This window comes from Vanessa cardui, chromosome 13 (assembly GCF_905220365.1).
Source record: "Vanessa cardui chromosome 13, ilVanCard2.1, whole genome shotgun sequence".
In the NCBI taxonomy this organism is placed as follows: domain Eukaryota; kingdom Metazoa; phylum Arthropoda; class Insecta; order Lepidoptera; family Nymphalidae; genus Vanessa; species Vanessa cardui.
The window spans coordinates 11,596,943-11,656,864 of NC_061135.1; the positions used below are offsets into that span (position 1 = coordinate 11,596,943).

At 33.3% G+C, this 59,922-nt stretch overlaps 3 protein-coding genes across 4 annotated transcripts; all 3 read right to left on the minus strand.

Annotated features, from left to right (window-relative positions):
- Window positions 1–757: 757 nt before the first annotated feature.
- Window positions 758–6,344, minus strand: LOC124534819 (serine protease Hayan-like). The gene is made up of 9 exons (XM_047110839.1): window positions 6,150–6,344; window positions 5,420–5,463; window positions 4,761–4,866; window positions 4,202–4,264; window positions 3,854–3,927; window positions 3,522–3,701; window positions 2,486–2,690; window positions 1,900–2,063; window positions 758–1,020 (listed from the first exon to the last, which is right to left on the minus strand). Exons 1-9 carry the CDS (start codon window positions 6,181–6,183, stop codon window positions 778–780), a joined length of 1,113 nt encoding a protein of 370 aa, XP_046966795.1. The 5' UTR covers window positions 6,184–6,344; the 3' UTR covers window positions 758–777.
- A 2,467-nt stretch (window positions 6,345–8,811) lies between these two features.
- On the minus strand, window positions 8,812–14,192 carry LOC124534818 (serine protease snake-like). 2 transcript variants are annotated; one of them, XM_047110837.1, is made up of 9 exons: window positions 13,863–14,192; window positions 13,269–13,327; window positions 12,842–12,953; window positions 12,037–12,099; window positions 11,500–11,618; window positions 10,940–11,131; window positions 10,316–10,535; window positions 10,034–10,191; window positions 8,812–9,136 (listed from the first exon to the last, which is right to left on the minus strand). In XM_047110837.1, the coding sequence occupies exons 1-9, from the start codon at window positions 13,903–13,905 to the stop codon at window positions 8,945–8,947; spliced, it is 1,158 nt and encodes a 385-aa protein (XP_046966793.1). In that variant the 5' UTR covers window positions 13,906–14,192; the 3' UTR covers window positions 8,812–8,944. The 2 variants fall into 2 exon arrangements, with proteins under 2 accessions (XP_046966793.1, XP_046966794.1); XM_047110838.1 differs by having other exon boundaries at window positions 13,859–14,191.
- Window positions 14,193–53,396: 39,204 nt separating this feature from the next.
- Window positions 53,397–58,257, minus strand: LOC124534775 (serine protease snake-like). The gene is made up of 7 exons (XM_047110785.1): window positions 58,155–58,257; window positions 56,635–56,691; window positions 56,133–56,194; window positions 55,373–55,540; window positions 54,363–54,576; window positions 53,891–54,048; window positions 53,397–53,810 (listed from the first exon to the last, which is right to left on the minus strand). The coding sequence occupies exons 1-7, from the start codon at window positions 58,180–58,182 to the stop codon at window positions 53,595–53,597; spliced, it is 903 nt and encodes a 300-aa protein (XP_046966741.1). The 5' UTR covers window positions 58,183–58,257; the 3' UTR covers window positions 53,397–53,594.
- Window positions 58,258–59,922: the final 1,665 nt, after the last annotated feature.

Genomic DNA, 59,922 nt, shown 5'->3' on the forward strand with positions numbered 1-59,922 from the left:
ATTAAGCTACGAGACAAACGAGGTCATACATTTTTTTAATTTTCATAAATGCCAGAAAATTAGCAAGTCAAGTTACACAGTGCTTTTATCACAACGCGAAGTAACGAATTTTGTTGAAATGATCAACGCTGCTGAACATATTAAGATTTAATAAACTAAATTAGTAAAATATCTCATTTCACCTAATAAGCCACATGAAGTAGCGCATATTACTTTATTAGGCTTTCTTGTTTTTAAAACAGGAAAATATGGAAGCATGGAATATTTGACATTTCTAAAAAGAAGTCGGTAGGTATGTAGTCGGCATTTAATTTGTCAGGGGCTAACCGAATACGGATTTTAGCCAATAACGGGAAACTAGCGCGTTACAAGCTCGTTTGTGTAGATTGATCGAAACTGATTCACTTGATTTCGTATGCCACCGAAAAGTCTCCGGTTCATTCGTTTAAAATAAGGGTTTTACCGAATGCTAATTTTGTTACATTGGTTTATCTATATTTAGCTTTTACTTAATCATTCGACTGCGTTTCCAAATTATGTGTAACGAAGAGAATGTCCAATAAACTGATGGTCAGATAACTAGGGGTACGAATAAAGTTTTGACAATCCAGATGTCGCACACGGAAGACCCTTGGACGTCACGTGAACTTACCCTTAGAAATAATGCGCATATAACTAGTATTTAATAATGTATCAGAATAAAAAATAATAAGTCTCACAGTTTTATTTTATTTTGTTTATTTAAATAATTGTTTTATTTCATGAATATTTAGCCGATTAGGTTCCAAAATAAAATCGATTATCATTGGTTGCATTATGTCCAGTTGAACTGTTCGGCCAGACAATCTTTTCTATCCAACCGATGAAACTCGCCACTCTGGTATACACGCCAGGAGTTTCCTTCTTTGCGCATCCGAAACCGAAAGAGGTCACGCCAATGATGTGATGCAAATTCCATCGCAAGCTGAGTAGAGGATGTTTCAGCGGTATCAACGACTGCAGGGGACCACCTGAATCGCCCTTAGGAAAAAGTTATATATAATTACTATTATTCGAATTATAAGCACTTCTTTACTTGTTTTATAAGTAATTTGATTATCTGTTAGAATTGGTACATACTCTTGAGTGCTCGTATCATGAAGAGATAACACCACCCATAGACAGGTTAGACTAGAAGAGACTAATGATCTACAGTTGGAATTTTTTTTTAAATGGTAGTTTACTTTGCTTCAGATTCTGTGTAGAAATGGAAAATCCGGTCACAATACCTAAATAGGAATATTGTGGACGTTCTTGCTCTATTCAATCACAACTGTATGAAGAAAAAAAGAACTTTTGCAATTATAAATAACGGTAAAGGACAAAGACAATTTTAGGTAAATTAATGGAAATTATGTGACTTTTAAATTTAAAAGTGCCTGATTATAGGCATCTATAAAACACGCTTTCAATATGAATTTCTCTCGAATGTCCATAAGAGTCGAGATGGCCCAGTGGTTAGAACGCGTGCATCTTAACCGATGGTTGCGGGTTCAAACCCAGGCAGGCACCGCTGATTCATGTGCTTAATTTATCTTTATAATTCATCTCGTGCTCAGCGGTGAAGGAAAACATCGTGAGGAAACCTGCATGTGACAAATTTCATAGAAATTCTGCCACATGTGTATTCCACCAACCCGCATTGGAACAGCGTGGTGGAATATGTTCCAAACCTTCTCCTCAAATGGAGAGGAGGCCTATAGCCCAGCAGTGGGAATTTACAGGCTGTTGTTTGTTTTGTTTGTTTTGTCCATAAGACTACATTCTACTTTTAAATGGACTGATACTGTCATTTTTCGATCCATGTTAATCAAATTATAAAGTTCTTAAGTCTCATTTTCAGATATTTGTGTGAGGTACCTGGCAAGTATCGACACCACCGGACATATTCCCGGCGCATAACTGATGCCGCATGAATCCCCACCAATTCCTGTTTCTTTTTTGACTTAACTTTTTGTCGCACTCTTCGTAATCTAATATTTCTATATTAGCTTTTTGCAACACGGGACTAGTCATACGGGTGGCTAGAAATGAAAAAAAAAACATTGATGTTTTCAAAGAAAATAATAGACTTTATTCAAGTGGGCCTTTACAAGCGCGTTTGAATCGTCATTTAACAATTAAGTGAAGCTACCACCCGCTCGAAAAGTAGATTCTACCGAGAGGAACTGGCAAGAAACTCAGTAGTTACTCTGTTTCAACATTTAAAAAATATAATCGTATTAGTTAAATGCAATTATATAGTATTAATTCCAAGCTTTTTTATCATCTACAAAATATTGATACAAGTATTTTATTATTAATAATATGAGTACTACACATAAACTTTATATTGATGAACGTTGAGCAGCGGTTCTGAGTGACTAATACTAATATATTAATTGTTAATATAGGGTATAAAAGGCATCAGGTCAAATCTAATTGAATTTATTGATGTATTACTTACAGAGATCTATTACGCCCCAACCGGTGAGAACTCCAGTTTGAGGATTTTCAAATTTAGTCCATAGGCAGGATGGGTGAATGAGCCAGCTGAACTGAACCTTTTCCTCGAGTTCAATGAGTGCGATATCGTAGTATTGTCGCGGCGGTTTGTACCGGTGATGTGTTATAAACTCTTTTATGCGGACATCGTATGCTCGTCGTGGATGCTGAATTTGAAAAATTGAAATATTGTATATAATACTCGTTTCAGTTCAATACGGATATCGTAACAATTTTTTTTTTTATTCGATATCTGAAGATGAATGGAAAATAGGCCACTTAATGATCTAAGAAAGATCAGATAAGTTTTTTATCAAATCATGATTTTTGGAAAAGTATTTATTAGGTCGTTGGTTAGCTGTTACACCAGTTTCGAAACACGCGAGTCATCTGAATATGTTAGGAATAAACTCCTCATTTCTGCGTGCATCCACCTCTCCTTCTTGTCTTTCTTAGAACACAAAAACATACGATAATGTTATCGCTTCCAATTTTTCGGCTTAAACTATTAGATAAGTTCTCCGATTTTTTTGCTTTGAGGTTTGCCGCCTTGGCTGCCAAAATGACCCCAAAAATGGGTAATTAACTAAACTTGCTTGAACAATCAGCTGTGCGTAGCACACAGCTATGATTATGTTCATAAGCAAACTTAGTTATGATTTTTGGAATAATGAAAATAAAAAATGATTTTTGGAATTTATAAGGTCCTGTACACCATACAATAGGCAATGGCCCATATAAAATATACTTTTTTTTGTTTGGTGAATTTTGCTTGAACACCTCCTTGACCAAAAATCATGATTTAATATTAAATTTCATAATCCCTACATTGCTATTGCGCTACCGACCGTGTACAGGGCAGTTTTAGCCTACAGCATCGGAATTGCGATTCAACGGGGAAATACTACAAGCAATCTTGCCACCATGCCACGTGGTCATGATTTACAGATTAACTGTTTTAAATTCTTATTTGTATACAGATAAGGACTTAAACTTACAAAATCCAATAAACTATGTCCACCTAGTCGAACTATTTCGGGCTTTCGTTCAATGACAGTATTATCAGATTCCCGAACCCGCGAGCAATGTGCTGCTGTCAAGACAAATCCTTCACTGATCAGCGAACCTCCACACTTGAAGATCCAACTGCCATGTGTTCCTTTCCAGCCGATGGCACTCTGAAATTATTGAATAAATTTTAGCAAAATTAACTAATATACGGTGTGATATGCAAAATAGGAAACTTTAAAAGTTGCTACTACCACATGTGGTACCTACTTTATATTTCGGTTTTATGTTTAAAATAACGTATGCATCATAAAAATATTACCATGTGAGGATATTCCCCCTTTTCAGCTGCATGCCCTCCTAACAATCCACTAGCGTTATATTTTATTAGATCACCTAAAAATGTATATAATTATTTTGAATGTAAACAATTCTCTTATGTAAAAGAAGAAAAAAACCTACACTAAAACTTATAACGTCAATTGGTTAAAGATGCAAGATTTCAACCGTACAATCATACAAGGTGGAATCTTGTATCTTACATTGTAGATAAGTAAAGGCTTGTGAACATGAATACTATAAGCATTGTGGCACAGCGTCGAGAATCATCGAGTTTCACATAAATACTTTTTGGTCACTTATTTTTCATAAGTTGTTTATAAAAACTTACATCTTCCTCTCCTGAATTGTTTCATTTCATTATACATTAATTGCCAAGTGTGTTCGAAGCATTCTGAAACAAATGTTATTTCAATATAATCATAGTCGTTAAAGAAAAAAGACGCTGAGTACTGTACACACAAGTACTTATGTGCAGTTCAGTAATTGAATTAACAGCACAAGATCTACATTATAAAATATTAAAATGACTGACGTCTAACAAACAGCTCAAACCACTGGGTCTAACAGGAGGGAGATGAAGAGGAAAATGAATTCCTTACATAGTTTAACTTTGCATTGAATTCGTCGGCACACTCTCTGTGCTTACTATTATGGTATTGTATAAAAAACGTATTACTTTTATGGTATTGTATAAAAAACCCGTGGCTTTTTAAATTATTTTCACAATTTGATATGTTATTAAACGTAATAGTTTTATAAAATAACGTGCCTCATTTCGAATGGTAGGCTAATCTACGAAAAAGGTAAAATTATTTAATAAAACAAGTCATTGACTCTGTGTGAACTCTTCAGCCGTGAAAGATTGTTACCAGACGTCCATTACTTACTGACTTCGCTTATTCGACGTCCAGGTCTGTTATAATCTGGTACAGGCACTGCACTTGTATCACAGGGGTCGGAGGGAAAATCTACTCTGACACTATTGTAATCATTCTGAAAAAATACGATGTGCATTTATGACATAAAAATAATAATTACGTTTAGTCCAGTCATTATTAATTATGTTAATAATATCAATATTAAATACTATGTATATTATTTAAAGGTCAGTAAATACAATATTTTTTAATCATAATTCCAAATAGGCACTTCGAAACACTTCGAAAAGTTATTCAAATAGGAACTTTTATGATCTATTTAATTTTGTTCATTAAGCAATCAATATACTTGAATGGTTAATGTAATGATTACTTTGTTTTCTTTGATAGATCAATGTAAAAAAATGGTCGAGAACTGCAAATGAACCGAGACTGATTTGTGTTTATGTTGTAGGCAGGCTAGGCTAGGCAATTTAGGCTTAGAAAAGCTTAACATGAAATTGTCGACCATGGTTTTCTATGTAGGTTTATTGCCATCTTGAAAAAAGAATTGATTCTTATTTTTATTCGTAACGCAGGTGTGCATTCATTTGCATTTCCAAATGTATGTTATGTTTGGACTAGTTTGTGTGTTTTGTAGTGTTTTATTTATATGAAACAAAACATACCTCATTTGTGTCGTCTGACTGTGAATTGGCGCTTGAAATGTAAGCTGGAATAGTATAGTCACAATGTTAGATATGGGCATTAATTGGGCATAAATAATTTATTTAGAGATGGGTATGATATCTGGGAGCCATACCAAGAGTTCTGACCTTCCGTGAGACACTAACGTATCTTTATTTTATCACTTTAATCGTGCTCAGATTTCTCAAGTTTTAGATTATGGATAATAATTCCAAACACTCAATATAGACTTTCGTACGAGGTATCAATTTAATCTTGCATATTTAATTGTTGATAACAATTAATTACTTAATTTTTGAATTTATTGATAGTAATAATTACGACGAAAGTGACGCATTACTATTATTTAATATATGTCAGTCATTTGCATGAATTCGTAAACAATAAGTTTACTTTATTTGAAATTGAAATTTAATAATCGATGATTAGTAACTTGTATAGCGGGACCGATAAATGGCATTATAATTTTAAGAAGGAACTAAGAAGTTATATTAAAAATCAGGCGGTGTAAAATGATTATGTAATTCTGTACACTGGCTCTCGGACCAAAGCGATGCTTTATTGTACAGACACACAAAATGTTACTTAAAACTAAACTAATATGCTCGTAAACTTGCATCATTAGTTACTACTATAATCTAAAACATAAAATATATTTTAAATAAAAAAAATATAATGGGTAAATTTTCAATATAAGTGTTATTGACTTACCAAAACAATATACGAATAATAATATCAATTCCATGTCAAAAATATTCAATTATTTATTGAAAACATGCTTTAAATGTAAATCTACTCAAGTAACTAACTAATTATATAATTGAAGCTGCGAATAGTTGTTATTATTATAAACGATATAAACGATTATACAGAGTGTTTTATTTCAAATTTACTCGCAGAATAATAGAGTAAGAATGCCTAATCAAGCTATATTAATATTTTAAAATTGGCACAGCTTTATCAAAAAATGAGTATTTCGTCCAGGTCAATGTAAGTCAAATGGTTTGGATCATGCGAAAAGTTATCGACAGTTGACATTATTGGAGGCAAATATTTATTTAATTTCAAAAATACTTAATATTTTATTTTTATACGTGGTGATGGTGATTTCGGACCACCGGTTCAATCACGGGGAGACTAACAAATTGGACAGGACATAATAAAGCACACGCTTACTATCAGCATCAGGTGAGAAACAATTAACAGTTTTACACGTGTTTTTGTTTCCAACTTTTAATCTGCTACTGATATGTTTTCGACCTAAAAACCCATTACATTTTGTTGGACCAACTGTAATAGAATTTAGTTATTTTTTTAAATTAAAATTTAGTAAAAGAATCCTTCTAAGAAACGAATAAATTAAATTTATTATGGTATAGGTTTAGAACCAACTGTATAATTACGTATGTATGTATATGCTGAACAAATAGGTCTTATCTTGGGTTATTCATAATTTTGGACCAAGTTAGCTCGTTCTAATAGTATTTGATTCGTCAAAACAAAAACAGATCCGACTTATTTAGAAAAAATATAGGTATATTTTTAATATTCTAAATGTATCTCTTTAGATAACCTTATTTGAATGAGTAAAAAGTTTAAAAAAAATACAAAAAATGAGGCAAATTCTCGTTCACTTCCCGTTTATGAGTTTATTATTATTATGCTCTAAATATTTATAATTAATATATATATTTAGAGATGCAACTGTCGGCCCTAATAGTTTTACAATTAATCATCTTCCAAGAATTTATTTGCATTTTATTTTGTCATGAGTATTCTTATTACTATTACTTAGTATTCCACAACTGGCAAAAGTGGCCCTGGGTTTGTACGCCCTTTCAGCGTGAAAAGGCGAATAGAAGACTTCAGCGATCTTCTTCTGCCCATGACCTTTCCCCGACATTCTTCCATGACACGATACCATCACAGAAAGAGACCACCTCACTCACACTCCTACGTTCAATAATGCGAAAAGTTTCAATCGTCTCACGTATACGACTTGACTTGTTTATGTTGCTATTCAGTTCTATATATTCCATACTTGGTACTGCACTTGCATCTATGTCATCGTTTTCAGATTCAATACTTACCTCTTTTTTTGCGTCCCTGAGTTTTTCTGTGAGGAGGACCAAAGAGGTTACCACTGGCTGACACTGGCCCCATAACAAGGAATCATTCTTTGCATCGCCAATGTGCCAGCGAACCGAGATGTGATGTTACGTTACGTTATACGTAACGTAACATCACATCTCGGTTCATCAGGAATTGAACCTGTGTGAACACACTTGTGCACTATAATATGTCATGAGCAGTTGGTTAGATGCTCTTGAGAAAGGCCGTCGTGGCTGAAATCGGTCAGAACAGCATCCGGGAAACTTCAAATGCATCGCTCGAATCGTAGTCTACAATACGAATAGGAAAATTAGTAATGCTTTTTAAAATAAAAATAAAAACTTGTGAAAGTCCGTCTCGGTAAGTACAACCCATTAAAATCATGTATTCTACCACTGCACTGCAATTTAGTATTGTTTTCTTTCGGTTTGAAGGAAATTTGACCTAACTACAGGCACAAGGGACATCTTAGTTCCAATCGTTGGTGGCGCATTGATGATGTAAGGAATGTTAATATTAAAACACTAGTGTCTATGAGCGGTGGTGAGCATTTACCATAAGGTGGTACCAATGACAATGATGTAGAATTATAGTTTAACAACAAACGGTACGAATATTATTATTCAAAGCAAAGGTCGTATAATATGTTTGTTCTTTAACACGGTGCATATCTCCGATTCGCTTCTTTTGTCAGGCCCAAAGGTTGTCTGGAAGAGATCGCTCTTTTAGCGATAGGGCAGCCTTTATAAATCTTCCATTTATTATTATAAAACTAGTAATCGTAGCTTAACATGTTCGGAATTTCAAAATATATATTTTGGTTTTAGTTTTATTTTGTGTATACAATTATATATCAATACTGTATTTATACAATTTTATATTAAGAGTATATATTTACATATGTAGGTATGTATTAGGACATTGTTTTCAAAGATTGTAATCTAAGATTATAAAATCGAATAAAAATCGAGAATTCAGTTATGATAATGTGATTTTATTGTATTCAAATAATGAGTACCAGTTCATAAAAAATCTGTGTACGAATCATACGAACTATAAGACTTGACTTAGATCTAGTCAAGTCAAATAATTTTAATTATCGGTTAAAACAAAACCAATAATATTTAAATGTAATAAATAAAATTTATAATCGCAATAGAATAGTGAATTTTGGAAATTCCTCTCTGAATAACAAACTAAATAAGTGATGATTGATAGATAAAAAAATTAATATGAATGGAATGAAAAGAAACAAACGCTATAATGATATAAATAATAATATATTCAAGACAAATCAGTTAGTTAAATTAAATGTATTAATAAGAGAATACTATTTTTTTTGTTTAAATCATTTCATTATTTCTTTGGAATTCCGTGAAATTAGTTTCCACAAATTATGAAGAAGTATTTGTTGAGCCCCAAACGATTTCTTCGATCCAATCTATAAAACTAGACACTCTCGTGTATACACCTGGTCTGTTTTTCTGTCCACACTTGTTCCCAAAGGATGTTATGCCCACTGTCCAGTACATTTTACCTTCAGTCTTCACAGGTATCTTCACTTGAACTGGTCCACCGGAGTCTCCCTATAAGAAGATCCTTATTTATATTATAAGAAATTATATAATATTTTAATAGAGTCGAGATGGCCCAGTGGTTAGAATGCGTGCATCTTAACCGATGATTGCGGGTTCAAACCCAGGCAAGCACCGCCGATTCATGTGCTTAATTTGTCTTTATAATTCATCTCGTGCTCGGCGGTGAAGGAAAACATCGTGAGGAAACCTGCATGTGTCTAATTTCATTGAAATTCTGCCACATGTGCATTCCACCAACCCGCATTGGAACAGCGTGGTGGAATATGTACCAAACCCTCTCCTTAATGGGAGAGGAGGCCATTAGCCTAGCAGTGGGAAATTTACAGGCTGTTACTTTACTTTACTTTATATAATATTTAACAAACGGCGTGTTCTTTATATTTGTTCTAAAATTCCTTGTTATTCTATGTTTATAAGTTTCTTAAGTGTACTGAAAAGTTTTCTAGATATTTGACTGATACTCGTATCTATCCAACGAGACATCACGGCTCCATTAAAGTATATTGTAGTGAAGAATTCGGTAACTACAAACGAATTTATTCCTTACAATAAAATAGAAAATAAACAAATGCGATTCTTGATATAAAGTCGAAGATTTTGGGTTAATCAATGAATGTGCTAAATCTTCGAGCACCACTGAATTTTCATACGTTTAATCTGTTTTTAGAATTTATAGAGGCTCGGTGGTGAAAGCACTCGTCGTGATGGACTTTCACCTTATCCATAACGTATGATTGAAGTAGCATGGTAAAATCACTTTCTACTATCTAAACTTCTCTTTAAAATGCTTCAAAGACATCTAAACCCAGCAACAGATATTTAAAGGCTGTTAATTTACTCTACTTGTTTAAAGTATGTGAAAGAATTGATATTTGGTTCAATTACCTGACAGGTATCAATGCCCCCTGATAAGTTTCCTGCACACAACTGATGATCTCGGAACCCGCCCCAGTGCCTGTTTCGGAACTTTTGGAGAATTATATCACATAGCGGCGAATCGATGAAATCAACGACTGCGGCTTGCAGATGGCTTGATAGTCTTCCTGCATAAATGAATTAACCGTTTCAACTAAAATTAAAAGATATAAGGTATACAAATAAAATTAGGCAATCAGAATACAAATCATCGGATGGTTAAAGTTATGACGTTAATCAAAATATTTTTACCATGTTCAGTATATCCCCAACCACTCAGAATCCCTTTAGTATCAAGGTCACTTATATCGTTATCTGCCCAAAGGCAAGCTGGTTGTACATTGCTCATAAGTTTAACTTCTGTTTCTAGTTCAATGAGGGCAACATCGTAATACTTCTTAGGCGCTCTATATCTTGGATGGACGATAAATCTTTTGATCTTTACATCTACAGGGTCGCCGTTTATATTAAACTAAAAAATATGAATAAAAAACATTTATACAGTTCTTCATATTTCAGAATGTAACGTGATGTCTTAAACCATTTTTAATTAAATAATTTGGTGTCGAGATGGCCTCTACTGGAACTCGTAGTTTTTAACAAAAATACAGCAGTTGATATTTTGTATAATAATGTTCATTTGCTTGATTTGAGACAGGTGAGACAATTTCTATTCAGCAAGTTGAATTATACTGGTAGATATCTACTTAAATTAAATAAGCCTAATACGTTTGTTTTTTCTTTGGAATTATTACATCCAAGGCTATATATGCTATATATTTAAATTTCACAGTAAAAAGGTTTTACGTTCCATTTTTTTTAAATCAATTGATTGTGCCAGCGAAAGCGTTATACTTATTTTGAAAACTAACTTACTTCATCATCGCTGATATCCTCTACGCCCAGTCTAACAATCTCTGGTTCACTGCTAACGATATCAGTAGATCTCCTTAGCGACAGTTTAGAACAATGAGCGGCAGTCAATAAGTACATTCTACTGATAAGTGTACTTCCACATTTAAAAATCCATTGCACTTCTGGATTCTTAGCCCTCCATCCAATGGCTCCCTAAAAGATTTGTAATAATATTTTTGTAGATATAATCCTTGTAAACAAATAATGATATTCTATACCCAACCCCCATTGGAACAGCGTGGTGGAATATATTCCAAACCTTCTCCTTAAAGGGAGAGGAGGCCTTTAGCCCAGCAGTGGGAATTTACAGGCTGTTGTTGTTGTTGTTGTATACCCAAACAGAAATTTTTACTATTATTGTTTCGGTTTGCTTGGAGGGTGAGCCAGTGTAATTAAGAAGAAAAATCATAATTTCCATAGTTGGTAGCGTATTGGGTAATATTTCTTCCATGTCCCATGTATAGGGGTTTAATAAATACGAAGCGATATAATAATGATTATTAATGGTCTGGTAGGCTTACCATGTGGGGAAATTCTCCAGGCGTGGCTGGTCGACCGCCAAATATAACAGGAGAATTAATCAAAAATAAAATTTCGGGAACGACACCCTTTTTAATCTGGGATATAAGGTAAATTCTGCCTGAAAATACACAACAATATTACTAATTAGACGTTATTCGAATAAGTAAATACAAATATAAATTAATGACTACGAATTATAACTACAAGGCTTGGTGGTATGTCCAATTAAATCGCTTGTCAAAACCAATATTAGTAATAATTCCAATTATTATTTATCTGTGTAGGAAACGCACACAAAGATACATACATGTGTCCAGACATAATACCTTTTGTTTAGAGTAACTACTGAGTTTCTTGCCGGTTCTTCTCGGTAGAATCTACTTTCCTAACCGGTGGTAGCTTCACTTAATTGTAAAATGACGATTCAAAAGTGCTTATAAAAGCCTACTTGAATATTGAATAATTGAATATTGTTTATTTTGATTTTGATTTTTTACGAGGTGTTTATAAAAAAATATCGATGTTATTATATTTACATATTTGTGTCCATTCCGTTTCATTTTCTCTGCTCTCCATTTCCCATATATATTCGAAGCATTCTGAAACAACAATAATGTTGTATAATAATTACACAAAACATTTTTTAAATATAATCACTTACAATGCTAGCAACTATTAAGGAAACACATTGATAAACCTCATACAGAATTACGTCGGATATACAATAAAACAAAACGAAATTAATTTCGTCAGAAATTCATCGATATAGAAAATATTTTTTTGCAGTTTATTTTATGGAGTTAAATTCATAATGGATGTATAGGATAATTTTATTGAAATTTGTTTAATGTAATTTATACTTGTAATTAAATAGGATGATGATAATGATGCTGATGATGCTGATGATTATGATCATTAAACTGATGATGACGGTGGTGATCATTAAAGAGAAGATGATGTTGATAATAATAATAATATGAAGGCGATATCAAAGTCAAAGTAAAAAATATAGAAGTATTACGATTGATTATAGTAAATATATCTACATATGATCGGTTTGGAAATAAACACCTGTGAAGAACTGACGAAAGAAAATTAGCAGGGATGTTTAATTTTTTAAATGTCATTTTGACAGTCATTATTTACGATCATCTCATTCCCAAGGTGTGCAATAAACTGAGAAGTACTTAGTTTTGTAATATCCTATAGAACACAAACACTCTTTTAAGATTATTTTAAATTTTACAATTGATTATGATTATAACAACAGTAACGATGACAATGATGATGGTGACAATGATAATGATAATGTTATATTTAAAGAAAAACTTAAACACCCACTTTGTTCATTAATTCGACGTCCAGGTGCGGTGAAATTTGGTTTGACTGGTTGATAAGGTTCACACGGCTTATTACCATATTTATCAAAGTCAAATTCTATCGTGTCATTGCTCTGTAAATAAAAGAGTACATCATTAATATTATATAAAAGTTGAATAGATTATAATTTTTTTTTAATTCCTTCTTTTATTACTCTGTCATAGTCTGATAGTAAATAGTATTAAAATATTTATTCATACATTTTATCGGTTACGATAATTAATTCAAAGGTTATCAAGTTTTTAATTTAAATGAGGAAGTCTTTAATGTTTATTTTGATGCGTTATTATTGTAGGTTAGCTCCAAGTTAAAACAACATTTTAGTTTAGTTTTTGTAAAATATTGAAACAAAGTGAAATTCGTTTTTGGTTTAGAATGCAAAACTTACCCTTATTGCTTCCATTAGAAACTTTTCTAATTCGTCTGTAGAAGTTTGAGCTTGAGACGCTGAAATGCGAAATAGAAGTTTGCAATTAAGTAAATTATTTGATAAGCAAGAATTTTAAATTAAAATTTTATTTTCGTTTCAAATTTGTGTGGAAATGTGTTAAATAAATACAAATATTTAATAAAACGTCTAATTTAATGTTGAAAAATTCTTCTAGGAAATTTTCTAGTCGGAAGATTTTTTCTTATTAAAACAATTTACGTTATTAAAAGCAAGCAAAATTAATATATACGTTTACATATATAAAGGTAAGTATTTAAATTTCTCTACGTAATATTTTATTGCACATATAAAAAATAATTTAATATTTACAAACAAATTTTTTTAGTAGATAATATTGTTTGTTTTAAATAAATGACATAACATAATCTATGTGATAAATAAAAAGTTTTAATTTATTTGCAGTATTTTATAGAATTGTTTATATCAAAATTATACACGAGATAAAACACTGGTCCTTATTTTTAAGTTTTAAATATTTATCATTAATTCCTTTGCTTTATTTATGAAATAGAAAAAAAAATACATACCAACAAAAAACGTCAAAATTATAACAACAGAATACATTTTTGTTCATTCAATAATCACATTTAGAATAACAAACGTGAAGCACGAAACAACTACAACACAAAAACAACACCAGTATTAAGGATAAATGAATACAATGTTATTTGGTGGACAATTCTACTGTTTTATACAGGTTCCGATTCTGTTGCGATTCGACTACGACTGCATCTCTTTTAGTAGAATAAAACGACTAAACTTTAAGGATTTACGTTTAGATTCAATTGCGATAAAGAGACAATCTGTTAGTAGAATTGCCTCGAATGACGTTACGAATCTAGCACCAACCAATTACTGAGGTATCACAACCGTAAACGGCCTCTACATACCGGTTTGTAGACGTATCATTTAGCGATATTTATTAAACTTATTATGTTGTAATTAATGCTATAATTAAAAACTTACGATTCACTAAAATATAAATTTCCACACATCTTTTGTTAACGTCCCTATAAACATAGGGACATTTTTTTTTTTTTTTATGGCATAGGTGGCAAACGAGCAGGAGGCTCACCTGATGGAAAGTGACTACCACCGCCCATGGACATCTGCAACACCAGGAGGCTTGCAGGTGCGTTGCCGGCCTTTGAAAAAGGAGTAGGCTCTTTTCTTGAAGGTTCCCATGTCGTATCGGTTCGGAAAAACCGCCGGCGAAAGCTGGTTCCACAAAGTGGTTGTGCGAGGCAGAAAATGTCGAAGAAATCGCGCTGTTGTGGATTTTCGGACATCAAGATGGTGCGGGTGAAACTTAGAATTTTGACGAGATGTCCGAAGGTGAAATTCAGCAGCCGGGATTAATCCGAACAATTCCTCGGAACATTCCCCGTGAAAAATTCGGTAGAAGATGCAGAGTGATCCGACATCTCTACGCAAAGCCAAAGGATCAAGGAGATCGGAAAGAGCTTGATCGTCGATAACTCGAGCCGCTCTACGTTGGATGCGGTCAAATGGAAGGAGCTGGTACTGGGGAGCACCCGCCCAGAGGTGAGAGCAGTACTCCATGTGAGGCCGAATTTGCGCCTTGTAAAGTTTAAGGCGATGGGCCGACGTGAAATACTGTCTCGCCTTGCTGAGCACGCCCAGCTTTTTTGAAGCCAATTTGGCTTTGCCTTCCAATTGACCGCGGAACTGAACGAGGCTCGACATATCAACGCCAAGTATTCCGATACTACCTGTAGCGGCTATCGGAATGTTCTCAAATCGTGGAGATACGACAAATGGTGTTTTTTTAGCGGTTAACGCGCAAACTTGCGTCTTTTTGGGGTTGAAATGGACTAGATTTAGCCGGCCCCAATTCGAGACTTCGTTTAATGAAGACTCGATTTCAGACACAAGTTTGTTCCGGTTCTCTTCGACGTTTTCCCGAGAAATATTAGCGCGGCCGGTGTATAAGGTGTCAACGGTACTGTCGTCTGCATAGCAATGAATGTTCCCGATTTGCAACAAATCATTGATATGCAGAAGAAACAGAGTGGGTGATAGAACGCAGCCTTGTGGAACACCAGCATTGACGAATTTTAAGTCAGAGCATGCACCGTCGACAACGACCTTGATGCTCCGATCTGCCAAAAAGCTGGTAATCCAATTGCATAATTTCCCGGGAAGCCCATAGGAAGGAAGCTTCGAAAGAAGCGCTTTGTGCCATACACGATCGAAGGCCTTCGCAATGTCCAAGCTGGCTGCTAATGCCTCCCCCTTGCTCTCAACTGCTTCAGCCCACCTGTGAGTAAGGTACACTAGAAGATCACCGGCTGAGCGACCGCAACCATCAAGTTTTGGGGGGGAGGGGGATTGGGCCTCCGGAACTCTCACTTACCGGACGAAACGCGGTAGCATAGCTACCACTTTACGCCGATTTTAAGTGAGAGAGTGGTACTTCCCCGGGCGTGCCGGCCCATTCGGCTGTAACCCGAAGGTATACAGCGTGGCACTACCACTATATATAGACATAGCTTATGTCTTCATTCGAAAGGATGGTTTTTGTATATAATACATGGACAATATGTTAAAGAAACGCTGATAATTTTAGAAGATTCAAATATGATGACGTAAACAAATTCTGTAGTATATTTAGTAATCAGCAATGCACCCATGCGAAGCCGGGCCGGGTCGCTAGTCTGAATTTAAAAATAATTTACACAGGTGCCTTTTAACTAGCCTAGATCCCCCAGACAACTTCACTTGGTGGTAGGGCTTTGTGCAAGCCCGTCTGGGTAGGTACCACCCACTCATCAGTTATTCTACCGCCAAATAACAGTACTCAGTATTGTTGTGTTCCAGTCTGAAGGGTGAGTGAGCCAGTGTAACTACAGGCACAAGGGACATAACACCTTAGTTCCCAAAGTTGGTGGCACATGACGATGTAAGGAATAGTTCATATTTCTTACAGCGTAATTGTCTATGGGAGATGGTGACCACTTACCATCAGGTGGCTCGTATGCTCGTCCGCCAACCAATACAACAAAAAAAAAAAACAATAAGACTTAGTGGGTAACGTTGGTCAGTCATACCTTCTTCCTTCATGAGTGAGGAATGCGTAAGAGTGTTTTTCCAGCGACAAAAAAATCTTTTATGGTCGGCCTGGTAGCTGCATAATAATTAATTTCGATATTCACACACATAAATGTCAATTTTCCTTGTAAGGATTGATTATGATGTTTATGGAACAAAGCACGAAGTTACAATACAGTAACTGATTAAAAAGAACAATTAAATCAATTCAGCCAATATAAGAGCAGCTAGAAGTCACAGTACTATTTTTATTTATTTATGATGTCTTTTTTATACATATTCATCAAATTAGGTTAAGTTTATAAAATTTATTTACCGCCTTGTATATGCTGTATTAGAAATTGTCCTAGTCTTGAGTGGTAAATTTAGTTAATTAATTTTATTCACACATAACGTTTATGTGCTGGTCATACCTTGTTTATCTTTATAGTTTTAGGAATAAAATATATGTATACATTAACCGAATTATTTATGTTTTGTTTTATGTAATAATCTTATATTATTTACTTTGAATTGTACCAAACACAAATAATGGTTTCCCGGTAGTCAAAGAAAACGGTGCAAAGACACATAAAAATCAATCAAAAAAGTCAGTTAAAAATTTGAAGTTTAGTGCTTAATTGCTGACGTCTGTGCCTCGTTCAAATAATATTCATTTATTGTATGGATTTTTGGTGCGTTTTCCTGTACTCGTAATATATAAATTTGTGTTTATTTTCTTCTAATTGAATATGTATTTACGTCAAGTATATGAAATTCCACATTCCAAAAAATAATTGGATATGTTCCCATTGATATAAGAATTAAAAAAAAAAGAAATACTTGCCTTAATCGACTGCTATGTATAAACTTTATTTTTAAGTCTCTGAAAAAATCCCTACTTTAATGTTACGTATGGTGTCTTCCATTATTCACGTGATGTTTTAGAAGTTTTTTGACTCATATCTTCCTGCAATGATACGTGTACGCTTTAAGACAATATAAAAATTACGTGTAATGTTTGTTACAAAGTAAACTCACAAGTAAATTCTATGCAAGTGAGTACTTAAAATGATCTTGTGATATTTAATGTTTTTTTCCGAACAGGGGTTTAAGTGTTCTGACTGACTTGAAACTTGAAAGGCCCTTTCAAGTCTCACGACGACGGACGATCGTTATCGTGAAAATGATAATAATTAGGAATATATAAATGATATGATATTTTAACTTTGAGTTAAAAAACAATCAATTATATTCTGTTATATTATCTTCTGTTCAATGTCTAAACTCAACTGTTAATTCCAACATAATTCATTTGTTTCATGAATGAGGAAAATGAATAGTATAAGCAACAGTATATTTTTATTTAGGATTTATTGGTCTGTCTTATGATTTAAAAAAAATTACGAGTACTGTTAATCTATTAAGGACAGGACAAGGCACGAGGAACATTTGAGGAAGATCGTTATTTGGAGCGATTACAATGTAGATTTCGGATTTTCCAAGCGACCACATTTCCCAGGTAGTTGTCGTTCGTTCCGATCTGATGACTTCCAATGTACTTCTCAGGGGTTAATACTTTTGGATTCGACAGCACTATAATGACAAATTTATTGGTTGAATTTAATTTTCCTTGGCCTATATGATTGAACTTTAGTGAATGAGGAGTCTCGAGGTTACCCTTGCTACCCGGACTGTTCCCCCGGTAGCCTCGGCTACCGCGTCATCTATTTCTGACCCAAGTTCAGGGTCCTTGGACCCTGTGGTAGATTGAACTTTAGGTATTACTATGTCATTATCAACTTTGTACATTAGCATGTACATATAAAAATAGCTTAACCAAAAAGTTAATCTTAGGTTCATTCGAGTAATGAGTGGTAGCGGTTTCTTCAAAAATGTCTCGAAATGTCAAATTTTAAAGCTGTAATTGTCTTGTTTTGAAAAGGTATCACTATTGATATGAATCAATGTGTATATGAGGTCTCGTTCAGGGATTTCTAGGAGATTATCCCTCGCATAATGGATGACGTAAAACGAACTGTTTGTACAACCGAATAACATTCGATGGCGATCAAATAAATTGGTCCACGTTGCCATTACGTAATCACGTTTTGATTCATACGAACTGCGCCAAACATTCTGATACTAGTGATTTTATTGACTGAAAATAGGATTTAAGGGCGTTCGGCTAAATCAATTTTATCCCAATCACTTTAGATTAGTGTTAAAGCAGTTAAATTAGGATTTCGTATTGAAAAAATTATAAGTATATAGCAATTATTGTCCTACACAAGTCGTTAGCCCCACCGACTTGCGCAACGCAATGCAACAGGTAGCGAATCCCGAAAACCAAAATGGATTGTCAATGTAAAAATAGATACTTAAAATACTATCGAGTTTTTAATAAAATTGGATTTGATTGGATTGGAATATAGGGGCATTATTGAGCCCTATAATGTTTAGGTGTTTACGAGACAAGACAGTAATTACAGTAAAAACCAAATTAGTTCAGCTTGTTTTATTAATACCTACATACTTGTATTTTACCGCATCTTCATAAGTGATCCAAATCCGATTTTAGCAGAATTTATTTCTATAAGTTTTTATTTGTTACTCTATTGACTTTCAGCATAAGTCTTTCTGACTTTGGAAAGACTTTATGATCTTCGAGAGAGTCATTATAAAACTCTAAAATTATTAGCGTTTCTCTACTGTTTTGCGCATGTACTACATATATATAAAAATCTTTCTCTCGATTCCCTCTATTTATTAAAAAAAACCGCACCAAAATCCGTTGTATAATTTAAAAGATCTAAGCATACACAGAGATAGACAGACAGCGGTGAGTCACTTTGTTTTATACGACGTAATGAAGTAAAACTTACAAACACGTTAAGACAATATATTAACCGCTTAGCTTGGTAAGTATTTCCATTCTCATAATCGTAGCCACGAATTCTGTCATTATAACATCCTAAACACAAACATGAATATACGAAAAAACATTTATTTTTCATTTATGTAAGTAATGGTTTTCAAATACATTTCTTGCTATAATAATGACGGAGTCCATTTCAACATGTAGTAATAGTGCAGTAATTCTCTAATATTTATTTTAAAATGATATCAGAATTTTGTATACAGATATATACTAACAGCAATGGCTTAAGAGCTTAGGCAATATTATAATATTTATTGCTCTGGCGATAATACTTTAAAAGTATATTATTTTTTTCCCTTAGAAAGGAAATCTGACGTGGCCGGAGAGGGGCGAGACGCAGAATTACTTGACAGAATTATCTCTTACTTCGGCTCCTCCCCAATTTGCCGCTTACAGACAGCAGGGCAGTCAAACCAAGAACATGACATATTATTCATATGTATACATGTTCCTTATGGACCGAGATGGTCCAGTGGTTAGAACGCGTGCATATGTTTAAATTGTGTTTAGAAATCATCTCGTGCTCGGTGGTGAAGGAAAATATCGCGAGGAAACCAGCATGTGTCAAATTTCAAAATCTTCCACATGCATATTCCGACAACCCAAATTTGAACAGCGTGGTGGATGTTTCGAAACTTCTTCTTAAAAGGGAGAGGAGGCCTTAATCCAGCAGTAGAAAAGTTACAGGCTGCAAAAACAACAGCCTGTAAATTGTTGTTAATGTTCTTTTCATATTGTTCTTCTGGTATAATTTTTGGAGCGAGCAAAAAGCTCGCAATTATTTTTTATTCGAATCTCTATGAATTTATGTATTTATAAAGGACCAGGAAAACCGTCTTTATTATAAAGGTGGTTGTGGTTCTTGTTGATAATGCATTCGAATTAAAATACGTCATAAATTTAAGAACCACATCCTACATTTAGCTTCCTACATCATCGCTCAAGAAACTAACATTTCACCCAAAGCAATAGTTTCAAGTTATCGCGCGCACCGCTTTGACAGCAGTTTCCGTTTATTCAGCCCCATTAGGCAAGTAACACGATAGAATTTATAATTTATATCTATTTGCTATATGTATGGTAATTTGATGTATGTCTGTTAAACTTGTGTGATTTTTATGGGGCATATCTTTCACAAATTGTCCCAAGACTCTTATATCTACAACTTTTAAATAACAAAATCAGTGAACTTTTTATTTACTTGGTGGTAGTAGTGGTGGCTTTGTGCAAGCCCGTCTGGGTAGGTACCACCCACTTGTCAGTTATTCAATCCAAATAACAGTACTCAGTATTGTTGTGTTCCGGTTTCAAGGGTGAGTGAGCCAGTGTAACTACAGGCACAAGGGACATAATATGTAAGGAATAGTTAATATTTTTTACAACGTCATTGCCTATGGGTGATGGTGACCACTTACCATCAGGTGGCCCATATGGTCGTCCGCCAACCTGTAAGATAAAAAAAAAAAAGGGATTACTATTTTTAATTCGATCCTATAAAATTATAGTTAAAGTTTACTATAGAGTTATCCAAAAACACAATCATACACACTCAATAAATATTTTTTCGAGAAAGCATAAATTATGTATAAACAACGTTTTCGAAAATTTATAAACCCATTCATTATCTTTTTCTTCTCAGGTCTGAGATATCTTTTTGAAACTGTGCGTGTTGTTAGTTTAAATAATTCCTTTTGACTTTAAGCAAGACACGGTATCACCCTACATTGAACAATTATTTTTTTTATTAAATCTGACACAACTGCAACTTTTTTCTCTACGCCTATTCTGACATCTCAAAAATTATCGCTAGGTTAATTCGGACTATTCAGTGGATGGTAAATGGCATTTCGATGATTGATCTCGGCTTCCTCTGTAGCAAGAGGTTTATGTGGTGAGAAATATCAGTAACAAGGTGTCAAAATAGTACAAAAGAGTGTACAAGTATAGCTAACATTAAAAAGAAACTAAAAATATTTAAAAGCGAAAATATATATGAATAAAATTAAATAATATTTCTATATTTCAAACACAATTTAATGTTACTAAAATTTAACCATTTACTACATCATTTTGTCATTGTTTTTATTTATCTTTTTTCGGTTAATGTGGATATGTACTGCTGCAGATTATACCACAAAAAACAAACTTGTAAATGTAAAGTGAATTATTATATAATATATTACAAGAATTATATATATAATTATAAGGTTCTTTATGAGTAATAAAGTTCTTTAACTTAATCTAAAACTGCCTCAAAATTGCCACCTATTATAATTCATATAGATTAGGTGTATACCTTATAAGATACACGTTATATGACATTGCGATTGGATATTAGACGCCAGTCTTAAGACTTTCAATTAAATAAGATATTGGAAATTTTACAAAATTTTATGAACATTTGAGAAATAGTCAATAAGGAATACTTTAAGATACCTTACAATAATAGGCTATTTGACTGTTTTTTAAAATCCATTTTATATTATTTAGTAGAAGTTAAGCAACCCAGTAAAAGTTGTGTTTTCTATTTCTAGTACATATGTATTTCCTGAAAAATATCATAACAAAAATTCCATATTTAAATAGCGCCCAAAAACGCTACTTGGACAATATGGCGCTGCAATGGGATCGGTGACGTCACTTTCCTGTATTTTAATCTGTGGTACATATAGTAGAAAAGCAAAGTTTACAAGAAAGTGACTTCATCATAAGCGAGGCCAATCAGGAGCGTTTTGTGTCACGTGACAAACGTTTGAAAAAAGGCATTTTGATTTATGGATTTTTGAATAAATTAAGTATTATTTTCAACTTTCTTTAGTAAATAACCATTTTTACACTCATAATATACACTGATTACAATAATTCACAATTTATTTTTCGCATTGTCAAATAGCCTATTCGATAGATCATTTGCGACACTGATTTTATTATAATATTTGTTACTAGTCCAACGCGAATCCAGGACTGGCAGCTAGTAAATATAACTAACATAAATATCTGTCAGGCGGCAACCGAACCCGACGCTTAGACCGTCCACTGTAGCAGACGTTTTTATGACGGTAATTTGTAATTAAAAAACGGTATCAGCTTGATTTTCCTTAACGAGATCTATGAAAATTATTAATGACATTACAATTTATTAAAGAAACAGTATATGTAGACTAAGCTAGGAAAATGTAATGTACGTACAGTCAGTAAGAAAACCTTCGTCAGTTTTCAAATTAATTCCTTTATCAAGTCTTAAGCTCTTAGTACCTTTTGAATTTAAACATCAAATCATTTAGACGCAATATGTCAATCTCGATAGGTAAAGCAGATTATAGCTCACACTGAGCACACGAAAATAGATCTTAAGATGATGAACGTTTTCTTGCACTGACTGTATATAGATGATAAAAAAACATACGTTACATAAGCAATGAATGCTGTAAACAAGCCAAGTCACTCGGATACCTAATTACCCACCGCGCAAACACAGTCGTTTGACGCCACTCCGCACCGTTGAAACTCCGAGCTCACCCAAGTTACAAAACGTAAATAAGGACCCAAAGTTAGATTTGATTAAATGTCAAGAGTAAATATTTTTGAGAATAGCCAATCGTAACTGCTGTACTGAAGTTTTCTGTTTTACTTGTTATTCAAACTGCGAACCTTGTTTCTTAGTCGAGTAGCTGATCTTGTTTCTTCGTTTGCTCTTAACGAATTCTGTAGCGATAGGCTGACTTGAATTTATAATAATAAGAATTTATGCAAATGATATGATATTATTATGATGTTAAGCTGTTAAATACTGAAGAAACTATTCTTAGGGAGCACGTTTCATAATGTAGCCTCAGTGTGCTGTGATGTCTGTACATGACCAATTCAATAAATATACGTTAATACACTTGTACCACGGTTTTATACATTGACCTTAGTATGGGTTTATTATAATAAGCCCTGAGGAACAGAAATATCGGTGACTCGCTATTTAATTGGTAATGTATTTTCAACGATTATAATTTACTGTGTTTTGACCATTCATTAACAACCATTCGATTCTAGTTTTTTGCTGAAAGTTAGTTGTGAAGTAAGTCGACAGACGTTACGTTCTACACACTGTAGAACAAGTGTGTATATATCTGCTCCTGAGCTGACACTGGTCTCAATGCTTCTCTTCCCGCAATTATACTCATTAGGTATCGTTTCGAAATCCTGGAAGACTGCTTTGGTGCATCAGATCCCTTAAAAATATTTAGACCAATTCCATTATATGCCTATAGCCACCTCCTTACTGTTCTTTCCTGTTGTTTAACCTACTAGATTACTGAACACATGTTGAGTCTAAGAAGGAGGCCGCCAGTTTGGCCATAGCGAAGGTTTTCGATTGCGTATGGCACAAATCACTTCATTCGTAGCATAATTTCTTCAGCTTTTTTCCAGATCGGAACGTCAACGTCGTTATTGATGGTGCAAGGTTTGTCAAAATTCGTCATGTGTGGTGTTCCACAAGGCAGCGTATTACGCAACAGCGACATTTCTAAGATATTTCCTGCCTTTCATAGATTTCTGTCGAACCAATTTTCGCTGAGCCACCTGCTCGTTTGTCTTCTAAAGTAAAAAAAAGTCAAGTGTATTATACGTTATATAATATAATATGCAAGACTGATTTATTTTTGAGAAGAAGTATTTGAAGTTTAATATAAAAAGCCATTGAATTGGACTTGAAGAATGTCATTAAAAAACATTAAGTTTAATTTTTTTACTGCTTGCTTTTCTACACAAGAAGATTTGAATGTTATTCCACCAGGTGCTACAATGCATTGTAGCACCTGGTGGAATAACATTCAACTGCGTCAGGCCTAATCCTACCTGCAGGTAGGATTAGGCCTGACGCAGATTTTCCACTCGCGAGGTTCCCACATGATGTTATTTACACCGAGCACGAGGTGAATTTTAAATACAAATTGGGCACATTTTACAATCAGTGGTGCTTGCCTAAAATTGAACCGACGCTAGTTGTACGTACTCTAACCACTGGATCAACTCGGCTCACTAAAAATACGTGGTATCTGAGCATAAATAAACTCTCTGTTTTTGCGTTTGATTTATTTATCTTTTCGGCCATCGCTACTTGAGACTGACGCAGATACAAAACCCGCAAGATACAACTTTCAGTCTACGTGAGTAATTCTCAGAATGAGTTAGAAACACGCTCTTAATTATGAAAAAGTCTGACTAGACTTAAACGCGGCGTGGCTTAATTGAGTGAAAATGTACTTGGTCATTAACTGAAATCTTTGCACTCCTAATGAATTCCTCGGTAGTATGTGACTAAAATAATTTATCAAGCCTTATGTTGACGCAGAACGGGGTCGCCCTAACGATCCAAGTTAGGTGTGGACTCGGAACATTTATTATTTAGACGAAGTGACTTCCATAATAGCCTTAAGGGCATGTTGCGACACGGTCACCGACCTAAATTTAGGTGATCTGTACTTAGATTACACAGTATTAAGCGCTTCTCAGCGCTTTAGCAAGGCAAGGCTTATTGCATACTTATTTTGAATGGTATTCCTTGCATGTTTTATGAAGCCGCTGCTTTATCCTACATGCCATCCATTACGTATCATAATGGGTATATCTATTGGAACTTCATCACTATAATTTGTAGGAACGGTTGCCGAGTACATGAAAAAGGTTTAAAGTTTGTGTTTTTTAATGAATTCTTAGTTCACGACAAGTCGATTCGAAAAGCGTTTTCGCTAAAATGCTTAATATACTAGTTAGTATATGAACCTTGCTCTCAAGTTGAGATAAATTATCTCAGCTTGTAAATGAAAAAGGATTAAATCATTTTGATATATAACTTGATTTTTTAATGAAATAATTAGTTTATGAAAAGGAATGTTACATATTAACGTCAACAATGCGGTGATTGTTCTAAAAATTTGGATACGTAGGAAAAATGTTTTTAAATATTTTTTCAAAAACTTTTGTTATTGCCATTGAGTCTGCCGATCTGCCTTGGAAGCATAACAGCTCTATAATTTTATCTAACTATTGTTTATACCTAGAGTTTTTTTTCTATAAGTAAAAGAAGAAACTCAAAACGAGTATCATTAATGAGATCAACTTCGTGATGTAGTAGTTGCTTTATTTACTAACTAGGTTTGTTACGTACTATTCATTATATACGTATTTTAAATATACACATACAGTATGTAAACTAGTTAAAACTTAACATTTTATGTAACTAAAAATATGCTTAGTGTGACTAATAATGAAAAAATAATGTTTGCGAGAAGCATTATTTTGACTGCCATACAACTGTGTATATTTATATATTATATTTTTATCAATAATATAAATCCGTAAATGTTTCAGTATAATTTAAATTTTCTAACAATATTATTTATAAGACTGTATATTCTTGAGTTTCGAAGTTCGAATAAGTCATAAACTAATAACACGTCAGATTGATGTTCTATGCGACTAGTGTCTTTGGACCTGTGTTTACTCATATTGTGCATAATAATATTTTTTATAAAATAAGCTAGTCTTGGTAATGATAGACAACTAAAAAATATAGATAAAAATATTTATACCTAGAATAAATGTGATCACAATAAAGTCATAAGGATATTCTACAAAAGACGGGGCAATAAGTGTCGATATGATATTTCGGTATAAAGTGGTAAATATCGGGATAACCATTGTTGAGGATGGCAAGTTTCGTAGTCTTTCTGATCACGCACCGCACGCCGCTAGCGTTCACGTTCAAGCTGATACTCGAATGTAAGCAGTGCTATGGCTTAAATATCTTCTATGTATTCTTAGCAATCTATCACGGTTTCTGTGGCCTTAAATTAAACTAAATGTTTCAAGTCTTTATTTGACTACGTCTGAAATTTGTAACCTCTAAAATAATGAATTGGTAAAGTTCGATAATCGTTCAAATATTTTAGAAGTTTGCGATTCGAAAGCAACACAGATACGCCGACAGAACGTCATTATTTTCCATTAAACAATTTGATCCCATATAAAGAAAATATAATTGTAATGAATTTCTGAACCGGTCCCTGATAGCCAACTTCTAAACTAAGTGGAATTGTAAATAATACTCAAATAAACCTCCGATAAGTAACCTATTTCGTCGAAGATAACCAGGGATAAGCGTTGGTATACTTTCTTAGTCACCAGAACCGTTACCGGAGCTAAAGACTTTTGTATCCCATAGGTATTGGAAGCCCTCATCTATGTGCCATCAGTTGAAGCGTCATAGTAGTATGCTTAAGCAATTCCCTGACTCTCGGCGATACATCTTCCATCTTAAAAGTTTTAAAGAGTGAGTTTTCAAAAAAAAGTTGGACCAAGAGGTTCTAATATAATTAAATAGACTTGACTAAGATAATATTGCTGTGAAGTAATATATGTTGCTCTTAAAAAACGTTTCATTGTCCTTTAGCTCACAGAATCGCTTACATTACAACCTAGGCTTTATAACTAGATTATTATCAGCGTGTCGTGTTCACACTGATGAAATTATACTTATCTCCCTCGAGAGGTGGGAAGCTTACGCCGTTTGTGCTTTAGCTTGGAGAAATTCTTTCTTCATTCATAACCGCAAAACTGTCCGTCAATTGAGTTGGCTTTAATTTATTATTATTGAATTGCGTCTTCATATTATTTGTTTCCGATACTTTTCCATAACAAAAAATATTGCTACCTAAATTTGTAACCTTATTGTAAGCAATCGGACTAGCATCGATGTTTTGAATGAATTCACGAAGAAAACAGCTTAAACTGAATTATAATCTCTTATTTTTTTTATCTTCTCCGATATTTTACAAATGATCAAATGTTCTTAATGGAGGTTGTGTGAGTCTGGTAGATCATAAAAGAAACAATAAAAGAGAATATTATTAATAAGAGACAAAATACTATTTTACAATCTTTGTTGAAAATTTCAAGTTAAGCTTTCCTATACTTAATTCCTTGTCGTTTTAAATAATATCCGAAATTCAGCTTTTATATTTAATTATTTTTTACGTAATGACTGAATAAATCGACTGAAGTTATTTTTTATTCTTGAAACTATAAATAATTACTTGTATATAAACATTTAGACCTGTCAGAACGAGGTATACAACATTTTTTTTCTGTTATTTACTTTTAAAGGTTACTGATTCCGTATACATCTTGTAGTTTAGTGAGTGCTTGCTATCACGGCACGGTGGAGTGACGATTTACGCAAGGCGGCAGGCATTAGCTGGATGAGAGTAGCCGGAGAAAGACCACAGTGGCGTGCACTTGGAGAGGCCTATGTCCAGCATTGGACAAAAACGGGCTGATGATGATGATTGCTATCACAATCAAAAGTAATTGAATTTATACGAATGTATAATTAATTAAAACTAAAACATTTGTCTAAAAAATAGTTCAATACACTTTAAAAAAATAAGATTACTATATAATATATGAATCCAAGTACGTTGATTATCTAATGGACTTTTTAAAGGGAAGCTGTTGAAGCGGGCATTATAGTTCGAAAAAAATGATGGTAATGTTTAGGTGAAATTTATCTGACGCTAATATTCTTATGAATAATACTAACTTTATTATTTAAGCGTCAATTTACTTGTATTTACTCGTATTGTGGAAGCATTTATTAATTGAATACGACAATTCGATTATCATAACAAAGAATTCAATCCCTTGAAAGCATAAACCCATAACATCACTTTGCGTAAATTGGAGATTTTATGCCAATTCCAGTAATGCATATCGCATTTCCATGGCACGGGATATTGCATCAATAAGCTGACGATTTAAAAGATATGTATGATATAATTGACTAGGGATTTAACAACGGGTGTTATCTGTAAATATTCGTTTCTGTATTGATTTAATTGCATTCGTCGTTCAACGAGTAAGATATCTTTAGCTACGCTATATATTCTGTTTTATTTGGAATAAAAGTTATATATGCTAATATTTTTTTGTTTATATATAAGCAAACGTGGAATTCGTAAGCTGTTTTCCTTTCTCATGAGTGCATTTCGTCGGAGGTCCGAGATGATAGCAACGTCATCTCTCTTATTCTAGCATTGTTTTGCTCTCTCCCTCGACTCGACTCCCAACGGACCAAATCTGGTAATTGAACCTAGGAACTCAGAATCTGTATCTTCATATCCCAGCCACTAGAGCAATGAGGCGGTTTGTAATAGCCTATTTAATCATTGAATCAATGACATAGCAAAATATTCATCGCATATGAACCCCTAAAGTAACTTACTTTTATTATATAACTGTATGGGAAGATGGCTTTAGAAGCATTACAAGAGCGTAGAAGAAATCCCATCTTTCCATTTGAAGAGATCGCTCCTTTTTTGTATACAGAGAAAATCACATACATGCAAGAAATGTTTGAAAGCAATTACATAGTCTATTGTATACACAGAAGGTTCAAAATACGGGAACATCATTTTTATAATGATAATAGCCTCCGTACGTATACGCGTGAGATGTAAAATGTTATTCAAATGCGTTAAAAGCTCAATAGGTATATATTTACTAACACTTCGTCGCTGTTACGTTCTTGTTGTTGAATCAGTGAAAAGAATTCACGAATGAACGACATCTTTTTATTTAATAACAGTTTCAAATATTGTATATAGAGCATGTTTTATTTGGTCTTTTTGTTTTTTTTTTTTTCATATTATAATAGTTATTTATATGTTATAATATACCTTTTGTATTGTTGTTATTTATCTTTCCTTATTTGAGTAAAGGAATCCTATAAGAATTTGTATGAAAATGAGAGATTTTTGAAACTATTTATACAATTCTTTGAAAGACAAGACGCTTTCAATAAAATATTGAAATAATAAATAACCAATTGTAGTGACAAGATAAAATACGGGAGAACAGATCGAAATTTGTCACATTATAATTGTATTATATTCGATCAAGCTCGATTATATTATAGAGGTCTTTTGTTGGATCTTCAAGGAGAATCTACTTTCCAAATTGGTAGTAGTACATTTAATTTAACACAGCGACATAAAATTTCAAGTGCTTCTATAAGTCTGTTTGAATTGAGAATATTTTGATTGTGTTAAACAACATTAGATGTACAAACAAGACGAATGCCAGTCCATCGCTGATATATTCGATCCGCAGCAGTCATACTTTGAAACATTCCAAAATTTCTGCAGAAACATTAGAAGAGGTTTGTAAAGTGGCAGTGGGCCGTTATATAATCCTAACTTTTATAGCATTCGAACATCGGAGCTACGTGAATCAGTTCTTAGGTATTCGAAAACCGATCCCAAAACTTTGTAATAGCAAGTCACCGAGTTAAATCATTGTCGCGCGCAAATTCTACGCTGACATTTTGGACGCCTAATTACTAAAGTGTCATGGCGGGGAGGCGTCCGCATTCCGTTATCCGAGATTTTGCTACTCACGTAAGTTAATAATAAAGAAGATAGAATCGTAATTCTTATAAAATAAAAAAAATATATGATAATTAATTAGATCAAAATTGATTTAAATCTATACGGGCTTCTTGTAGCTACTGTGCCGTCAGTACATCGCCTTATTAGTTGCACTTCATACTTGCCATGATAACGACTTTTTTTATAAAATTATTGTTAATTAATCATTAAGTGTAGGGTAAAATATATTATTTCTTTGGTATTTCAAACCCAGGCAAGCACCACTAAATATATACGTGCTTAAATTGTGTTTATAATTTATCTCGTGCTCGGCGGTGAAGGAAAACATCGTGAGGAAACTTGCATGTGTCTAATTTCACCGAAATTCTGCCACATGTGCTTTCCACCAAACCGCATTGGAACCGATTGGTGGAATATGTTCCGAACCCTCTCCTTAATGGGAGAGGAGGCCTTAGCCCAGCTGTGGGTAATTTACAGGCTGTTAATTTACTACTTTTACTTTTTATAATTAATGTGTTTTCAGCCATTTATTTATTAGTTCAATTATATTTCTTTTCAATAACCATTAGTTCCGACGTTTCATTTGAAACATTTTTATTTAATTTGTTGGTCAAAGTTACTTTGATACTTGCAATACTGGCGCTGCAACTATTGTTGTAGATATAAGTAATTAAGTAGACACTAAATGGCAACGGAATGAAGTATAGAGCGCATGCTTTATACGCCACGAACTTTGCTTTTATCAAAATATATTGCTTATAGAGAGACACACAGCATTTGCGGACGTGCAGCAATCTGTTATAGCGAATTATTATTTTAGTTCTGTTATTTTTTTATAATCAGTATAGCGAAGTATAGAGGTATTTAAGAGGGCTCATACTTTTTGGATAAAATTAATTTGTATGTCTTTACTTTTTGCTCGCTTATTAGGGATACGTTATCATCTTCGAACCGTGTTTTCTGCATAATCAGGTTTAGACATTTATACGAGAATACTCAAGGTCGAGCTAGAAGCTCCATTGAGTACATTTTTGTTCTTCGAGTCTGTATTAGAGTTATGAGTAAAAGTAAGGACGTTGTAAGGCGACTTCTATATCTTAATCCGCGTGCGAAATATACGTGTGCAGAGTCTGGATGTTGTGTGGTCGGCGTGCGGTCAGTCAAGTGGCTACAGAAAATTATACAATACACTATCCAAGAACTCTCACTGTTGCAAAGCCCGGAACATCTTACAAAAATTTTCAAAGAGATTAAGCGAAGGGAGAGAAGGATTATTATAATAATTTCTTTCTTAAAAAGCCGAGATGAACTATCGGTATTACTGATTTTTTTTTGTGCTTAATACATTCATGCTAGGCTATAATACGGCGAAACCTTTATTTATTGGATGTAAATCTATCACTATTGTGCACTGATATATCGTGATAGACTCCAAATCCCCTCCTTAAAAGGATAAGGATGGAAGATTAAGGGACATTTAGCAGCTTTTACTTATATATTTTAAAGACGATATGATTATTTTGTTGTGCTTTATTTGTGGACGTATGTTTTTATTTTACTTTGACTAAAAGCCATCTCTCTGTTAACTGCAGCTGCACGTACCATGATGTGTTGGGTTACTTAGTGCATTATTAGCAGTAGCCATGACCTGCATCAGAACAAAAATGTGTTTATAGATAATCGCTTAAAATACTTTAATCAAATAATGAAGACAATGTAGGTATAAGGTTTAGATTCTTTTATTAGTGAGTTAACAAAACGTTCTTTGATTTATTTTTACGAAGTTTTCAATGTGGAAGCTTGAAAAATAATGGGCCAATTTGCAGCAAAACGTGCAATGAACTTTATTATGATCTATTTACTGGTTTAAAAAGTCAATGGGGGACGATGATATCCTACCGACTTGCATTGGCAACCGTTTCTAAAAAAGACAAGCCAACTTTACGAGATATTTTATACTGTCCACACACCAAGTTTATACATCAACATAAAAGTAAATACTACTATTTGGAACTTCGACCTTCTACTGTGCGTTAGCGATGCGCTGTACCCATTAAGTGCATTGAAATATTAATCTTACTAAGACTTCTAAGTCTTAACAGTCAACCCTAGTACAAAAGCTGTTATAGAAGAAATTAAATATAATCTGTATATACCTAGGTCATTTGGGTTTATATTTATTCTATTTGGCAAAAACAGACTTTTATAACGATAAATTTATAATTTTTTTTCACACTGGGTAAGATATAATACTTTTTTGAGAAACGCGTGTGTAAATAATGCCTAATTTGTAGATTCCAGCTGAGAACCCAACGACATTGTAATAGCCCGATTTGGGGGTTATTTCTGGGACTTGATCTGGGAATTGAGATTGGCTCATACGCTTGCTAGATCAACGATTTTCTCAATAGCGTAACCAGTGATATTTTACATATATTTATACAAAATATGATACCAATAAAATTATATAATCAGTTACACAAGAAAAATCAGCAAGCTAGTTTGCCTGTCACCATACATGCACACGTACACATTTGTCTGGTTTCTCTCATACAGCAGTAAAATGGTACAAACACGAGCAAATGTATCGCAATGTAACGGTTATAAGCCCTTAAGTATCTGAGTTAGCGGAAGTATAAATACAGCCTAGACATTCGCGCTTGAGTGTGTAAACCAGTTTGCACTAATAAGCGTGAAGTAATACTTGATCGTAAATTCAGCTTATAAGTGGGTAAGTTATATTGCTAAAGCTAATGAACCGATTAGTTTTCAGCGTTATACAGATTATTTAGCGTTATTATTAATAGGAAGCATTTACCAACTCACTTACGTCGTTTTGTAGCGTCAAGATCAAATATGTAGGTCATCTGGTGTTCGTCACGGTAGCATGCGTAAGCGATCCCGTGGCGTCCGCCGAAAGACGGAGCGGGTACCGCTGGTTTTTTAATGGGTAAACCCGGTGTGTTTGAGTGCACTCGGCGTCCAGGGCTCCGAGGAGTCCCCCCCCACTTTCCATCACGTTGGGGAAGCGCGTAATGCGTTTTTCCAGCGAGAAAAAAAAGGTCACCTGGTGTTAAGTGATTATCATAACCCATAGACAATTACAATGAAATATTAACCAATCCTTACATTGGCAATGTGCTACCAAACTTAGGAACTAAAATATTATGTTTCATTTGCCTGTAGTTATACTGGCTCACTCACCCTTCAAACTGGAACACAACAATATTAAGTACGCTTGTTTGCTCGTAGACTATCTGATGAGTGAGTGGTACCTACCCAGACGGGTTTGCACAAAGCCCTACCACCAGGAAATCTAAGATTGAGACACAAACTAAAAATATTTCCTAACTCATTGTAGTTCCAGATTATTATTGATGTTAATACATTAATCATCTAATTGACTCCTACGAACTGTTTTATGGACATACCGAATTAAACTTACGGATGTGTCAATTGATAAAATTGTTGTTCACGAGAAACACGGTTTTCCTCAACAATATTACGCCAGTTATAAAAATACTGTTGGTAAATAAAAATTGCTACACCTAACCTTCGGTGTCGAGGTAGACTTAGTGTACTTAAGTATTCATATGAAACAAAAAAGAAATACTTGTTAACTCTCAGGTATATCTTATGTTATATCGATTTTATTATATTTAACTCACGTATCTTTGTATTTCAATTGTAGGAATAGATCTAATATTCATTTTCTAACCGGTTCTACTTGGTAAAAACTTCTTTAACGTGTAGGTTTACCTTCATCTAAAGTATTCCTTCGAATGGTTCAGTGTAAAATACTATTTTATGCTATAATATACACTCAATGAAACAAATATGTTTATTTGAATAATAATAATTAAATAATAAATTTTTAAAATGACTTAGCAGATAAGTCCCAGTTTTATATTAATTAGGTATACATAAATATAATTATTATCAGCGTAGACCGTAATCGTAATTATAAGCGTAACCTTATATAGATAGATGCGATTGCAGATTTTTTTGTATTCCTGCATTAAGACTGCTCCTTACGTAGCTTTATCCAGGCAATTCTATAGCAGTTTTTTTTTAAATTAAACAGCATCTTCGTTTAGTCATTTTGGACGCATCTTACATATAATAAAATTGGAGTGTCTGTTGTAATATTAAAATAGCCCTTTTTTACTCAATGCATACGTACGAGTATGTATGTATACACGGTACATATACCAAAATAGCATTTTTTACAATTTTTGCTCGTCTGTTCCGGCTAATCTCTGGAACGACTGGACCGATTTTGACGGAACTTTCACTGGCAGATAACTGATATGATAAGGAGTAACTTAGGCTAAAATATATAGTTCTTTTAATTCAAACGCGTACAAGGTTGCGGGCACAGCTAGTTATACAAATCATCCTCGTTTATTGCTGTTTATAGACGTGAAAGTCGAATTGAAATCCATAGAGAGACTTAGAAGAAAAACATGAGACACAGAGAGACACAGAAACAGAAAATATTCAAGCATATCTCGATTGATCGCTGCAGTCCTCACTCGCAACAGTAAGAAATGATATTGTATCATAAATTTATTTACAGCGTGACTAGTACGTGTAGCGGATCTGAAGACCAAAACATCAGTTTACTCACGAACGTGTCGTAAAATGAAAACTACAAACAATAAAACTAGACTTTGCTTTCGCAAGCGGATATCCAGAGGACGTAGGCTTAAGGCGGCGAGGGGTTACACCGCTGCGAGCGCTTTAAAACTATTCGCTGTCTCTTGATAAAACAAATAGTAATTTGGCACTATTACGATTAATTTATTTTGGGGAATGAATGTGTAATATGAGAAACGTCATTTTGATACGATTATTGATCATGTATTGCGGTGAGTTACGAGTTTCTTGATACAGAATAGCCTTATAGATATGTGACATTTTTAAAAATTACAAAGGAGGTTTTTAATATATCGTGCTGCCAGGTTTCTTAAAGGAAAAAAAGTTATAACATAACTTGTAGCAGAGCGGATCTTTTTTTTTATTCTGTTTGGGGAGGTAGTCTTAGAAACAGTTTAAAATTACAAAAGCAAAAATAATATATATAAAAACTAATCTAGAAAACGTTAGCAACAGCTTTGTTAAGATATAAATATAGTGGTTACGTTACGATGTACCAGGCGCTCAGCTTTACAGTAATCTTCCATTTGAGGGAGCGATTTGTCTAGTAGACGGATAGCACGACTCTCCCGAGCCGGCCTGATCCCGCCCATTCGCTTCGAGACGCACTCGCTTATTGCAATTACTGTGCGGAGCTATGTACTGGCTTAGCGTGCTTCTGTTTTTATCTCTTAACTTTTTAAGAACTTCTTGAGTTTTATACTTGCCTGGTATATTAAACGTAAATCCTTTTAGGATTGGTGTGGTGTGGTACCTAGTAAAATATCGTGGTAGTTTGGTATTTTAGTATTTCTTCATAATAATAGTTAATCAATAAAACTTTTAGTACTTTATATTATAATCTTGACATTATATTGTTAATGTTGGTCATGAACATATCCACCTCCAGAACTATTCAATTCTTATTATGTATATAAATGAACTAGCTCCTGTCCTGACTTCGTTCGGGAGATTTAAGGATTTCTTTTTAAATATATCTTAAGTCTCCGATATTAATCTACCAATTTAAACAATCGAGAAACTAGTACAAATATTCAACAATACTATAATCAAATTGGCTCAACCGTACAGGAGAGCTAGAGAGAGAAAGAACTATATGTATATTATATAAAGGTAATCGTATATATCTCTCTCTTTCGTTTAATAGCGAACAAAATTTTGCGAAATTGTGTAACGATATTGTAATGAAAGTGTTGCTTGTTATCGGAGAAATGTTTAACATCAAAAGCTTCCTGTTGAGACATCACTTGCCTCAGAGAAAGTCGTATAAATAAACAAGTGCAAATTTAGTTTTGTGATTTATAAGATAGTTTTAATTTTTAAATGGTTTTTGTATAAATCCCATTTATGTTTATTCTAAACAATTTTGTATTCTATTACATATTTTTACTGGAAAGGTTATGAACATATAGTATTTTTAGATACAAGTCCAAGAGGAAGAAGTACCATAATTCACAGAATCCCATTATTCATATAAATCATTTTCCTCAAATATAAATGTGGTGGTTTTGGTTGTGTTCATCCAAAATTTGTCTAGTTTCTTCGAAATTCTGCCTACCATGCCTCACATGTGCATTCCACCAACCCGCATTGGAACAGCGTGGTGGAATATGTTCCAAACTCTCTTTTTAATGGAAGGTGAGGCCTTATCCCCTCAGTGGGATATTTACAGGCTGTTACTTTACTTATTATTATGATTTTTTTAGTGAAATTCTGTATTGTTTTTATGCAATGATTGTTGAAGTGTAACACTTATTGGTGTACCTTTGGGGTAACATAGACTCTAGAATATAAATCACGTTTCTTAAATATGTTTGTCGGCAAACATACATTTATTTATTGCTTTATTCGTAATACAAATTATTTTATTTTATTTACACATGCCAGGCGTCCTGGTACGGCCAAATTTATTTAAAACCAATATTTTTTAAAATAATAGAATGTAAAGATTTGTAAACATACATAATTATATTGGAAACCTTATATATATAAGGCAAACGTAAACCACACCGACACGTGCGGACCTACTTTTTCCATTTCGCCGGCAAATTGCATCTTTACGTGACCGCAAAGCGGGCGTGACGTCGGCCCGTGAACAGTAGCCTTTATTGTCTGCTACATTGTTTTACTTTTTCGAAACAATACGAATTTCTCTTGCCTAAGATTTACGTCTGTCGTAAATTTCATACGAGTACTAAATGAGATATTTCTTGAAGCACGTTCAAATGTATTTTATAGTGCAAGTTCTAATAAAACATAAGTGATGCTTCGAGCGTTGAACTTGAGCCGTCAATGGTTACGCGATTAGTTATGTTGTCCAGTTTTAATATGGTTTTATTCACTGTTAAAGTCGCAGCTATTTCTTATGTGTGCAAACTCGTTTATTGAGGTTTTTCTATCCAGAGCTTAACCCTTCTCACTATTCCACTTTGGATCGATAGTTTCACTTCCGAACGATAAGTGTCTTGTCGATTGAGTATGTAAAATACTTCTAGTATTTTATTCATAAATACAAACACAAAATCTCAACTTCTTGTTATTACAAATCAAAAAACAAAATGATCTTGATTCAAATAAACGTAAAGCTATCATTAATTTGGAAAGTATATTCTGTCTGTACTATTTTTTTCTATTATTTTTTAAATTTATATATGTATATAGGTATGTCGGTCTGGAAATCTATACATACTAAATCCAAATCTTTTTATCCATCATGTTATGGTGTATTAAAAAGAAGCCTAATTTATCAATGACTCTTTAAATCGTAAATCTGAAATCTGGACTCTTTAATCTGAAATCTTATGTAAGAAACGAATTACGTGCCCTAGAAAATCCTTCCTAGGGTACGTTTTAAACTTCGTTAATTTCTTTTGAAAACAGGATATAATAGGTTTAGGTACACTTACTCCTCTGTTTTTATACAAACATTGTCACTGTATTTTTCCAAAAATGTTAACTAATACGTATGAAACTTAAGTATTATTAAAAGAGCATGAATATTATGAAATTTATCTATTAGGTAAATTGCTGATAGTTGCTTATTTGGTATAGCTATTGCACCTACTGGCCGTGAAGTCGTTACCGGTTCCGAGGTCACTAAGTTGTAAATAATAGATCTAATGCTTCACTTCACTGTATCGAATTGTCTAAGGGTGTCTTCATGGCGTTATTGGAATGGTCCTGAAATTCGAACCACAACGGTAACTTCTATAACTGTGTGGGTTTATCCTGACAAAGTTATTTAATAGACTAGCGACATCTATCGTTAAGCAGACTTACTTAAAGTTTTTTAATGATGGATGTTATCAGAAAGGATGTATATACACATATGGTAATGTTTTAGATTCTGTCGTATTATTTATATTTTATGTAGAGTGTTGGGGGGGGGGGGGGCGTGTTACAAAAGGGATGATTGAAAGACAATTGCCTGTTGCGGAGATGAGAATGCTAAGAGGAATGTGTGGTGTTACGCGAATGGATAGAGTAAGGAATGAGTACATAAGAGGAAGTTTGAAAGTGACACTGATAGCCGTGAAGGTATGTGGAAGGCGGCTGTCATGGTATGGGCATGTAATGCGGAGGAATGAGGAACATATTGTGAGAAAAGCCTTGAGCACGGATGTGGACGGATATAGAGGTAGAGGACGACCAAGGAAACGATGGATGGAATGTGTGAAAGAGGATATGGTTAGAAAGAATGTTACTCGTGAGATGACGTCTCACAGAGAAGTATGGAAGGAGAAGGCATGCTGCGCCGACCCCAAATAATATTGGGATAAGGGCAGGAGGATGATGATGAATGATGTTTTAGATTCTGTCTTAGTTGTGTTCCGGTTTGAAGGGTGAGTGAGCCAGTGTAACTACAGGCACAAGGGACATAACATCTTAGTTCCCAAGGTTGGTGGCACATTGACGAAGTACGGAATAGTTAATATTTCTTACAGCGTCATTGTCTATGGGTGATGGTGACCACTTACCATCAGGTGGCCCATATGCTCGTCCGCCAACCTATATCATAAAAAAATTGAATCTGTTCAGACATTTAAAAGATATGGTGGAATAAATAAACTTACACAAATATGTACACATACAGAACACACATAAACTCCGAAAGCATAATAACCGTTTTATTTGTAGTAATGTAAAAATGGAATTATTCTTAGTACTTGGCAGATTTTTTTATATTTCATGTCTTTTCAAATGATTGTCTCGCACAACTTTTCTTTTAATATTAATGATTTCATAAAAGGGGCTTAGGGTGAATCTACTTTGAGATACTCTGTCTTACACTTACAATGTTCGTTTCAATTGATATTGTTTGTTTAATATATGTATTGATACAATATTTATTTCAACATGCTCATCATTATAATGGAAACAAATACAGGAGGTATGTAATTTTCAAGAAAAAAAAAAATGTAGTCAAGCCTATTTGTTTTTACTTTTCTCTCTGAGTTTTTTGAGTCTTCTCTCTTGAAGCGACAGAAGAAGAAGTATGATTTTTTTTTCAAGAATAATGTTTCACCCTAAATTCACCAATCACAATCTACTGCTGGACATTGGCCTTTCTAGAAGTGTTCCAAAGCCATCAGAGGTCGACTTTCCGTATCCGTGGGTAACGCCACCTTATTCAGGTCACCGGTCCACCCGACTGCTGATGATGAAGACCACATGTCTTCACTATAAAACTCGTATATTCCAATATTCCATTGAAAAGAACTATTTGATGTTTCAACCATGGTTATTAATACATTTCGTCCTTCGAGGAAAAGGTTTATTTAAAACTAGTATGATATTTTTTCCGGACGAACTCTTTGTTAAATTGAGATACTATTTTAAATATCCTGTGGGACCCCTATTATTTCCGGACATAAAGACGACCATATATTATGGTCCGGTTATAAATGACCACAATTACATTCCACCAAAAGGTCTTTACGTTTGGCTTATGTAGAAAAACAGACACAGATAAACTTTATAAATTCAAACATTTATTTTATTTAAATTGTTTTTTTTGTATCAATCCCGTTTTAATTGATAAATTCCTAAATGTATATACTAATGTATAAAGCTGAAGAGTTTGTTTTTTTTTGTTCCCAATAATCACCGAAACTACTTTTGAAAATTAATTGAAATAATATTTTTGTATTGGATAGCCTATTAATCGAGAATGGTAAAAAGATAAAATTAAAGCATGTGTTATTTGGGGTCAGTCAAAGAAAAGCATTTAATTTTTATGACATGTTCATTGACATGTAAAATAAAATTCACTGAAGGATACCTATCAAATGATTTTTGTAACATTACACTATGCGGGGTATCATCATTTTATTTAATACATTTATAAAAACACTTTCGTAAAACCACACCTGTAGTGTGATTCTCTGAGAATTCACTTCGTAGTTCACTCGTTAAATCTTGACACCGAAGTTACGTTGATACACCATTTTGATACGCGTATGCTATAAACTTTTTAATGAATTTAATCAATTTCGCTTATCACATTGTGATAGTTCACACTCATTTTCTGTAAGTCTCGAGATTGTTCTTGCAGAATACCTGCTGATGTAAACTGTTGATGCAAATACTTTTAATGCTATAAACATGATCTTCTAAAGCAATGACTGTTCCTTATTTAAATATGACTTAACGGAGATAGAATGGATGAATGGGATAGTCATTGATTACTTTTGTACCGAAAACAATTACGGAAGTAAAACGACGGGTATAAGGTAGTCGTGAAGCTTAATCGTTTTTGTGTCATGAATTCGGGGAAGCCATACTTTGTTTACTTTAAAGATCCAAAACTCTCATATATTTAACATTCGCGGATATCATCAGCTGCTTTAATACCTCGCTTAACTTTGGAGTCGTGACTAAAGGCCTTGTGCTTAGTACTTCGATATGGCTGTGTGTTACATCGTCCTGTAATATTACATAAGAATTAATAACATTAAGTGCATATATATGAATATGAATTCAAAATAGTTACTGTATAAATCTTGACCGCGTGGAATGGTGGCAAGGATGCTAGGCTCAATAGAATGTTTTTTTTTTAATATTAAAAATAAAGTTACTGAACGACTGACATAAATTATTTATGAAAATCATTGTTCCAATTTATTATGCTGTTAAAACTAATTTTGGTAAAATTAATAAATAATCAGTTGATATAGAATCTTTGTTTATGACCTTACTATAATTATAGCTAATAATGAAGTACATCGAATATCCTATAATATATAAATCCTTTTGTATTGGAATAAATAAACGTTAATAAATATAGTGTCGTCAATTTACGACGTTTGACGACCTCCGTGGTCGAGTGGTGAGTACACCGGTTTTCATGGGTACGCCACTCCGAGGCCCCGGGTTCAATTCCCGGCCGAATCAATGTAGATTATCATTAGTTTTCTGTGTTGTCTTGGGTCTGGGTGTTCGTAGTACCGTCGTTACCTCTGATTTTCCATAACACAATTGCTTTAGCTACTTACATTGGGATCAGAGTAATGTATGTGACGTTGTCTTATATGTATTATTATTATAATTTGGACTAACAGTTTCTGGATGACAAATGTACAGAACAAGAGAGAAATAAAGCTATCTTGTATTAAGTCCTCAATTATCATAGAAATGTAGAAACAATTACCGTTTATCACACTTTACACCCATTTTCTTTTAAACTAATACAGATTTCATCCAGCAATTTGAATTTTAATAATCTGAAAATTTTATCATAGTTATTTAATAATTGCATTCCTTACGCGTCATTGTTACACGGGCCATTCTTGTTCCCAGTTCCGTTTCCAGGCTTACCCGTGACTTTGCATTCATTAGTGCCCTCCACCGGCGGCGAGGCAAAACTCGGATTAAATATTAACCCTCGCTTAACTTTAATAAGCTAACGAACAAGAATACTGTTAGCTAATTTATCAGTTCTTGTAATGGTTCAAATAAACTTCAGTCAACACGGTGGACATACATTAATAATTTAAAGGCCGTTGTTATTCGATTGCATCAATCTTATGTTATTGAATCTGAAGACGCAGTTTGGAATACGTGGAAACTACGTCTATACGATGTATACAGTCTTTGTATAAGTAACTATTTTAAATTTGGAATCAAGTTTAAAAGTACATTTAACAATATATTTGAGGAAGAGTTAATTTTAAATCAAGCTCATATATACAAATGTATATGTGTCTATATTGTTGACCGTTAAGGACTTCCTTAGTGTAAAGCAATTTCTGGATGTAGAGATCATGTTCACTATAAATATAGCGTAATAAATGTACAGCCTGTACATTTCCCACTGCTGACCTAAGACCTCTCCCTTTTTAATAAGTATATGAACATATTCCACTAGACTGCTTCAATGCTAAAATGCAAAATTTCGACTCATAAGGATATAAGATGAATTACTATACTCAAATAAAACAAAAAAACAAGTTTTAATAAAGAAAATTAAAAGGAATTAATAAGAATTATGTTATTTTTCTTATCTAGATAGTCATAACTATTAATCCTGATTATAAACAGTCAATTTAAAAATCGATCGTAATATTTTGGAGACAAGGGAAAAAGTAGTAAAAATTTTAATTCGAGATATACCTTCTGAAGACTTTACAGTTAACAGGGCAATCATATATAATATATACATATATATAGTTTGTGTTATTTTTGCAGTTCCAATGTGGTTTCTCTCGCAGCGAATGGAAACAAAGGGTACGTTGATTGCATGAGACCATTGTTCTGACAGTTTCAATTCGATTTACACCGCAGTTGTTGAAATCATTGCTGAATACTTCCCGAAAAAAAAATACGTTGACATGGAGTCAAACTTATTGAATTTAAAGTAAAAGCAATATATTACAATCCACTGAATCAATCTATTAAAATTGTAATAGAAGATCCTGTGCTTTTCGGTGAAGGTTTTAATGTACAATATATTAGGTAGTATGACGTGACAATTTACGCTTATATAACTTATATATTGCGGGCAATATGCAGCTTGGTAGTTTCATATAGTCGAATTGCGTTGAAAGTAGGCATATGCAAGTTTCCTGTAGTGTATTAAGCATGATAATATAGTCCTTTTTTCGAAATACATGACAGCATTTTTTAAATATATTTTTTTTTAATTTACACTACTCTCTAACCAGTCAGTAACATTTTATCGGCCTTTAAGATTATTTGTTGTTCAATTGTAATAATTTAGTAAATTGTAGTCAAGAATCGTCTTTATTTTTCTGCTCATCTACGGCTCTTCAAAATGAGACTGTAACCGTTTCTTTATGTGCTATCCATATCACTGGGACAAGAAAGGGCTTATGCTATTAACATACATACGAGACATGGCATTTATTTAATAGTGTTGTAACCTAAATAATGTATGCTTTCAAGGCAGGACATGATTCAACCCTACATAACATATACTCTTACTCACTCGGGACGCCGGTTCTGGATCGTCGCGTGAATTTGTCGGGCGGTTACCGCATGTTTACGAATTAAACCGCACTGTGGTCAGAAACATATGCATTTAAGTACAAAGGTCTTCGTATATTTTAATTTTTTTTTATATAAAATTGCAAATGATATTCGTTTTCACGCCCAAATTGTACAGCATAAATTTTCATAAATTTATTTTTAAAGTATTCATTCGAAATTTAAAAATTAATTGAAGTTTATTTTTTATTTTAATATTCTGATTAAAAATGGCGTAGCCTGAAATGCGTTCACCAACTCTTTTTAATATTGAGATCTTAACATCGGAAGTTGAGGCGTAAAAATTCCGATTCATATTTGATGAGGCGAAGTCCTTTATGTATTCATGTAAGGTAAGATTGAAAAATAATACCCTGGGGGCGGACCGGAAGGAAAAAATATTCTGGCAGCAGTCTGTAGACAGTTAGAAGGCAGATAAATGACCTATTAAGTTACCTCGGTTACACTTTGGACTACATTGGACATACATTCGGCTGACGAGTTGCTACTGCCAAAGAGAAAAAGAAAAGTAATGAAATGTAACGAATGTCAATCGTTTTATCTATCGATGTTTAATCTGCAAACTTATTCGTTTATATCTGAGAACAGCTTGAGTATTTTATTAAATATTATTTGAAATTTAGTTCAGCTATGTGATTCTGTAAGAAATCACTTTGAAAGTCACTTTTGAAATACTGACAGATGATTTACAATGTCACGCCATTTTGACGTATATCCTTAATTTTTTCAATAATTATACTCAATGTGTTTTACGATGAGTTTCGAGTTTCTGGTTACATAATAGTCTAACTGCATTCTGTAACAATTTGTCCAATCGTGTGAAGTGAAAACTATTAAGCGAGATCGTAGTGCAACCTTAGTTCTGCTTATTGAAATATCTTTTATAAGCTCTGAACTAAAAGACCAAAGTACATATACAGAATTAAATGACATGGCTTATTTAAGGGTAAAAAAACCTGAATAACACTGTAAATGTATTTTCAATCAATAAATAATCATTAGTAATGATAAGGAACCAAGATGAGGAACGGCTTTTTTCACACTGTAACGTACTGTTCCAAATAGAAAGTCGGAATAAAATATTTTATTCACTGGCAACGCCTTACATGAATATTGTACTCATTTTGATAAGGATGAATACTAATAAATTGAACCGAGGTATCGTACCTTTTTTTCATTTTATTAATGTTACTGTGAGCTATCTATGTAAATAATAGATGCTGTAAAATGTCTAGTGTTGTCAGCTTCGAAAGTGATGGGACCAACTACTTTCTCTTATATCTGATTCACTGTGTCAAGATAATCAGATATGATATTAGTTTTTGATTTGACTATGATGCCAATTCGTTTATAATTATATATTCAATCAAATTCCGAAGTAATGTTAGTAGCAATACTTTATTTCGCATTATTCCAATTTGTCAAAGATCTTACCTCCTCAGATTCTATAGTTGGCAATTAATTGATTGCGTCGTTGTCAATATAGCGGCTATCATATGACACCGACTCCAAATATAACAATAATTATAACTACATGATATAATCGTTAATCGACTTTTAAGTAGTCTAATATTTTTCATTTCATTTAACTTAGGAAGACTCTAAAAAATATGTTGAATACGCAATTATTTTTATTACTTTTTCGTGCATATTCATTTGTTTTAAAATAGTGTTTTGTTTGAAGTCGGTTTTTCTTTTTGTTAAAATTTTATTTATTTTTTGATTTTAAGTGAAGCTGATGTTGACTAACTATTTTTTTTTAATATGGATAGATTAAGCGTTCCGTTTATATGAGTCAGAAACTACTTCGAGGACAATTTCAAAGGAAACTTGCGAATAAAGCAAAAATAGACTTTCGAAAATGCGGATTTAATACGTCACGCGGCGTGAACTACAAGGATCCCTCGAAAGAGCTGTAATCGAACTCAGCAAAAAAAATTTGAAAAAGACCAACTATATTTCGTACATCATATGACATCACATCACATACACAAAATTTCATTAAAGAGAGTAAGAAATTCTGCCCCATATCGCACCCTAACTGCGAGCCGTATAGGAGTTCCATCACTACATAGTATAAAACAAAGTCGCTTTCTCTGTCCCTATATCTTTAAATCTACGCAACGGATTTTGATGTGGTTTTTTTTTAAAAGATAGTGTGATTCAAGGGGAAGGTTTGTGTATATAATACATGAACAATATAGTAAAGAAACACTGATAATTTTAGAAGTTTGCGATGTGATGTCGTATATAAACAAATTCTGTAGTATATTTAGTATCAGTATTGCACCCGTGCGAAGCCGGGGTGGGTAGCTAGTTGATTATAATATTCGACTATACATTACGGAAGGTGACTCAAATATCCAAATAACCTATAAATAAAAGATTCGACCGAGTATCGCTAACGTGCTCCTCAGAATTGTTCCGTTCCCTTCCGTTCCGTCACTTTGTCATGGATCCTGCGCTCAGAACCTTACCAAACTTTCACCAAATTACCCTTGAAGTATATATTTTATAATAGAAGAATTATCGAAATTGGTTAACGTGATTTTCAGTTATTCACCTATTTGTCGCGCATATATATAACGCAAATTTAAGACTTATGTCGTTTTCACATGGATACCATCATCGGAAAAAAAATAAAAAAAATGGGACCCCACGGGAAGCACTACCTTTCAAACAAAAAAAAAATTATCAAAATCGGTCCACCCAGTGAAAAGTTATGAGGTAACAAACATAAAAAAAAAAATACAGACGAATTGATAACCTCCTCCTTTTGGAAGTCGGTTGAAAAGAGAACACCCTTGTCGCATTGCACTATCCCCGCATCGGTTACGAAACACAGATCATGTACCCGTAATACTACTTACGACGTCTGATCATTTAAATCATATAATAAAGCATATAAACTGCATAGTCTAATCAGTCAGACCCAAGATTCTGAACCTTATAAACCGACTTAAAAAACGGTGGATAAAAGTGTTGCTTGTGATTTCTGCGTCGTTGCATCTGAATTTCATCGGATTATATTCGAAAGTAGCGTCATATTATTAGTATTGTGCACTGTTAAGCTTTTGTTTGAAACAGATTAGTTTTTGTATCCATTTTTTTTTTGTTTTGGAAAGATTATTTAATTTTGTTAAGTTTTATTGAACCATTCATCAAGCGAGTACATTGATACAATATATACAATTGCTGTAAAATATCTGCCGAATTCTCTTCGTTTAATTTAAACTCTTAATAGTAGAAACGCAAATAAACCAAACATCATATTGATCGCTTCGTCTAAAATATAATTAAAAAAGGTGTTTTTTCCTTCAAAGCAATTTAATCTGTAAAAAATGTCTGTTCTCAACATTGTATTTATGTAACGCATAAATTTCCCAAAGCAATTTAATATTATCTAAAACTAAGTTACATAGACGCGCAAAACCTCGGTTTAAGACCAGATTCCTTGGTACTGCCACGTAAATAAGCATTCCTTAGTGAAATTGCACGTTGCAGTACAGCTGGCTTTGTGTAAGCTAAGCTTAATAAAAACTCAATTTCAAAATAAGGAATTAGAAACATATGAAATTGATATATATTCTGTAGTATTCCCATAAAGGGAAATTATTTTATATGTAGAAATAATTTTGTATTGATAAAGAATTTGTTTTCATTTAGGTAAGATTTAGCAGAAATTAGTTTTGTTGTCCAAATAGCCGATATCGTTGGTATATATCGCCTGTTACATGTATATATCGAACGTTTTAATTTGATTAACTATTTATCCGCCTCCAATCTCATAAACATTTTTTTCAGTGTTGCCATTCACAATTTTTTTTTTGCTAATAATGGAACATATTTTTATTTTTATTTTAATCAACCTTGGGAACTAAGATAATATTTCTACGTGATTTAAGATATTATTTGTGATTCGAAATTGTCCAAAAGAACACAATCATCATAATGAATTATAAAAAAATTGACTGCGGTAAAAAAAATTAAGACTACCTATCACACATAAACAGGCTACGACGTTGTGACGTCGAATGTTGCTTGTTGTAAAAAATGACGTCACAATATCGTAAAGTGCCATGTTACACGGATTTTCAAACCGCAACGCAACGTGCAACGTGCCACGTCACGTCGTCGTCACGTTTACGTGTAGTCCTTACCTAATGAGTTTATTAGAGCGTACATAGCGTGGTGACGTAATTTTGTTTTAAGTGTCTTGTGCACAAAAGAATGTACCAGTTTTATGGCGTTCTAAAAGTTTGTTAAGTTCATTCTCATACGTAGTAATTTTGGTTTGAAACAAATTAAGGAAATTTGGGTTGCAATCTTTGTTTTAAAAATAATTTGATACAACAAATAAAGACACTAAGTGTTGTATAAAATATGAAAGTTATTGATACTTTCTTTTCGAGTTCGTATTATTTCATATATAATAACAGTAGATATAAGTTTTTTGAAATTAGAACTTCATCAGCCGATTAAATCCGAATGTAAAATAAGAGAAGTACAAACTAAGAGTTAAATCCTCCACGACATGATTTGTGCATCTCTAAATTTCTCAATTATCTTCCACAAACTTTGTACATCCATCTCGCTCACACCTCGAGTACTAATTTCCAACTGCATCCGATGTGAAGAACTTCGGTTTGAGCAGAAACTTCTCGAGTCTTTTGTTTAACTTGCGGTCTTAAGTTACATAGTTTACTTGATGTCGCGACGCTTTAAGTAATGGTTAAGGATTGTAGTAAGCATGAATACTGACTTCGCAGAGATTAGCCTTTGACAATGGCTTTAAGAGGGGGGGTTTAAGAAAAACTTACTTTGTATTGTATTCTAAATGAGTTGCTTTTATTTATAAATCATGAAAGACAACTGTATGAAAATTCTTTTTAATTTTAGCTTTAAACTATTTAAGTACTATTAAAACATGCTTAGTATAGTGTCGTGGCCAGTTTAAAGTTATTTATATTAATTTCAAAATGACATAATTCGTCAATGGATGAATCGCTTTATTGGTTTACCAAAGCTTGATATTAATTGCTATCATTTATTGTTGTATGTTTCATTTTAAATGAAACAAATGAAAGGTAAATAATTAATTTCCTAAAAAAATTGAAATTATTTTTTGTCCTTAAATTTTTCGCAGTCTTTAAAATAAAAAACGAAAATCATTTTCATATTTTACGCTCCAGTTTCCTAGCTTGTATTAAAGTTAAATTAAAGCCAATCACGACAGACCCTCGAAGTGAATGAAACGCTAAAGTAGTTCGCTTCGAACTTGGAGTGGGCGAATAATGTCGAATAATTGAATTTTAAGCAATTCTCTGACTTGAATGCTCGCCCAATATATCTTGAGCTCTGTGCCCTAAGCCCTATTTAGTTTTTTAACATACATACTATTTTATGAAATGTTAGTTTTTAATAAAATAAAGTGGCCAACAACAAACTGATATGACATGTTACATATTATGTTATGTGCATGCAATAAGATCTATAGAATTTGACGCATTTAAAAATCAATATGAATGATAATTAAATTTGCACTATCCAATAAATGTATATTGAGATACCTCTTTTTAATTGCTGATCAGTAGTACATATTATTCATGATTAGGATCAACATTGATTCAATAAGTTAAATCATCTGTTGATATTTCCTAACTATAAAGGAAAAGCCTTTATATAAGGATGGACTGACCACGAACCTTAGTATGTGGTCTGCTATTAGTAATAGTTATGATATCTAAATAACTCTTACGAAGAAATATATTTATTTGCCGTTGGCGATACGGGCGTTCTCTCTGCAAGAAGTTACAAATACATGAGCAGGATTTGCAAATTATTACAACAAAGACAACACCGTGAATTTAGACACAGTATTTTGTTTTGTTAAATACTGAAAATAGTGAACTTCTAAACACTTACGTTTTATACAAGGGACGCGAGAGGCCATTAGAAATGGTGAGTTCTCTGGAGCTTTCTGAAAGGGTCGAACAAACTAAAATGCACTTAGCCTAGCGACTGTTCCGTTCAAAGGATCCTCTTTAGAAAGAAACAAGATTATTTTGCACGCTAGATACCATCTCGTGTTTACAATTTTCGATACAGACTCTTATTATTATTATTTAATACACGTTTTATTAATTAGCCTCATACAAAGTCGAGTTGTATAAATTGCTAGAATCTGTATAGTACGACACAACTTAGATGTAGCATCGGCAAAATACGTAAAACCGATCACATCCGAATTAAGTACAACAATAACAACAACAACAGCCTGTAAATTTCCACTGCTGGGCTAAAGGCCTCCTCTACATATTTCTGAACATATTCCACCACGCTGTTCCAATGCAAATACACATGTGGTAGAATTTCTATGAAATTTGTCACATGCAGGTTTCCTCACGATGTTTTCCTTCACCGCCGAGCACGAGATGAATTATAAAGACAAATTAAGCACATGAATCAGCGGTGCTTGCCTGGGTTTGAACCCGCAATCATTGGTTAAGATGCACGCGTTCTAACCATGGGGCCATCTCGACTCTGAATTATCTATATTTATTTACACAAACATAATAACTTGTTATATCTTGTCACCTAATATATTCGTCAATTTGTCTCGTAGATTTACATGCAGTTGCTTTTTCGGGCTGAACTGACGCGAGAATCTATAGCGACGAATAGCGTCGAATGGCACGATATTGAGCTATTTCTTTTGGTTGTATAAATCGGCAAAAATCGATTTTATTGAATCTGCCGATGCTATATCTAAGTTATATCGTACTATACTATTCTGTAAGAATTAACTTGACACTCTGTAGAATACGATCTTGAAATGTCAGAAAGTGACGTGCCTCATTTCCTTTATTACACAACGTTTAAAGGTTACACGGCTTTAAAAGGCTTTAAAACAGGGTATAAGTCGGTTGTCAACGTTTCACGAGTAAGTTCTTACAGAGAGAGATGTATCGCCTTTTATTATTTAAAAATGAACAAACTATAAGAAACATTATTTATGAATATAAAAATTTGTAGCGCTTTTTCTGCATTGATAACAAAATGACAGTCTAAATCGAATTAATATGCATTATTTGTATTTAAAATTCATCTTATTATCGGCGGTGAAAACGTCGTGAGAAAAGCCAGCCAGTGGTTTTTGAGAATTTTCCACGTGTCACGTTGGTTCAATTCTCATTGAACCAACGTGATAGATCCAAATTTTCTCCTCCCAAAGGGAGATTAGGCCTTGGTCCAGCAATATGAAATTTAACCGTTTTTTTTTAATTTAGCTAAAATTGCAGGAACAAAAATTGTATCAGTACTGTACTAAATTGTATTAACTTTGATCAAAGAGGATAATATTACGTCGAAATTTAGAATGAAAGTAAATAAAAAGCGACATATATTTTTTTAACACGTAAAGTAAATATAAATCTAAATTAATAGTACGTATTTAACATTAAGTATAAGAAAAGAAGAGATTGCTTGTCTTTAAATTGAAATTAATCATTTACCTATCACGAAGTTTGTTTTTTAATGATTTTAGCCTTCTCTTGTAATAACCAATTTTTCTTCATTTACCAGCTTAATGTTTGAAGAGGCAAAGTTCGTGCCTTTCACATTGCAAATTAATGAATTCCTTCGTATTATTATAACGTTACCTGACGTGCCTGTCCAATCAGAGGTACGTTTTGAAAAATGGATGCTAACATTAATATACGACGAACTCTCATCTCTGTTTGATGGATGGTCTCAATCACCGAAGAGTTGCTTCTGCTAGGATATTTAATCCACGACAATGACGTCGTTTTGTAATCTATATGTCATATAAGTTTATACATATGGGGTATTAACGCATTTAATGAATAAAACATCGCCGTAAATTACAATCTCACAATCATTTATAAAGAAACCTTCTTTTAGAGACTTAGATCTTCATGTAAATCCTACCGAATGTGAATGGGTTCTTTAAGATTATTACTGTATTTTTTCGGATGTAACTTCCTTGTACTATAAGTTATTTTAACGTAATTTTTGATTACAATTTGATGACATAAACTTTTGTATTCTACGACGATGATTTTTATTGATTTGCTGAGTAGTCTCTCTTGGTGACCTTGTTGTTTTCAATCTTCGTAGGCTCTGGAAGTCCTCAGCTGGTTGGTCAATCAGGTAACTTCTATTGTAGATTGTAATCCCAAATTTTCTAATACAATATACTTCCCAACAAGTCTTCACTTTTTTTGGTGAAAAATATAGAAAATTTTCATATGCTGGTTTTCATGTAGTGTTGTTGGTTTTTAATCTGTCGCTGAATTACAGATGACCAATACTCTAATATAATATAAATAATACAGTCAAAAGACGTACAAGGCAGTGATGACGAATTCGTGTAACACTTTTACTTTATTACATTTTCGTTCTTTATTATCTGAACTTAGAAATTTATTCGAACGTTTCCAAACTCATAAGTTGTGGAAACAGTTTGTACTTTTCGAATCGTGGCCTAAGGATGTATATTAATTTCCCAGAATAAAAAGATAACAAGGATGTTCATTTACATACCACACTTATTCGTATGCACACAAATACTTATAGTACGTATATTTTCTTGGGAGACAAATATTTATGGCAACATATTGGTGCATATATTTTAAACCAGCCAATATCCATTTGATTTGTTGGGTTAAAGTTGCAACGTAGTAAGTACGTTTCAAAGGAATAAACTACTAGATGAGGCTTAAGAATAAAAACTCTTACTTTAAACCATGATTTCAACTGGCTTACATTCGGCGTATATTAATGTCCATATTACTTTCCCTTTCAGGTCATCATTAGTATTTTCCAAATTTAATTTAGCAAATCAGATAATGGGACACTTATATTAAGTGGTTACAAAAAATTAAAAATAATTTCGTGTAACATCAATGTGATATCAATTATGGACTATAAAGTTATATTAAAAATAACATTGATAATAATTCGTCGGTTTTCTGAGAATATATTTAGAATCAACTCTTAATTTTTAAAGTATAGACTTTTATGTATAGATAGGTGGACGAAAGAATGGGCCACTTGATGTGGTCACCGTCGCATACAAACTTTGGCGCCCCAAGTAATATTAATTATTCCTTACATCGCCAATGCGCCAACCTTGGGAATTAAGTTGTCGTATTCCTTGTACATGCAACATTTCATTCATTTATTCAAATCAGAACACAGCATTAATTAGTACTTCTGTTTGGTTATAGAATATCTGATGAGTGGGACACTTCCGTTTTATTTATATAATGCAATGCATAATAGATTGCAATAATGTAATTTGCCATCAGTTCCGAACCGACACGACATTTTGTAATTTCGAATTCAAGTCTTCTCTACAAGTAAGCTGATTGCTCAGACGTCTTCAAGAATACATAACCATTTAATTCATAAATAGCATATTATTGTATATTAAAGGAGTACTTACAAAGTTCGTATTAAAATTAATTTAAAATTGATTAAATAACCTTATAATGTCGAGTCGAGATGGCCCAGTGGTTAAAACGCGTGCATTTTAACCGATGATTGCGGGTTTAAATCCAGGCAAGCACCGCTGATTCATGTGCTTAATTTGTCTTTATAATTCATCTCGAGCTCAGCGGTGAAGGAATTGTGAGGAAATCTGCATGTGACAAATTTCATAGAAATTCTGCCACATGTGTATTCTACCAACCCGCATTGGAACGGCGTGGTGGAATATGTTCCAAAACCTTCTCCTCAAAGGGAGAGGAGGCCTTTAGCCCCGCAGTGGGAATTTACAGGCTGTTGTTACTATTATATAACCTTATAATAATAGATATCATATGCTACGTCGCTTTCATGAATTATTATGATTTAATAAATCAATACTAACATTAATAATGCAAAAGTAACTTTCTGTTATTTCTCTAGACTTTAACCGCTTAACCGATTTGGATGACATTTGGTACGGAGATAGTTTGACGCCCGCGGAAGAACGTAGGTTAGTTTTCCACTTCTTGATAGGGATAAAATAGGCGATATTTTGCTTGGGAGAATCTGCTTGTTCAGCTAGTATTGAGTAATTTTGCTGTTTTTACATTCAAAAATTTAAATAAATTAAATAAATTTCTTTAGCAGAACGTGATATCACCATATTTACAATCTTTAATATATATGTTACGCTTGTTTAAAATTTCGCGTAATAATTAAGAAAAATATGTTTAAAATTACCTAGAAATAGTTAAAAAAAGGTTATAACAATTCTGATCTCATATTTATTTTTTAAGGTAAAAATATTATGGACTGTGTTGAAAAAAAAATCGATACCCGTTTATTTATAGCTGATTATAAAATACAAACATACAATTTAAACATAAATAATCGAAGGAGGATAATCATTATTAATAAAATTTATTATTTTATACTCGAATGAGCAGCAATGGATATATTTATTTATTAATTAATTATCCTTATTCCTTTAATAAATAATATAGTACTTAGTATTAGTAAAGACCTCCATACACGACCCGCGGTCAGATTCTGATCAGTTCCTTAAGAATCATAGGCTATGGTCTTTATTAGCAGTCTTTGAAATTCAAAATGGTGGACTATGCATATTGCATAGGACTAATTTGTTCATATGGCATTTTTTTTAGGTATAAGTCAGTCTCTGAAAATTATGCGATATGGAGAACTTTCTTCTGGCCATACGTGTCTTTCAATCCAATTTATGAAAGTAGCTACGTTAGTATATACAGCTGGGATGTTCTTTTGAGCACATTTAGCAGCACCAAATGATGTTATACCGATCACCATATGCATGGTACCTTCTTTTTTCGTTTCATACAATTTGAATTGTAACGGACCACCGGAATCACCCTAAAATAATGTTATAATTTATTAAATCGAACATATCGTAATTTCATGATCGTTTTTTTTTTAATTTATAAAATACTTACAAAGCACGTGTCTACGCTGCCATCTGCTTTGCCAGCACACAATTGTTGATTAGACGTTCCCCGCCAATTTCTATTGTTCAAAACTGAATTATCGCAAAGTTTTGGACGAAACAAGTCCAGCTTTGCATATAGAAGACGATGTGAGATCTTATTATCGTCTGGAATTATTAAATGCGTTGTATCAAGTCTTAAACGTTTGCATTTATTAGATTAATTAACAGAAACATGAAAAAAAACGACGTAAGCAGTATAGTACTATTTAAATTTTAAAAATAACAATCACATTATTACTAATGTGCATGTATTTTCGATGACCTCAGGCTCTTTCCCGCCAGACCAGGCTCTTTTATTTTATTCTATGAAAGGTTTCGTAGAAAAGTTCAACTCAATTGTTATTTCAATTCCATCAAATATCAAAAGACGTGATCACTACGATTGAAAGGTAAATTTGTTAATAATTTTTAAAACTTACTATCGAAGACTCCCCAGCCGGTAACAGTGATTTCCTTGTCTGGGTAATTAGAAGGTTTGCTCCACAAACACGCTGGCTGGATAAATTTTGTAAATTGAACTTCTGTTTTTAGTTCCAAAAGCGCAATGTCGTAATATTGTTTTGGGGGATGGTATTGAGGATGACGTATTATTTTCTTGATGCCGACATCCAGTGGAGTTTCGTTGCTTGAATTCTAAAATCCATAGACATATCAAATAAGATATACTTGGAGACAATGCTTTGCGTTATGGCGAGTTTGAAGGTATCGGCTACAACAACAGCCTGCAAAATTTCCTACTGCTGGGCTAAGGCCTCCTCACTCTTTGAGGAGAAGGTTTGGAACATATTCGACCATGAGAATAACCAGCCAAGACCAAGAGATAAGAAATATTAACTATTCCTTACATCGTCAACTAAGATGTTATATCCCTTGTGCCTGTAGTTAAACTGGCTCACTCACCCTTCAAACCGGAACACAACAATACTGAGTACTGTTATTTGGCGGTAGAATAAATGATGATGATGAGTGGGTGGTACCTACCCAGACGGGCTTGCACAAAGCCCTACCACCAAGTAACAATTTGTTAGTCTCTTCTAAATTACATAGGATAAAAAATTGTTGTTGTAGGTTCTCCCTAAGATAAAGACTTATACCGCCCTAGGCTTTTTTTTAAAGTTTATAATACTGTTGTACATTATTTTGATCTATTTCATAAGGTTCAGCAAGCGTTGCAAACAGCATGTAAGCTGGCTAAGAAAATGTGTTTATTTACGACGTTTCATTAGAAACTCTTAACATCGTCAATGCCTCTTTACTAGATTGTATTATGTACAAAAACCTTCCTCTCGAATCTTTAAATTTGTTAAAAGAAACCGCATCAAATTCTGTTGCATAATTTTAAAGATCTAAGCATGCATAGGGACAGACAGCGGTAAGCGACTTTGTTTTATGCTATGTAATAATAATAATATATAATAACGATACTTACATAAATATCCGTTACTCCCAGTCTAACAATTTTCGGACGAACATATTTTACGGCAACGTTTTTTGTTCTCGTACAGTGAGCCACAGTTAACACAAACTTTACACTGATCAATGAGGAACCGCAGAGAAATAGCCAATAATTGTCATGAGTCATCCAACCCAAGGCACCCTGGTAGAAGTAGAATAGGTAGTATTAATTAATAATATGTTATAAAGTAACGGTAAAATAATAACAATATTATTTAATATTTAGAAAAATAATTTTAAATTGGGCTCGGGGCAATCCATTGGCGAGAACTGACTAAAATTCATAAATACCGAGCTAAAATAACTCTTATGCTTTATTTATACATATATTTGAAATGTAAATACGATAAAGTTAAATGAAGTAGGTATATATAGTACGACACAACTTAGATGTAGCATCGGCAAAAGTACGCTATCCCAAATTATCAATATTTATTTCTTATGTGAATATGATCTTTACACAAACGTAATAACTTGTAATATCATGTCATCTAATATATTCATCAAATTAACACCTCGATTTACATGCACTTGCTTTCTCGGTTTAAACTGCCGCGAGAATCCATAGCGACGAAAAGCGTCGAAGGGCACGATAGGGAGCTATTTCTATTGGTTGTATAAATCGGCAGTAGTTGGTTTATTGAATTTGCCGATGCTACATCTATGTTGTGTCGTACTATACCATCTAAAAGAAGTGTAAATATATTAATACGGTCTAACAGGTTTTTACTTACCATATGTGGATATTCTGCTGGTTTCGTTCTCTGACCTCTTATTACAAAAACACTTCTTTTACCTGTAATTACAAAATGATTACCTTTTTTAACATACTTAAGACAAATAATTCTAAAAAAGAAACACATTTTTAATTGAAAATTTTCTCTGGTTTAGGTGCTGGATATAAACCCGCGATCTAAATTCTTTCACCATACGCTTGGCACTAGTTAATGTATTAAAGAAATTTACTACAAATAATATAAAAACAGTAGTTAGCTGATTGAAATAATAATTGGGAGGAAGATTAAATGATCAGAGTCAGAGAATAGTTATTAAACTTGTGCTCACATAATTGTGCATTATGGTGTATCACGCAAACATCCCGCGTAGTCTTGCTTAACAGTGTCACCTTGTCACGTTTTAAAGCTACAGCTGATAATCATCACCATATCAATCTTAATAGATACAAAAACACATTGATGATGTGTCTTTAAATTTAATAAAAACTTTATAACATACATGCGTGTTTTTTTATTTGCTCCCGTTCATCCATTTTCCAGAGATACTCCGTGCATTCTGAAAAAAATATAAAATAATTAAGTTTATTTATAGACATATTGCAAAAAATAACATAGTTTGCAGTGTTTTCATTTATAATTTATTGCGGTATTTTGGTTTGGAGTACTAGGTAAGGCAATATGTAGTACAAGTTTACATACTCTTTCTTCTTTAACCATGTAACCAACGTATGTAATTATATTTCTGAATTTATTAATAATTACTAGATACCATCTCAACTCAATCGGTCAAATCGTTCTGAAGTTATTAAAGGACTCACCAAAGGCTACATACGAGCATATTATTCTAGGTGTTACCCGCGGTTTTGCTCGCGTTTTAGGGGGTTTCTCTGACATTAGAAATAAAAAAGTGACCAATGTTCCTTGGAGTTAATGATTGCTTCGTGATCAATGTGATCAGTTGGATCAGTGGTTTGATCGTGAAAGAGCAACAGACGTACATACAGACATCTTTTTCATTTATAATATCAGCATAGATTAAAAAGAAATAACAATAAAAGATCATCAATATGGATCAATATATATAGTTAAACACCTCTGTGTTCTGAACACAGATGCCCGTGTGGAAAGGAGGTAGACTCTTTCGGTTTACATGGTCTCTCTTGCCCAAGGAGTTCAGGTAGGCTTTTCCGCCACGGTTCTCTTAATGACATAATATAAAGGGCTCTTGCCACCATCGACGTTCCTGCTCTTACTGAGCTTCGTGGAATTAGTCGTGATGATGGTAAGAGACCTGATGGATTAACATTGGTTCCCTGGGAACGAGGTCGGGCCCTTGTGTGGGACGCTACATGTGTTGACACGTTGGCCCCATCTCATATCCGAGTAACAATGTTAAGAGCCGGTGCCACTGCGGAAAAAGCTGAAGCCAAAAAAATAACTAAATATTCGTGTATAGTACACGAATATTTAGTTATTTTTTTGTCTAATTACTTTTTTGTTCCATTTGCTGTCGATACGCTTGGCCCTTGGAGTAGTGGTGCAAAAAGCTTCATCAAAAGTATAACACCTCGCCTCATTGCCTCCACTGGTGACAGGAGGGCTGGTTCGTTTTTTACCCAGAGGATCGGAATTGCGATTCAACGGGCAAATGCTTCTAGCATTCTTGCCACCATTCCACGCGGTCAAGATTTATACAGGAACTAGTTTTAGTTCATATTTGTATATATATATTTAAGCATTTAATGTTGTTAATTCTTATGTTAATAAAGATATATCCAAATATATATAGTTAAAGCTAAAAATATAGTATTCAAATCAAAGCTATTATTTAACATACAGCTTAACAAAGTAATCGGCGCAGATTCGTTTTGGTAGGTCGGTGCGAAGTTAGAGGATCCGTATTTGACTCGTTTAGGCGGGTTGGTAGACTCTTTTCACACTGGTATCGCCATATAAACCGATATAAAAAGGTATTGGAAACAGCATGTTCATATAAAATAGTTTACAGTGCATACTTACTGCGTTCGCTCACTCTAATTTTATCCATATCATAATTTGGAATTTTTGGTGTATATTTCTTACAGGGTTGTTTTTTTTGCGATCGACCGAAAGATGTGACAATTTCTGAAATATTTTAAAAATATATGTAGTATATAACATGCTTATAATCATTGTGTTATATAGTTTTAAGCTACGTCTATATAAACGTGTGCTCATCCTCTCATATGATGCGTGAAAATGTATCTTGGCCACCAGTGCAGTTCCTTCCAATTGTTTTGAATTTCGCGTTTGTCATTCAATACCACTTACGATCAAAAAGAGTGGAGACATTTCCCCATTCGGTATATGTATAAAAAATGCCCATAAATGTGGCACTGTGTGTTTACTTATTGGTTTCATATGCATTTTCGAGTTTCATTTGACATGTGCTTTCTTCTAAAGCTTCACGTATATTTTCTATCCACAGCTTTATATCTATTTTCTTTCATTTTTAAATGTAAATAAATTTTTTTACAGTTGTAACTGTATTTATTTATCTAGTCATGACTTTCTGACGAATTGCAAATAGCAGACCTCAGATTATCCCAACTATGTATTGAAAAAAATAATTTGTCTATTTGAAAAGACACCTAAACTATGAAATCGTCCAGTTTTTTTCTGTTATTTATTACAAATTAAATAACGACGATTTAATAGATAAATAGGTTAATAGTCATGATATATTTCAAGTAAATTATTATTAAATGGTCAAATCTGTTCACGTATTATGAAAGCACAAATAGATGTATAACTATTACAATGTTGTAATACAATGTAAAATAATATAGATATATACATTGTTAAAGAATCATTTAATAATAATAAATACAATTTAGATTTAAGGCAAATAAATGACAAACACTAATTAATGTATACTAACCCGAGGAAATGATTATTAAAATAAACACAACACAAAAGTTAAACAACATTATTCAAACGTCTAATAAACTGTCTGTCACACTGTCCACCGCGAACTGTTTTATTTAGTTGATAATTATGACTAAGACTTTTATATATGTGAAATGAATCTAAATAATAAAACTGTAGTAGTAAGGTCTCTTGGGTTTGTTAGCTATTGAGGAAAAATGCTGTATATAGCTATCGGGCCATACAAGGTGCGTAATTTAAAGTATTATTTAGACATAATTGATGTAAAATGAATAATTGTTTTATAAATTGCTGCGTACAAAATATAAATCATTATAAAAGGGAAAAGTAAGTCAAATTATCAACGCCAGTTTTCAACATTCGTCAGTGAATTTATTTCAATGTTATTTGCTATTAAGAACATATATTTAAAGCAGGATGAAGCTTAAATTAAACAATCATCACCTAAATTATCGAATAGGTTATGAAGAAAGAAATCGATAAAAATAAATGAGTATATACTAGATGGTCAACCTGACTTGGTACGGATGAAAGTAGAGTATTTATTTTCTTTTCTTATTGAGTCCAATCCAAAACGTCCAGAGGTCCACTCAAACATCCTTCCCAGCCGTTTAAGAATAGCTCTGTGCCATACAAACCTTCAGAAAAGATATCTGTGTGAATAAGTTAAAAAAATCTTTTTATATGGATATTTGCTTTTATTTAAACTCGATAAGTTTCGGTAATATTTAAAACACAGGACAGAGGTATAACAACAAAAATATAAAGTAAAAAAATAATTAATAATATTGTTTGATAAGCAAAACAAATTCCTTATTGATTTTATAAATAGAGCATAGTTAAATGTTTGAATTTATGC

What these genes read in the sequence shown, in the direction of transcription:
- LOC124534819 (XM_047110839.1), bottom strand. Translation starts at nt 6,183, where the DNA reads ATGGAATTGATATTATTATTCGTATATTGTTTTG. An exon ending in ATTATTCGTATATTGTTTTG is followed by an intron (nt 5,464 to 6,149) that starts GTAAGTCAATAA and finishes ATACTATTCCAG; the next exon opens with CTTACATTTCAAGCGCCAAT. An exon ending in AGGGGGAATATCCTCACATG is followed by an intron (nt 3,702 to 3,853) that starts GTAATATTTTTA and finishes CAATAATTTCAG; the next exon opens with AGTGCCATCGGCTGGAAAGG.
- LOC124534818 (XM_047110837.1), bottom strand. Translation starts at nt 13,905, where the DNA reads ATGAACAAAAATGTATTCTGTTGTTATAATTTTGACGTTTTTT. An exon ending in TTATAATTTTGACGTTTTTT is followed by an intron (nt 13,328 to 13,862) that starts GTTGGTATGTAT and finishes TTCGCATTTCAG; the next exon opens with CGTCTCAAGCTCAAACTTCT. An exon ending in AACGGAATGGACACAAATAT is followed by an intron (nt 11,619 to 12,036) that starts GTAAATATAATA and finishes GTGTATTTTCAG; the next exon opens with GCAGAATTTACCTTATATCC.
- LOC124534775 (XM_047110785.1), bottom strand. Translation starts at nt 58,182, where the DNA reads ATGGATAAAATTAGAGTGAGCGAACGCA. An exon ending in GCAAATAAAAAAACACGCAT is followed by an intron (nt 56,195 to 56,634) that starts GTATGTTATAAA and finishes TTGTAATTACAG; the next exon opens with GTAAAAGAAGTGTTTTTGTA. An exon ending in CGGCTGGGGAGTCTTCGATA is followed by an intron (nt 54,049 to 54,362) that starts GTAAGTTTTAAA and finishes TAATAATTCCAG; the next exon opens with ACGATAATAAGATCTCACAT.